The sequence below is a fragment of the Nicotiana attenuata genome, unplaced genomic scaffold, assembly GCF_001879085.1.
Source record: "Nicotiana attenuata strain UT unplaced genomic scaffold, NIATTr2, whole genome shotgun sequence".
In the NCBI taxonomy this organism is placed as follows: domain Eukaryota; kingdom Viridiplantae; phylum Streptophyta; class Magnoliopsida; order Solanales; family Solanaceae; genus Nicotiana; species Nicotiana attenuata.
In genome coordinates this window covers 259,172-331,260 of record NW_017671116.1, presented here as the reverse complement: position 1 = coordinate 331,260, position 72,089 = coordinate 259,172, and the positions used below count along the sequence as shown (strand labels likewise).

General features: G+C 38.9%; 3 protein-coding genes and 1 long non-coding RNA gene across 6 annotated transcripts; 1 reads left to right on the top strand and 3 right to left on the bottom strand.

Annotated features, from left to right (window-relative positions):
- Positions 1 to 20,371: 20,371 nt before the first annotated feature.
- LOC109206016 (uncharacterized isomerase BH0283) lies at positions 20,372 to 22,422 on the bottom strand. Its single transcript, XM_019368781.1, has 6 exons — positions 22,258 to 22,422; positions 21,985 to 22,182; positions 21,548 to 21,844; positions 21,138 to 21,299; positions 20,796 to 20,879; positions 20,372 to 20,705 (listed from the first exon to the last, which is right to left on the bottom strand). Exons 1-6 carry the CDS (start codon positions 22,285 to 22,287, stop codon positions 20,598 to 20,600), a joined length of 879 nt encoding a protein of 292 aa, XP_019224326.1. The 5' UTR covers positions 22,288 to 22,422; the 3' UTR covers positions 20,372 to 20,597.
- Positions 22,423 to 36,783: 14,361 nt separating this feature from the next.
- LOC109206018 lies at positions 36,784 to 39,415 on the top strand. The gene is made up of 3 exons (XR_002064775.1): positions 36,784 to 36,861; positions 37,379 to 37,551; positions 39,218 to 39,415. It is a non-coding gene; the product is annotated as an uncharacterized LOC109206018 (long non-coding RNA).
- A 784-nt stretch (positions 39,416 to 40,199) lies between these two features.
- LOC109206017 (R3H domain-containing protein 4) lies at positions 40,200 to 46,114 on the bottom strand. 3 transcript variants are annotated; one of them, XM_019368783.1, is made up of 7 exons: positions 45,814 to 46,114; positions 45,507 to 45,577; positions 43,597 to 43,705; positions 42,483 to 42,565; positions 41,908 to 42,066; positions 40,914 to 41,012; positions 40,200 to 40,606 (listed from the first exon to the last, which is right to left on the bottom strand). In XM_019368783.1, exons 1-7 carry the CDS (start codon positions 45,884 to 45,886, stop codon positions 40,454 to 40,456), a joined length of 747 nt encoding a protein of 248 aa, XP_019224328.1. In that variant the 5' UTR covers positions 45,887 to 46,114; the 3' UTR covers positions 40,200 to 40,453. The 3 variants fall into 3 exon arrangements, with proteins under 3 accessions (XP_019224328.1, XP_019224329.1, XP_019224327.1); XM_019368782.1 differs by lacking the exons at positions 45,507 to 45,577; positions 45,814 to 46,114 and adding exons at positions 44,272 to 44,342; positions 44,579 to 44,831 and having other exon boundaries at positions 40,204 to 40,606; XM_019368784.1 differs by lacking the exons at positions 45,507 to 45,577; positions 45,814 to 46,114 and adding an exon at positions 44,579 to 44,831.
- Positions 46,115 to 51,679: 5,565 nt separating this feature from the next.
- On the bottom strand, positions 51,680 to 54,566 carry LOC109206009. The gene is made up of 3 exons (XM_019368776.1): positions 54,329 to 54,566; positions 52,133 to 52,296; positions 51,680 to 51,949 (listed from the first exon to the last, which is right to left on the bottom strand). Exons 1-3 carry the CDS (start codon positions 54,564 to 54,566, stop codon positions 51,680 to 51,682), a joined length of 672 nt encoding a protein of 223 aa, XP_019224321.1.
- Between the last annotated feature and the right edge of the window lie 17,523 nt (positions 54,567 to 72,089).

Below are 72,089 nucleotides of genomic sequence, written 5' to 3'. Positions count from 1 at the left end.
ATATACATATATATGCGTATATAACGCCATCTGGTCATGGGTCAATGTAAGTGAATGCAATGCATCAGAAGTACGTCAATAAAATCTCTCGGAATGTCATTGGACCATTATGCCTTTGATTAGTATCATGAAGTAAACTTTATCAACTTACGTATTTTTTGAGACTCATGAACAGACGATAGAATAATAAGATACATGGGGAATCAAGAACATAGACATCTCTAGCATTTCTATGAATATAATCATTTATGGAAGTTGTGCATTTGCTCGTTTCGTTTGTATCGTATGGATCATGCCAAAAGAAAGAAGGGATAGTCTTAACATACCTGAATCGATTCTCTTGACAATCCTTCCAACATATTTTGCGACAAAATATGTAACGACGGATCGAAGTAGAGAAAAATCCGTATGATATTCATGAGAAAGATTGTACCGTGCTCTCTTAGAATCGCAAAATCCCGTTACGATTACACAGTATAACATCGTTGCAAATATCTTAGAATTGCAAATACGTATTTAAAGCTTCATCCGTTTGCTTTCAATCCAGATAGAATTGCCAATCTTTTCAAATTTCAAATATAACATATGTATTAAATGTTTTATGTTGAAGTCTTTATTGTAGACATGTGATTTTTGACCCTCACCGAGATTTTACACATTTTAGTGTTAAATATTTAGTTTAGGTCTAATATCGCTAATTTAAATAATTTTGACTCTCTTACTTTATCTTATCACAAAAATAAAAATCACAAAAATATTTCCTCTTATTTAGCTAATTGATATTTTATTTAGTTACTTTTGGTTTATCTACTTTTCATAAAACTAAAAAATATACAAAAATTAGGTTCGCTTTTAGTATTTAGTTTTATATTAGTTTATTTTAATTAAGAGTGATTTTTACACTTTACAGATACATTGCCTTATTTGGTCTTCTTAGCCTAGATTCAAACCCAAAAGACATGGTCCAACCCAATTTCCTAAACCCAATCCCAATTACCCTTAGCCCAATACCCACAAACCTAACCCTAAAACCCTAATAAAACTAGACAAAAACCTAGAGAGGTGGGATCGGCCGTTTTCTCAGGATCAAAAAAACAAAAAACAACCTAAGGACTATATCTTCTTGACAAAAAAAGAAGCAGACCAAAAAACCCTAGAAGGGATCTAACTCCACCAGCTAAGAACAGTAGCGCTGATCAGCAACAACACAGCCACCCACGAGACCCCTTACCAGCCACCCATCGGTGCTTCTTTTCAAACCATTCTTCATCGGTACACTAGCCACCCCATCTTCAGACTTCCACGATGTTTCTCCCACCAAACAGTAACCTTCATCAACCAAAAACACATGAAGAGCCAGCCTTTTCTATCATCTTCTCCATGAAGACCAAACCAACGGACCCCTTCTTCTTTTAACCACCGGAGCTCGTCGGAGAAGCGACCACATGCACACAGCAGAACCACCCACCAGCCAGACCAGTCGTTTCCATCATTTCTTGAATCAAAAAGAACACACTCTAACCTAGAGTTACGTCAACGACCCTTTTCCTCACCATCTTCAACCTTAGAACACCCGAAAAAAATGAGTTGCTGCTTATTCACCTCGCCCTAAACGACCCTTCAACTCCTCCTCTCACCAAACCAGCGGCAAACTCGCCGGAAAACGTCGCGACACACACATGAAGCCAACCAACAACCCCTGATTCTGAACAACCAAGAGAGAGTCGCGTGCCCTACTCCTCTGACCAGTGACGCCGTCAGCCGCAAAACCAGCGAACACACACACACAGAGTCGAAAAAAAATAGTTTCCGCCTTCGATTTTCACTCATGGAGTTCATTTGAGTTTGAAAGCTGTTTTATGTTCGGGTTGATTCGAGGTCGTTGTTCGTGATTCACCGTCTGAGGTTCGGATTCCGTTCTTGCTTGCCGATTTTGAAAAATCAAGGTTCAGTTCATGTATCTCACTCTTTATTTCAAATGAAGTTAAAATTTGATTGATTATCTTATTCGTGTTGGTCTATGTTTTAAAATGAATTTGAGCTTAATTTGTTATCAGATTCTCGTTTCTTTAGTGCTCGTTATTCTCTGTTGGGCAGTGAATTGTTGGTTTGAGAATGAGGCATAAGAGCTTGATTTATTTAATCTAATTTTACACTTAAAGAAGTATAAGTAGAATTTGGTTTAAACTCATTTAAGCAGAAGTGGGTCGTGGATGATAAAATTAATGGGATTTACGTATAAGGTGCTTAGGAACACAATTACGAACTTCGTAGTTTGCTTTAGGCGCGTTATAATAGATCATCACGACTACGGGTACGGTTTCCGTGATGTAGTTGTGATACATAATTTCCAAATTCGGGGGTACATTTATGTGACCCGGCCACAACGTCTAATAATGTTAATAATTTAAATATGTTGTAGGTCGTGGGTACGGTTCCCGTGATATTATTCTCATTGTGTACCAAACAAACAAGTGTACGACAATCGTAACTTGTTCCAGAATAATTTCATAAATAATTAAAAGCGGTCAAAGGTTAAAAAATGCACAATAGGTTCAAAATATGTAATTAATCAGATAATTAGGCCAATAATAATAGTTGAGCGACCGTGCTAAAACCACGGAACCCGAGAATGCCTAACACCTTCTCCCGGGTTAACAGAATTCCTTACCCGGATTTTCGTGTTTCGCGGACTGTAAAACAGAGTCAAACTTCCTCGATTCGGGATTTTAAACCGGTGACTTGGGACACCATAAATTATCCCAAGTGGCGACTCTGAACTTAAATAAATAATCCCGTTTTGGTTTTGTCACGTTAATTGGAAAAACTCCCTTATATCCCTTCCGGTGGTAAAAAAAGCTGGGGACAGAACCCAGAATCTCTGGTTCAGGGTTCAAGAATTCGAGCTTAGAATAATTGTTATATTTGGCTTTCATTTACTGTCTGATTTTTATTACATGTTTGGGCCTAATGTGCTAAATGTTGCTTTTTACCGCTTTGATATTATTTGGACTGTATATAAACTGTTGCGAAAACCCCTCTCTTCTAATCTTCTGGGAAGTGCACGCTGGCGTGACTTCTTTTCTGTTAGTGTCATACCCTAATTTAGAACGAGGATCGGATCGGTTACAAAGCCGGATGGCCTTTTGGTTCCCGGTACGTAGCCCTCCCCCCCCCCCCCGGCTCGAGTTGTCCGCTCGGGTAAGCCAGGTCTAGAACAATACACCCAGGTTTTAAACCTAGAATAACACAGCCTCATGCCAGATCCCTAGTATGAACGTTTGTTTTCATCACGTGCATTTGACTTAGGGGACTCAACACAAGGGTTGGGTCCGTCTAGGACAGGTGTACCCCAAAAAATAAAAGACAATCCTGATGCATCCTATGTACTATTTGTTGCAATCATCAAGGGTAAAAAAGGTCATTTGGCGGACCAATGAAGGTTGATGGTAAATGAGAAAGAAAAGAGGGAGAAGTGTAAAAAATAAAACAAGTAGGGCCCAGTTATATTTTTCTTTCGCATTTTTTTAAGAAAAAAAACACATGAAAAATCCAAAAAAAAAGATTTCGCACTTTCCCATCATTTTTCAAAAAAAATCAAAAAAAAAAAAGAAAAATAAAATCCAAAAAGAGTGTACATGTTTCATCATTTTCAAAAAAAAGACAAAAAATATATTTTCTCTAAATTAGTTGTTTTTTTTAATTCTCGCCCGTATCCAATCTTCCCGAACTATGCATACCTGATTCTCGTCTTCCGGGACGTGATACATAGGCAGCCCACATAGGGTCCGATCTTCCTAGTGAGTCTTAGGTTCTTGGCTTCGCGGGGGCTTAGCCAAATCTTGTATGTCCAGCCACTTTTGGCCACATCGGCCATTCTTGCAAAAATAGGGTCAATTGCGCAAAAGTGGTTCAATGACCCATGTCTTAGAATCTTGAGTCCACAACTAGGTGTCATATTACTTTAAGGTCCGTCCTTTTCTGAGTTTGCATCTCTAGCCACTTCTGGCCACATCGACCATTCTTGCAAAATGGGTCATTTTTGCAAATTAATTTTGGGCCATGATTATTGGGAGTTTGAATCCACATAAGCTTTAGTGAGGTATTTTTGTGTCTTTGAGGTCACCTTTGATGAGTTTGCGCTAATAAGCCACGTAGGTTAATTTTTTTTAAAAAATAACCACAATCATGTCTTGCATGTGTCCAATAGAGAGTGTTATTGTCTCACATAGTGTTCTAAATCTTTAACTCTATTTGATTTTAGTTTTCTCATACAGGTGTGGATCTACTTACCGGAGTTTGAGCAAGACAGACACCCCGGGATCATACAGTAAGGGCCGCTGCATTCAGGAGTAGATTAAGGATTTTTTTTATTTTTTTTTATTTTTTTAAGTCTGTTTTATTGTTGTCTTGTACTTTATAGTCATGTTCAGTAGTACTGATTCTTTTAGTTGGTATCAGAGTTTGTCGTAGTATAGTTGAGTTTGTCAAGTATCTCGTTATCGTATTTCCTGTTTTATATTTGAAAACCGAAAAAAAAAAGAGTTGTAAATGAAAAATCCAAAAAGATTTTTGTTTCTTAGGTTATTTTTTCCATTACTTTTTCAGAACTACGCTTGATCTGATTCATGAGGGAGATGATACGTAGTCAACCTACATAGGGTTCGATCGAATCATCATTAAATAAAAAGCAAAACAAAAACAAAAAAGAAAAAAAAGAGAAAAAAAAGAGAATGAAGTTGTGGGACGTGAGAAATGAGAGGAAAGAAAAGAGCGAGAGAAAAAGAAAAGAGGGAGGAAAGAAAATGAAAATAACCAAGGAGTGTTAATGAGAAAAATGAAGAGGAAAAGGGCCAAGAAGAGTGAAAAATGGGATGATGCCATATGACCTTCGTACCCTCGAAGTAATTTTAGAACCGATAACTGTGACTAGATGCATTGCACATAATGTGAGATTATCTTATGTTAAATGCCCTAACGCTAACGTGATGACTTTATTTTGTTCTTCTTTGTTATATTCATTATAAAGAAGGGTGGTTGGTTTGTGGTTCTTAAAGTGGTAACTCTTCTCTACAACATAAAGTTGAAAGGCAATGGCAGATGACAACAGAATTGAGTTGGTTGATACTGGTGCCCTAAAGCAATTGGTTGAACATGACAATGGGTTGGTTGAAGAGGTGAGGATGTTAAGACAGCACATGGCGGACATGTATCAGGCTTGGATGACTGGGAAGGCAGCACCCCCGCCACCACCTAGCTTCCTAGATGCTAACCCTTACCCAAACTCCGGTTATAGTGCCAGATGATCCCCCATACTCTCCAGATTCTCCCGCTTATCACAGCTTTCCCAACCACCCTAGTATCTCCCCCACACGTCCTCCAACTGCCTTTCCCAAAAATTGCCCTCCTGTTATATCCACTATCCCCACGATCACAACTTCTCAACAATCTTTCCTTCATAGATCCAACAATGAACACCCACTCAAAACTCATGACGCCCAATATTACCCCTCAGAGGTTTCCCACAAGATCCCTGACTCATACAATCATAGCTTTCGGAATGAGCCTCATGTTGAAAATGAAAAGTTCACAGGAAAGGAAGGGCGAGATGAGATATTTAGGAAGCTGAAAGGTATAGAACAATCCTTAAAGAACATGCAAGGGATAGGAAATCAGATTAACATGTCTTACAATGACTTGTGTATGTTCCCCGATATTCATCTGCCAGCGGGATTTAAAATGCCGAAGTTAAACTTGTATGATGGGCGTGGAGACCCAATAGCCCATATGAGGGTTTATTGTAGTGAAATGAGAAGTGTTGGCGGGAAAGATGAATGGTTGATCGCATATTTCAGTGAGAGCTTGAGTGGGGCAGCCTTGGAATGGTATACTCGTCAAGATGTCAATAAGTGGCATGCATGGGATGACATGGCTCAAGATTTTATTCGACACTTTCAGTACAATCTAGACATTATCCCAGACCGCTCTTCCTTATCTAAGTTGGAAAAGAAATCCGAGGTAAGTTTTAGGAAGTTTGGACTCAGATGGAAGGAACAAGCTGCTCGAGTCAATTTCCCGATTGGTGAATAAGAAATGGTTGAGCTTTTCATACAAGCCCAGGGGGCGACCTACTTCAGTCATTTGATCCCGGCTTTGGGTAAACCTTTCAATGATGTGGTAAAGATGGGGGAGATGGTGGAAGAAGGAATCAAGCTACGCAAAATCATGAGTTATTCTGCATTGAAAGATACTACAGAAGACATTCAGAACATCTCAGTAAATTTGGGGGGAAGAAAGAGAAATAGAAAAGATATCGTTGAACCCCGCCGACGACAAGATCCAGTGGGCGTTCCCGCTCAACGCTTTCAGCCTCAATATCGACCCCATGAATATCCTTATACTCCAGATAATCCTCCCCAATGCTACTTCTCTCTACAAAATCCCCAAAGTCATACCTCACTTTCCCAGTACTCCATCCACAATACACCGCCATATACTCCACATCCACAAGACCCGCAATGGCTAGCACCGTCTCCACAAATGTCTTACCCACCTCCACAAGCATATCAACCACCTGCCCCCAAGAGGTTCCAGTCGAGGCCTGAGTACAAAATGAAAAGGCAGCAACAAAGAGAAAAGTCTTTCACTCCTATTGGAGAATCATATGCCAGTTTGTTCCAAAGACTAAGGCAATTGGGCATGTTGAAGCCGATTTTAGATAAAAATGCCGAACCCCCTTTCAGAGAATTTTGATTATTCTCAGAGGTGCGCATATTACTCTAATGCCCCGGGGCACAGTATAGAAAAGTGTTGGCATCTGAAAAGAGCGATCCAAAGGCTTATTGATGCAGGTGACATTACCGTGCAAAATCCAGATGCAGCAGATACTAGCCAAAGTCCATTCCCTGTTCATAACAAGACGCATATGGTGGGTATGATTTGTGTTGAAAAGGAATATGAGAACTCTTCTGAGATCCTCGGAGGGCCACTTGCCGCAAAGCTTTCAGCGATATCAGTCTCGGTTCCAGAAGTTGATCTTAAGAACGAGCCCGCAAAAGGGACCCAAACGCAATTTGCTAAGGTCAATGTGATGGAGACTTGTGAAGGTCCTAGTAATGTTGATGCGGAACTCAGTGGCTAAGATGTTGAGCTTGGTGATTGAAAAGATGCTCCTTTCTTGGTTACTCGGGGAGGAGTCCTGGTGGTTTATTTTGTTGTTATTTCTGTTGTCTGGGTTATTTCAGGGTTGTAATCCGGATATTTTCTTGTGACTCAAACCCTTCTATCCGTTTATTTTGCCTAGTTCGTTTAGTCGTAGTAACTCGTTTAGTGTTGTCTAGGTTTGTTCCAGGGTTGTGACCCCGGTTTATTTTGCTTGTTTTGTTGTTCAAGCCCTTTCACCATCTGTCTAATGCAATTTTCTATTTTTTGTTATTTCTAGTCATTTTTTGTTTAGTTCTCTTCTCCTTTTATAGTTCTTTTCATGCTGGCTCTAGTGACATGACATGCACGCATAATTCTAGGCCTGGTCTTAAAAGTTAGTTTTGAAGATGATAGGGACATTTAAGGGAAATAAGTACAGATTTGGATATTTTGAGATCATTTAAAGCCCGAACTATGTGAAACTGGGGCAGATAATTTGGAAAGTTAATAGGATGACAAGAATTCGTTGAAGGAGAGTGCATCCCGGACAATTTGAAGCAAGCAACTTTGGCGAGATCAATGCCGAAGTGCATCTCAAGTTACAAGACAAAGTCAAGAAAGTTTTCTCCAAATTGACGGAGGATATCCATTGTGAAGAGGGAATCACCCAACGAGGGTTCTGTACTTGACAAGGCACTAAAAAAAGTGGAAGGCATATCAGCGATATCAATGCCGAAGATGCAAAAGAAATGTTGTGCATGATCTTCCTTTTTCATTATCAAGTTGCATGTGTTGTACTTGGCATTTTTAGAGAATGGGAGGCCCTCTTTCAGCTACCCAAATACTTTATACCATTCGGTACCCCGTTTGAGCCCGTACTGATTTCTTTGACCTCCCCTTTTTTGGAATCAAGTTAGAGTCAAACGAAAAAAAAAAAGTTCATGTCCCCATAGGTTTATTTTAGAAAGTTCATTCAAAAAGGAAAATTCAAAAAAAAAAAGAGAAAAAATAGAGATACAGAAAAAAAAGGAAAAAAAAGAAAAAAAAAAGAAAATGGTAACAAAAAGTAGTCCTTTGAACTACGTTTGACCTGATTCTTGTCACCACAAGATACGTAGGCAGCCTTACGGTTCGGTCGTACCAAATAAAATACTTCATAATCCCACGAAGTCGAGAGTGGGGCAGTCTTTCTTAGAAATTCCATCTCAAAAAGAAAAAAGAGAATCAAATTCCCTTGTTTTAGAAATTAGGGCAAAGTTTTTTATAATGGATTCCAAAAGTTGAAGATAAATTAACCTTGTTTGTCTTACTTATTTTGAGCCTTTATGATATCCCTTCTTTCTAACCATGTCCAAAAGCCACATTACAGTCCAAAAGACATGCCAAGAGCATATGATATTTCTATCGTGGTTAATGCCTTGTCATCTGCAGAATCAGAAGTAAAAAGAAAAAGAACAAAATGAGAGAGTCTTATCGGTGAAAACCTTCACAGGCACCATAGGGCGACGGTAAGTTGAGAAAAAGAACAAAATGAGAGAGGCTTGATGGTGAAAACCCTTCAGGCACTACAAGTCGAATAAGGATCGTGAATCAAATAGGATAATCGGAGCGTGGAAGCCCAGTTTCACGACTCAGAGGTACAACAAGAGCTGAACATTAGACTTTCTTGACAGATTAGGCCACTTAATCCAAAGGTGCTTGTCATTGGTCATTAGAGTTGGTACCACATCTGATAAGTTTCTATTTTGTAATTTTCTTGTTAGGTATCATCTCTTTCCATTGTCCCTTACTCTATTCCCTTTGTTTCGTTTACTCCCTCTTCTTGACTCTGTTTGGTCAGAACAAGTGAGAAATGACTTCAAAATCTGCTACCAGCTTTCCAATTGCATAAAGCGGAGTCTGACTAGTACATCAAAGTGGCTTAAGTCAGGAAAGAGTAGTATGCGCACTGTGTTGGTGACAATTGACGTGCTTTGGGATTCATGTGAAATACAAATGTTCGGTATATGTCGATTCATGAGCACAATGCAACCGATAGAGAGTATTGGGTGTGAACGGATCAGAGGTATTTTCTGTGATAAGGGTGATAGAGAAAGTGGTTAGTCAATAAACAAGCAAGGTATCTCAAGTTGAAATCAAAGTTATCATGGCAAGTGAAGGAGCAATCACCCTCAAAGTCAAGGCCACAAACCATCCACCATGTTTGAACTCACAAGTTTTCTTTGTTTGAAACAGGGACGAAGACTATGTCCAAATCAAAGCTTGGAAACTTGAATTTTTCAAGTGTCGTGCCCTATTTTGTCAGCACAAAGGCTGTTTGAGGAGGTTTTACTTGCTAGGCATTCCCCTAGTTAAGAAGGTTTTTACCCCCTACACATTTTCCCTAGTCGAGAAGAACCGTACCTCCTAGGCATTCTCCCTAGTCAAAAGAGTTTTTAGCTTTCCTTAAGCTCAGGACCCTCCTGGATAATGGGATTTAATTTAAAGTTCTCAGGACCCTCCTGGATAATGGGATTTAAGTTCAAGTTTTCAAGACCCTCCTGGATAATGGGATTTAATTTTCAAGTTCTCAGGACTCTCCTGGATAATGGGATTTAGTTTCAAGTCCGTCAGGACCCTCCTGGATAATGGGATTTAGTTTTAAGTTTTTAAGACCTTCATAGATAATGAGATTTAGCATAAGTTTTACCTTTAGAAAGTAGAATTTAGATTTGAAGTTTTCACTCTTAAGATGAGATTTAATTTTAAATTTTCAGGGCCCTCCTGGATGATGGGATTCAGCTATTAAATTCTTATAGCACTTTTGGATAACAGGATTCGATTAACACATACAGATGTTCACGGTACCAAACTGGGGCAGAAAAGTTTTTTTTGTTTTGTCTGTTTTGTTGTAATGGCAGGCGCCCACCTGGAGAACAAGGGAATTCATTTCAAGTCTTAGCATCAGGCGCCCATCTGGAGAACAAAGGAATTCATTCAAAGTTTCAAGCATCAGGCGCCCACCTGGAAAACAAGGGAATTCATTTCAAGTTTTAGCATCAAGCGCCCACCTGGAAAACAAGTGAATTCATTTCAAGTTTAAGCATCAGGCGCCCACCTGGAGAACAAGGTAATTCATTTCAAGTTTTAACATCAGGCAGCCACCTGGAGAACAAGGGAATTCATTTCAAGTTTTAGCATCAGGCACCCACCTGGAGAACAAGGGAATTCATTTCAAGTTTTAGCATCAGGCGCTCACCTGGAAAATAAGGGAATTCATTTCAAGTTTTAGCATCAGGCGCCCACCTGGAAAACAAGGGAATTCATTTCAAGTCTTGGCATCAGGCGCCCACCTGGAAAACACGGGAATTTATTTCAAGTTTAAGCATCAGGCGCCCACTTGGAAAACAAGGGAATTCATTTCAAATTTAAGTATCAGGCGCCCACCTGGAGAACAAGGGAATTCACTTCAAAGTTTTAAACATCAGGCGCCCACCTGGAAAACAAGGGAATTCATTTCAAGTTTAAGCATCACGTGCCCACCTAGAGAATAAGGGAATTTATTTCAAATTTTAAGTCAGCATCAGGCGCACACCTGGAGAACAAGGGAATTCATTTCAAGTTTAAGTTGCAGGCTCCCACCTGGAGAACAAGGAAATTTATTTCAAATTTTAAGTCAGCATCATGCGCCCACCTGGACAACAAGGGAATTCATTTCAAGTCAAGTTGCAGGCGCCCACCTGGAAAACAAGGGAGTTTATTTAAAATTTTAAGTCAACATCAGGCGCCCACCTGGAGAACAAGGGAATTTATTTCAAATTTTCAGTCAGTTGCAGGCGCCCACCTAGAGAACAAGGAAATTCATTCGAGTGTTAAGTCAGTTACAGGCGCCCACCTGGAGAACAAGGGAATTCATTTCAAGTTTTAGCATCAGGCGCCCACCTGGAGAACAAGGGAATTCATTTCAAGTTTAAGCATCAGGCACCCACGTGGAGAACAAGGGCATTTATTTCAAATTTTAAGTCAGCATCAGGCGCCCACCTGGAGAACAAGGGAATTTATTTCAAATTTTCAGCAGCAGGCGCCCACCTGGAGAACAAGGGAATTTATTTCAAATTTTCAGTCAGTTGCAGGCGCCCACCTAGAGAACAAGGGAATTCATTTCAAGTTTAAGCATCAGGCGCCCACCTGGAGAACAAGGGAATTGAGTTCAAGTTTAAGCATCAGGCGCCCACCTGGAAAACAAGGGAATTCATTTCAAGTTTTAGCAGTAGGCACCCACCTAGAGAACAAGGGAATTCATTTCAAGATTAAGCATCAGGCGCCCACCTGGAGAACAAGGGCATTTATTTCAAATTTTAAGTCAGCATCAGGCGCCCACCTGGAGAACAAGGGAATTCATTTCAAGTTTTAGCATCAGGCGCCCACCTGGAGAAAAATGGAATCCATTTCAAGTTTAAGCATCAGGCGCCCACCTGGAGAACAAGGGAATTCAATTCAAGTTTAAGCGTCAGGCGCCCACCTGGAAAACAAGGGAATTCATTTCAAGTTTTAGCAGCAGGCGCCCACCTAGAGAACAAGGGAATTCATTTCAAGTTTAAGCATCAGGCGCCCACCTGGAGAACAAGGGCATTTATTTCAAATTTTAAGTCAGCATCAGATGAGATCGGAAGAGCANCCCACCTGGAGAACAAGGGAATTCATTTCTAGTTTAAGTTGCAGGCGCCCACCTGGAGAACAAGGGAATTTATTTCAAATTTTAAGTCAGCATCAGGCGCCCACTTGAAGAACAAGGGAATTCATTTCATGTTTAAGTTGCAGGCGCCCACCTGGAGAACAAGGGAATTTATTTCATGTTTCAGTCAGTAGCAGGCACCCACCTGGAAAAAGAGGGAAGTCATTTCAAAATTCATTTCAAAATTCAAATCGGAGGTAGCACGAGTTGCCTAAAGAATAAGGTTTTTACCTCGAGGCACGGGGGTTTGAGATGACCAAAGAAAAAGTCTCAATCCAAGAAAAAGAAAGAAAAGAAAAAAAAAGAGGGAAGTGAATCCAAATGCAGAAGTAGATGAAAGATGTGAGTTGCTCAAGACATGGCTGAAGTCATGAGCACTGCATGTCCGGTCTTGATCCAAAAATGCCGTGAAAGAATGAACTAACACCTACAACTAACAAGCATCAAGATTCAGATCAGAGTCCACATGAAGAACCAACCAAGACTCAAGATCAAGCTTCAGAAGACTCATAGATAGGAATCTTGTAACTCGTAGCTGATAGGCTTAGTTAGTCTTTTTAATCTTGATTTTTTATGTAATAACAGGACCGCGGACTGAAACCTCGACGGAATGGCACCTCAATCGGCTCTCCACCTCGGCATACTCCATCATTTTTCCTACTTCTGAACTACACGTGGCCTGATTCCTTTATAGCCAAGGATATGTAGGCAGCTCCGATACCAGGGCTCGGTCACATTCTCCTTTTTCTTAGTTTTTGGTCTCTCTAAATAAGGGTCGGGTCAAAAAACCTGTCTCGTCGTTCTTTGTCTGAAAACTCTTCGCGTTTCCAGTCAAAGAGGGGCAGCTGTAGACATGTGATTTTTGACTCTCCCCGAGATTTTACTCATTTTAGTGTTAAATATTTATCTTAGGTCTAATATCACTAATTTAAATAATTTTGACTCTCTTAATTTATCTTATCACAAAAATAAAAATCACAAAAATATTTCCTCTTATTTAGCTAATTGATATTTTATTTAGTTACTTTTGGTTTATCTACTTTTCATAAAGTTAAAAAATATACAAAAATTAGGTTCGCTTTTAGTATTTAGTTTTATATTTTTTTATTTTAATTAAGAGTGAGTTTTACACTTTATAGATACATTGCATTATTTGGTCTTCTTAGCCTAGATTCAAACTCAAAAGACATGGTCCAACCCAATTTCCTAAATTTAAGCTCAATTACCCTTAGCCCAATACCCACTAATCTAACCCTAAAACTCTAATTAAATTAGACAAAAACCTAGATAGGTGGGATCAGCCGTTTTCTCAGGAACAAAAAACCAAAAACAACCTAAGGACCCTATCTTCTTGACAAAAAAAAAAGCAGACCAAAAAACCCTAGAAGGGATCTAACTCTACCAGCTAAGAACAGCAGCGCCGATCAGCAACAACACATCCACCCACGAGACCCCTTACCAGCCACCCATCGATGCTTCTTTTCAAATCCTTCTTCATCGGTACACTAGCCACCCCATCTCAAGACTTCCACGTTGTTTCTCCCACCAAGCAGCAACCTTCATCAACCAAAAATACATGAAGAGCCAGCCTTTTCTATCATCTTCTCCATGAAAACCAAACCAACGGACCCTTCTTCTTCTAACCACCGCAGCTCGCCGGAGAAGCGACCACACGCACACAGCAGAACCACCCGCCGGCCAGACCAGTCGTTTCCATCATTTCTTGAATCAAAAATAACACACCCTAACCTAGAGTTACATCAACGACTCTTTTCCTCACCATCTTCAACCTTAGAACACCCCTAAAAAACGAGTTGCTGCTTCTTCACCTCGCCCTAAACGACCCTTCAACTCCTCCTCTCACCAAACCAGCATCGAACTCGCCAGAAAATGCCGCGACACACACATGAAGCCAACCAATGACCCCTGATTCTGAACAACCAAGAGAGAGTCGCCTGCCCTACTCCTCTGACCAGCGACGCCGTGAGCCGCAAAACCAGCGAACACACACACACACACAAAGAGTCGAAAAAAATAGTTTTTGCCTTCGATTTTCACTCATGGAGTTCATTTGAGTTTGAAAGCTGTTTTGTGTTAGGGTTGATTCGAGGTCGTTGTTCGTGATTCGCCGTCTGAGGTTCAGATTCCGTTCTTGCTTGCCGATTTTGAAAAATCAAGGTTCAGTTCATGTATCTCACTCTTTATTTCAAATGAAGTTAAAATTTGATTGATTATCTGATTCGTGTTGGTCTATGTTTTAAAATGAATTTGAGCTTAATTTGTTATCAGATTCTCGTTTCTTTTTTGCTCGTTATTCTCTGTTGGGCAGTGAATTGTTGGTTTGAGAATGAGGCATAAGATCTTGGTTTATTTAATCTAATTTTAAACTTAAAGAAGTATAAGTAGAATTTGGTTTAAACTCATTTAAGCAGAAGTGGGTCGTGGATGATAAAATTAATGGGATTTACGTTTAAGGTGCTTACGAACACAATTACGAACTTCGTAGTTTGCTTTAAGCACGTTATAATAGATCATCACGATTACGAGTACGGTTTCCGTGACGTAGTTGTGATAAAATATGGGGGTACATTTATGTGACCCGGCCACAACATCTAATAATGTTAATAATTTAAACATGTTGTAGGTCGTGGGTACGGCTCCCGTGACACGACTCACAATGTGTACCAAACAAACAAGTGTACGACAATCGTAACTTGTTCTAGAATAATTCCATAAATAATTAAAAGCGGTCAAAGATTAAAAAATGCACAATAGATTTAAAATATGTAACTAATCAGATAATTAGGCCAATAATAATAGTTGAGCGACCGTGATAAAACCACGGAACCTGGGAATGCCTAACACTTTCTCCCGGGTTAACAGAATTTCTTACGCGGATTTCTGTGTTTCGCGGACTGTGAAACCGAGTCAAACTTCCTCGATTCGGAATTTTAAACCTGTGACTTGGGACACCATAAATTATCCCAAGTGGCGACTTTGAACTTAAATAAATAATCCCGTTTTGATTTTGTCACTTTAATTGGAAAAACTCCCATATACCCCTTCCGGTGGTAGAAAAAGGAGGTCTGACATTTGTAAAAGAGAGTGGGCCCCACTATTTGTTTGACTAAGACAACTATTATTCTTAATATGCCACATATAGGTGAGCTTTAAGAGTCATATTTTTGTAACTTTGTGGGCTGCCTCGTTAAGGATTAAATCCTTATCCAATAATTACCCACTTATTTCCTTAATTAGTTGGTTAATTCTCCATTAACCAATAATTATCCAATTATCCACATAATTAGGAATTATCTCAAATTACTTAAAATACTACTCACTTTTAACACACTTTATACACCTTACTATTATGGTCATGTGGTACCTTGTATGGCACTAGTCCATAAGTACCGGGTATTATAGCTTGGACCGTACTTTATCCCAAATGTCAAACTTTGATGAAATTCATTTTCTTCGATTTGCTTACCCTCTCACCTTCACGAATTTACTCATCACTTGTTTGAAATAGCATAATGCGTATAATCTCAAAATAATCTCATTCCCGAACTTACGTCGATTAACTAACGATGAAACTTTAACGTACGAAAATGCGGGATGTAACATCTCATTTTCTGAGTTTCCATCAATTTACTTATGGCGTACTTTCACGTACGACAACATGGGGTGTAACAATTATCCTCGCCACCTCGATCACCCCCACCTTCGTCGTCCTCGCCCTCAGGATAAGCGGTGTCGTACCAAGCATACTCTTCAAGCCGATCTACACCTTCATCATCGCCCTCAGGTGTGGCGGGATCATACCCGCAAGCAACTCGAGCTTCATGAGCCTTGACACAGACATCCTCGAAGGAAACCTCAAAAATGGAACCCGCATTATGCAAATCTCGATACAAGTCCAATTGAGCCTCGGCATGAATCCATTCCTCATACAATTCCCGAGGATTTCTGGAAAATTCTGTAGTATGAGAAGAAGAGGGTTGCGCGAGCAATTGAGCCTTCTTAGCTTCCAATGCGACCACACGATAATGAAGGAGGGTATTATCCTTCTCTAGCTCTCCGACCCTCTCCTCTAGTCGATCCTCCTTAGCTTTCGTCGTGGACTGGTCATTCTCCTGCTTGGTCCGAAGGGTGCTATTTGCTAGCTCAAGCATCTCCAACTTCCTTTGAGCGTCCAAACAGAAAGATTCTGCCTTCTTAAGCTTGCTCTGCTTCTCAGCAACTTCACTACTGAGGCCCTCCAGCTGAAGCCGACTTTCTTCCAATTGCCTGCGCAGTTCAACCACTTTTGCTTGAAGGTCACTGAATTGGGCTTCCACGCCCCTGCTAACCTCAAGCTCCTCTTCACGATTCCTCAAAGTCCCCTCGAGGACGCTGCACTTCTCAATGGCCTTTACCAACTCATCATCTTTCTCCTTCAACTCGTCCTGAAGGTCCTACATGTTGTCACCCTCTTCGAGTCGCCGGCAAAATTCACTGTACTTGCGCCGATACTCAAAGTACTTGTTTTTCAACCTTACAAAAATTTTCCTACGCCTCTCCTCCCTTCGGATGCTCTCGACCTCCAAAATCACTGTCTACGAACAGAAAAAGAAAAGAAGTGAGTCAGAAACAAAAACGCCTAGAAAAACAAAGGCAAAAATAAGAGAAGAACAAAACATTAAACACTCCCTCTAAGGGCAAGACCAGCAATTCTCCTCGATAGAGTAACGTCGTCCAACATTTTAAGGGCATTACCTTCTATCTCGGAACAAAGGGGGCCGAGGCAGGGGACAACGTTCTCCATATTTTTCAGCAAATCATGATCCATAGGGATCGCAATGGTCTACGTATACCCCTCCAACCTTACCTCAAGCTGGGTAAACCTTTCCTCTATCACCTTCAGGTCACCAACATCAACATCTGAACTCGTCTCATAGCCTTCTTCAGCAACGTCTTACCTCTCTCGTCGGGCGGTAAAGAAGTACCATCAGCTAGTCGCGAAGTTGACGACTCCTCTTGCCACGAAGTGTCGAAAATTCCAGTGGCTGGCCCTTCAGCCTCCGTCATCACAGAAGGAAGAGACGTACCCACGTCGGCCTTCGCCAACCTTGGAATCTCAGACACCGGCCCAACATCGTCTTCGATGACAATGGTCTCCATCTCGCCCAGCGTAAAGTCACCCTCCATTAAGTCAATGGCTCGGGCAGTCCATCACCAGTATCTATAGACCTTCTCTCGCGAGGCGTCAAATCTTCCTCACTAGGTACATGCTCCTCCTCATCTTCATTTACAAGGCGGTATGGTAAAGGGGCTAAGGTTCCCATGGCCGAGGAAAGAACAGGGCAAGATGCACCAATAGGGCGCGAGCAGAGGCAGTCGGGATCGAATAAGAAATCGGGACACGAGTCGAGGTGGACACAGTCGAGGAATGGGCGGGAGTCGAGGCCTTAGCATTCTTCCTCTTTCGGAACGCAGGTGCGGAACCTCTCAACCTCTTCGAGGACCCCCTAGTTGAAGTTAAGGGAAGTACAAAGGGAAAGGAAAGTCAGCAAAAGTAAACCACAAAAGAGAAAAAACTAAGAAGCTGAAGACGAGAACAACTTACCAGTCGAAGGGAGATGGGGCCCAAACCTTTAGAAGCCCGACCACTCGTGTATCCCCACGATGTGAGGAAGGAGCCGTCCCACCTAGTCGGAAATATCGTCGACCAAAAGGAGAAGCGAACACGTAGCTTCACAAAAAAGGACAGGAGATTAGAACCACGGCCAAACACGAAGGAAAAATTGGATACCTACAAACAAGAGGCATGTACTTACGAGTACAATTCCAAGCCTCCGGGAAAACCGGGGTTGGCCACCACATCCTCAGTTCTAACAAAGAAACAGTTGAGCCAGAATTGGCGGATAGCTTTGTCGTCCATCTTCACCACCAAGCATTTACCTCCTTGGTGGCAAAGATTCAGCATCGTCCCCCTATAAAAGCTGGGGGTGAATAGGTGCGTCAAGTGTCGAAGTGTGAGCTCAACCTCGGCCAACTCCGCAAATTTGGTGAGCATCCTTATAAGTTTGTAGACATACGGCACGAGCTGAGCCGGGAAAATACCGTAGAAGCGACAAAACTCCTCCGCCAGCAGAAGGAGAGGAAGAGTGTAGCCAACGTGAAAGGGGTAGGCGTAGAAGGCGCAGTACCTAGGACGGTGGACCTGCACCGCATCCCATCCGACAGGGATCAACTCGATGTGATTGGAAGTCCGTATTTAGCCTTAAGCTCAAATAAATCAGCCTCCTCCATCGCTGATTTAAAGATTCCGGGCTCGGCTTCAGGCAATTTCGAGAAATCAGACCTGGCATCTGGGTTACGAAGAACTATCCCCTCCACCGTAGAGAAGCTTCCGTCCTACGGCAGCGAGAACATTCTCCGCATGAGGGGGAAACACTATCGCTAGAGGGACCGCATCACTTCCCTCGCTGGACTCAGAGGGAATGTTAGACATGTTTTAACGAAAGAGAGAGTGATACCAAACAACGAAGGATTAAAAATGACGAGAATCGCTTGGAACAAAGGGGAAAGATGCACAACAATGGAAGAGGAGGAAGAGTGTATTACGGTTTCGATACAGGAAATCTATAAACTTTGAAATTACACCCTCACATCCCTATTTATAAGATTCAGGCATCAGAACCGAGAAATCGGCTCATTATTACCTAGCACCAACACCGAAGTGGCAGGTCCAATCAAGATTCCACGCAAAACGAAGCAATGCATCGGGAATACGCGTCATGATGACGCATGACGTCATGACATCACCTTGATTCATGGACAACACAACTCCAACAAACCAACCGTGAGACGGAGCATCCAAAATTCGCGGCTCACGAAGGGCCACGTTGCCAGTTCACCTCAATCATCACGATCCGCTCAGCTCACCCAATCGTTTTGACCAAAATGAACAGAATCCGCTCATCAATCCCGCCTGAGGTCGGTCTCAATAAGCGGACTGACTAACTGTATGGGTCAAAAATACGCCCGTAGTATATTCAGGGCGAGATAGCATTACGGAAAGAATCCTCAAGCTGTCACTTGTTAAGACGGTCCGAGAAGCCGCACGGCCCGCGGTAGAAGAGTCGACAAAAGTCGTAGTCAAGGTGTCAACGAGGATTGAGGTCGAATATGCTCAATAGGGCAGAAACGGCTAGTTTTCAAGATAGGATATTAAAAAGAATATTTCTTGGGATATTCTCTGCACTTGTACTTTTAGGTTTCTTGGAAGTATGTCCCCTATAAATAGAAAAAGAAACAATGATAGGAGGATATATTGATTTTTTGTAAGAAAAGCACTTTGACAAAAAGATTCGGTCTCCACTCGATACAAAGATCTAGTTTTCACTAAAATTCTTATTTGTACTTTATCATCAGATCCGAGAAATCCTCGACTATTCACGGATTTGTCTTTCAATCATTGTCAAACGGAAGGTTCATTTATTCCATCTTTTATTGATCGAATCATTCCCTTTATCTACTTAAATGCCATTTATTATTGCCTATCGAATATTATATGCTACACCACTGTTCTTGGTTTTTCAGAGCATTTATCACGTGGTGCCTTTACTGTCCGCATGAACACTTGTTAATTGCTTTTTCTAATATTAAGATCTAAGGATTCTTCCCATAATGCCATCTCGCCCTGAATATACTAAGGGCGGATTTTGACCCATACAATTCTCTACAAACATTTGTTTACACAAATTGCTTCAAAAAACCCGGTCCTGATTGTGCTGAAAACTCTTGTGCATACTGCCCTGAGAATCCTGTTACTCGATATGTCGACATGGCCGAAAATCTTGATTGATTCGCTTGCTTTAACTGTCGCTAACGGTTCAGTTAGCATTCTCTTAAATCATGTTTTTTCATGTGCTCATACCAAATTACTTTGCGAACTTCCTGCTGGTGTCACTGATGTTGCTGAACACCAGTAGGAATGTTATGAAGCTAAAGGAATTGACAACGCCGGTGAAGCCCTTTAAAGTATGTTAAGAAGCTAAAGGAATAAATATCATAGTTTTAGGTCCCTATGTTCCAGTTATTGATCTTGTATTGCAGGACGAGAATATGGTTTGGAGGATATTTGGTTTTGCATCAGATAAAATTGTTCTAAGTTTCATGGTTCAACAGATCCGATGTCAAGTACAGGAATTGTTCTGTCGCATTTAATAAGTATCCAAACAAAGAAGAGAATTTGGAAAAGAAGAAACGATCTTAGACCTCCTTTTAATTGTTCAAAACAAAGCATGGGCTTAGGTCTCTGTCCGATTTTGCTGCCAATGTAAAACTATTGTTACGTAATTAAGGACTTGAATTCCTTCTTTATCAGTAGCTTACCAAGAAAATGAGGCCTAATGTAAACTAATCTATTGCATCAACTTTGATGATAGTACAAACTGTGCACTATTTGTAGGTATACGAAGTTCACTATAGACAACTAAGGTAATGAGATTCATCTCTCTGATCAGATAATGGTTTGAAAAGATGGAAATGTTATTAATGAAAGCAAAGCACAGAACTGCAGAAGTAAATGTTTAAACACACTGGAGAGTGGAGACTTGCAAATGCTCCAAGAGTCACAGTGAAGTACATAACCAAAACCGATTTAGAGATTTTATCAAGTTGGTGGTGTTTTCATTCAAGAAAACACAAACTTCAACCAATTTATTAAATTTATCATGTCCCCTCCTAGCGTACATTATACTAGAAGAGAACCTTCCATGACAGTAACAGCTTTCCCTCTCAGAAACACCCTTTGATTCTCCTCGTCAAGATGCACTTTTACGACGCCACCTCTAGGTGAGGCCTGAACCACAAAACATGAATAAGAATTTCAGCCTGTGCATTTGGTTCCTGATAAGGGGGATAAGGGAAGTTGGAGGAAGAGAGGAAGTACCGCTAAAGCAACAAAGTCACATTTGCCAAGCTTTTTACGCCAATAAGGGGCCAAGGCACAATGAGCACTTCCACAAACAGGATCCTGAAAAGTTTTGTTAAAAAAATAACAAAAATATGTACAACAAGAGAACAGGTGAGGCATCTGAGAAGCATCAGCTATACAAACATATAGATTTTACATATGCAGTTGTCGTTATGTGAAGATATGATGAATAATATCTAAATAACTGGCTTCAATTCTCTAGGATGTGCAAATTCAGTACCACCTTTTTCAGTGACTATGATCCGCTTGAACACAATAGTATATATGCTCACAGTGAATTCAAGTACTAGCAATTACCTCATTGACTCCTAACTTTGGGAAGAAGAAGCGACTACAAAAATCAAAGCCAGAACCTTGTGGAGCAGGTCCAGTTATTAATATACCTCTGCCAGGGCAATTCTTTATTTGATCAAGCTGAGGTTGGCATTCCACCACTGCCTCCCCTGATGGGAGTAGAATCTGCAAAAGCACCATGAATTATCTTCATTTCCCTAGGAAGGGCTAATTTATACTAACTTTATCTAGCATATTCATCCTGAGTTTGAAAGAAATGTCATTTTTTTCCAAAGAATGAAACAAAAATTCTTTCTTGATTGTCCTTCATGTTTGTACCTTTGTAAGAGAGACTTTCATGAGTTGCTTTTACATGAATTTTTATCTAATGCACTTGTGTAAATACAAAAGGAAATACCAGATGAAATACGTACAAAAAGATCACTCTTAGATGTCTCAAGCATCTCAACCACAGATGCACCATTCAAGCTTTTCGAAATTGCAGGAACATCAGCAAAATTGGTCTCGGCTACTTTTACAACAGGAAAGTCCAATTCAATTGAGTAACCTCCTGGCCAGTCGTCCTGAGAATATGGAGCTTTGGCTTCTGGAACTCTTTTGGCAGTTAAAATTCCTGACTTTGTTGAAAACTCAATCGTATCAGTTTTAACCAAGCCAGCGGCAAATAGAAAGTGTGCAGCTGCTAGCGTTGCGTGTCCACATAGATCTACCTGCAAAGCACAAATGAAATTCCTTGCTAAAAAGTGAAACTTATGAAACACTTTCAAACTTATGGATTTCCATTTTTCCAATAACAAATTGAGTAACAGTTGTTCTGAAATTGAAAGAGGAGGTAGCTAGATAGGCTGACCTCAGTAACTGGACTGAACCAACGAAGGCTAAATCTGGGGTTAGCTTCATTAGATAGGGTAAGTGGAGTGAGATAACAAGTTACAGATATATTAAACTCAGTAGCAACAGACTGTAACCATTTGTCATCTTTGTCTTCTTCTAATAAGCAAACTGCTGCTGGGTTCCCTTTAAATGCTGCGTCAGTGAAGGCATCCGCCTGAGTTAAACAACCATTTGAAACAATGAAAATACCATTCAAGAAACATAAATGAGTGAGACAGATCTTACTTACCACACAGTACTTCACGGGTTTCATGGCCATTGTAACAAAATTAGTCTAAGGAAGAAATTGGTGGTCTGGTATAAGCACGAGATATTGAGGATTTTATACTAATTAATAAAGCAGTCGCAGGGTCAAAAGGGAGTAGTTAATAAAGGAGTCACTTAGTCAATGGATGGCTCTTGGCGATCAAGATAACAAATATCAAACTCCATTTGCCAACCTTTCTTTTTTATTCTTTGTTCATTGACTATACAGAGTGAACCTTAGCTGGCAACTGCGACCATCATTAATTAACTTGGATTATTTTATCTCATCATTTTGGCACTACTTTTCAAGTTTTATTTTTAGTCATCGGTAGTTGTTGTAACGGATTCCTACTCACTTTTATTTATTTAACTATATATATAATAGGCAGAGGTTCCTTGGACGACCAAGGGTATTTTGGTAATTTCAGATATGGATATTTCTAGAACCTGGATTCATTATTATGTTAATACAAGACCCATTGAAAGTGGACCACATGTGTCCTTTTGTTCCCCACGTGATCAACTTTTACTTTACCAGTTATTGCCTTTCTTTTACACTTTCCATTCACTAATTTCTCTCTCTCATTCATCTACTTCTCTTCTATCTTCTATCAGTGCATTTCTTTCATGGTTTATTTCATTTCGTGGGTCTCTATCTCAGTTTTAAGGTTCTCCATTTTGTCTAATTTGTGATTCTCTAAGCTTTCAATTTGTGGGTAAATTTTTGCTAGATTCTTTTCCTTTCCGTTTAATTTTCTTCTGGTTGCCTTTTTGTTTTTTGTTTTTTTACTTTTGCTACTCTTTTTTGGATTTCATTTGTAACTTTTCAAATTTCTCACTAGAAAAAGGCAGAGAGATGGATATTATTTCTCTTTCCTATATTTTTCCAACCATGCATGTGTCAATTTAAGGCGACAGAGAGCAATTTTATCGCTTTTTCTTTAGTATTGGGATTGTTAATAATAACAATTAAAGTGATTTCCTATGTTTTTTTTTTCTTTTTTTCTTGATTTCTTTATGCTTTGTGCATTTTATGTCTTGCATGTGTGAGTTCTTTCAGCTGAATGTCGGAAGTTAATTTATATTGATTAGCACCTGCAAATTTCATATATTTGTCTCCTGTTTCAGAATAAAATTTAGGACATCTAGAGCTTATGGCTATTTCTGTTGATTACCTACATGCATGGCAACTGAAATTCTTTTTCTGCTGAAAATTTTATTATCTTTACTGTTTCTCATAAAATTTATGCTACACTGAAAAGTTTTTCGCTATTTTGGTTTTTTAGATAAATTTCTGTGGGTTGATTGTTACGGCCCGACACGTCGTCTCATGGGTTACCGCTCCGTTTCCCCCATTATCAGCTTCTTTATGCTTCATTATCCGTATCTTATGTGATCGAGTTGGTTTGAAGAGACTTTGGTAGGAAATGAGACACTTAGTCTCTTTAAGGAAGGTTTGGTTTGGAAAAGTCAACCGGATGTTGACTTGTGAGTTAGAGGGCTCGGATGTGATTTGCGGTGATTTGGTTAGCTTCGGGAGATGATTTGTGACTTAGGAGTGTGATCGAAAGTGGTTTTGGAGGTCCGGTGTAGAAATTAGCTTATTTTGGCGAAATTAGTATTTTGGCGATTTCCGGTTGGTAGGTGAGATTTTGATCCGAGGGTCGGAATGGAATTCCGAGAGTTGCAGTAGTTTCGTTAGGTGATTTGGGATGTGTGTGTAAAATTTCAGGTCATTCGGAGATGTTTTGGTTGGGTTTTTGATCGAATGCGTGTTTCGAAAGTTTTTGAAAAACTTAGGCTTGAATTCGATGAGAATTGATACTTTTAGTGTTATTTGAGGTGTTTTGATGATTGGAACAAGTTTGGATGATGTGTTTAGGATGTGTTGGTACTTTTGGTTGAGGTCCCGGGGGCCTCGGGGTGATTTCGGATGGCTAAACGGGAAGTTTGAGTCTTGGAGAGATTGCAGAAATGCAGCAGATGTTGCAGGTTCGATTTGGCCTTCGCGATCGCGAGCATGGGGCCGCGATCGCATAGAAGGATTTGAGCAGGCCGGAGTTTTACTCTACTCGTTCGCAATAGATGGTCCGCGATCGCGGAAGGGAAGTTATTGGTTCTTCGCGTTCGCATTGAGGAGTCCGCATTTGCGTAAGAGGATCTGGGGGCCCAGCTTATTTGTTCATCGCGTTCGCACTAGGAAGGTCGCGTTCGCATAGTTCCGGGAAGTCATTCTTCGCGTTCGCATGAAGTGGGACGCGTTCGCATAGGCCAATTTGGAGGCCTTGGAATATTGCTCTTCGCGATCGCGATCCTGGGGCCGCGATCGCATAGAAGAAATCTGAGCTGGGCAGAATAGTTTTAAAAACATTTCCTCCGCGAGTGTAAGTTATTTTCCACCATTGTTGAGTATTTTGAGAGCTCTTGGATGGGAATTGAAGAGAGTTTCGAAGAGGATTGATTGGAGGTAAGTTATATGAACTAGAAACATGATTTAATTGTAGAATTAACCTAGAAATTTATGAAAACTTAGCAAAAAGGGAAGAACTAGGGCTTGGAAATTGGAGATTTTAGATTGGGTTTTGATGGGTCATTTGAGCTCGGATTTGAGAGTTCATGATATGTATAGACTCGTGGCGAGATAAGGAACCCGTTGATGTGAAAATTTCTGAGTTTCGAGAAGTGGGCCCGGGGCTCGGGTTTTGCAATTTCGGGATTTTTGGATGTTTTCAGATTATTTTCGATTGGGTTTTGTTCCCTTAGCCTATTGTGACGTATTCGTTGTGGTTTTGGTCTGATTCGACGCGCGAGGAGGCCGATTTGAGAGGCAAGGGCATAGCGAGCTAGAGTTTTGGCCGGCTTGAGGTGAGTAATGATTGTAAATGATGTCCTGAGGGTTTGAAACCCCGGATTGCACAACGTAGTGCTATATTGAGGTGAGACACGCGCTTAATGACGAGCGCGGGGTCATTTACTATTGGGGATTGTGACTTGGTCCGTCCCGATTGATATTTTTACCGCGTATTTGACTGAGACTTGTTGGTTATCATCATGATTTGGGCTTATCGCCATATTTGGGCTTCATGCCGACTATTTGAATCCTTCTTGGACTTTTATCACTATTTCCTCACTATTTTGACATAATTACTTGAACTCAGCCCAATTGATTACTACTGTTTTTTACAAACTCAGCCACTTTTACTTGAATTTTGAGACTGAAATGATATTTCCAATGTTGTTTGGGCTGAGCACTACTGTTTTACTGATGCCCGAGGGGCTTGTGATGATTTCTGGACTGAGTGAGGCCGAGGGCCATATGTGAGGATATACTGAGTGATATGAGATACTTTATATGCCACGAGGTCGCTTGAGTGATGGGAGGCTGAGTGCCGAGTGATGATGCCACGAGGTGGCTTGATATAGCGCTTGGTTCGTAAGGGGCCCCTCCGGAGTCTGCACACCCATAGTGAGCGCGGGTACCCATATGATCTGAGAGTGAGCCCGAGGGGCTGATACTATGCTGAGTGACTGATACTGAGCCCGAGGGGCTGATACTGTTCTGAGCGATTGATACCGAGCCTGAGGGGCAGATTACTACTTACTATTTACCTGTTGTTTTACCTGATTCACTTGTTTTAAAAGGAGATTTTATTTGATTCTTCACGGGTTTACTGCTTTAAGTGATTTACTACCTGATATAGAATTACTTTGTGCCTTTATGTGTTTTCATGCCTTCAGTCATTATTTATAATTATTACTCACTGGGTCGGAGTACTCACATTACTCCCTGCACCGTGTGTGCAGATTCAGGCATAGTAGAGTCCGCTCCTGAGCGCTGATCCTTCTAGACCAGGTAGTGATTTAGAGTTACGAGGTAGCTGTTGACGACCGCAGCCCCGTGTCTCCCCTATCCTCTATCATTTATGTTTTTCTTCAGACTATTGTATCAGACTTCATACTTTGTAGATTTACAGCAGACTCTGTAGTGGCTCATGACTTGTGACACCCCGGTTTGGGCTGTGTCGGGATGGTTTCCGTTTGTTATTATCGTTGTTTCCGCAATTATGGCTATCTTAATCGTGTTTTAGATTTGCTTATATTAATTAATTGTTAAAAGAGGTGTTTCATTTGTTTGGCTGGCCTTGTCTTCACGAGAGGCGCCATCACGACCGGGTTCGAGAACTAGGTCGTGACAAGTTGGTATCAGAGCTTAGGTTACATAGGTCTCACGAGTCATGAGCAGGTTTAGTAGAGTCTCGCGGATCGGTACGGAGACGTCTGTATTTATCCTCGAGAGGCTGTAGAACCTTTAGGAAAAACTTCATATTCTTGAAATTCTTGTCGTGCGACTTTGTTGATCCGAGAACTAAACTTCTGTATTCTATTCTCTCATAGATGGCGAGGACTCGCGCTACCGGACGAGGTGGACGACCACCAGTGCCACCCACTGAGGCCACCAGAGGCCGTGGGCGCGGTCGTGGTCGTGGCAGAGGCAGAGCGGCGAGGGCAGCACCTGTTGATCCACCAGCTGCCCCAGCTCCGGATCAGGCTCCAGCAGCACCAGTTCCGGCACCAGCTGTGCCCATCATGATTCCGGGCCTTCAGGAGGCCCTAGCTCAGATCTTATCGATTTTCACTGTCCTGGCTCAGGCAGTTTCTGCCACTACCGCAGCAGCTACTTCATAGGTCGGGGGAGGCAATCAGACCCCCGCTGCTCGCACACCTGAGCAGGTAGTGCAGGGATTGCAGACGCCGGGAGCACCTCCAGCTCAGCCGGTTGCACCAGTTCAGGAGTTCGTAGTTCCAGCTATGCCAGACGATGAGCAGCGTCGTCTCGAGAGGTTTGGTAGGCTCCAGCGTCTATCATTCAGTGGTGCCGAGGGCGAGGATGCCCAGGGTTTTCTTGACAAGTGTCAGCGTATGCTCCGTACAGCANCCCATAGTGAGCGCGGGTACCCATATGATCTGAGAGTGAGCCCGAGGGGATGATACTATGCTGAGTGACTGATACTGAACCCGAGGGGCTGATACTGTTCTGAGCGATTGATACCGAGCTCGAGGGGCAGATTACTACTTACTATTTACCTGTTGTTTTACCTGATTCACTTGTTTTAAAAGGAGATTTTATTTGATTCTTCACGGTTTTACTGCTTTAAGTGATTTACTGCCTGATATAGAATTGCTTTGTGCCTTTATGTGTTTTCATGCTTTCAGTCATTATTTATAATTATTACTCACTGGGTCGGAGTACTTACATTACTCCTTGCACCGTGTGTGCAGATTCAGGCATAGTAGAGTCCGCTCCTGAGCGCTGATCCTTCCAGACCAGGCAGTGATTTGGAGTTACGAGGTAGCTGTTGACTACCGCAGCCCTGTGTCTCCCCTATCCCCTATCCTCTATCATTTATGTTTTTCTTCAGACTATTGTATCAGACTTCATACTTTGTAGTAGCAGACTCTGTAGTAGCTCATGACTTGTGATACCCCGGTTTGGGCTGTGTCGGGATGGTTTCCCTTTGTTATCATCGTTGTTTCCGCAATTATGGCTATCTTAATCGTGTTTTAGATTTGCTTATGTTAATTAATTGTTAAAAGAGGTGTTTCGTTTGTTTGGCTGGCCTTGTCTTCACGAGAGGCGTCATCACGACCGCGTTCGGAAACTGGGTCGTGACATTGATCCATAGGAAAGTATAGGTCAAGAGTTAGGCATTTTCTGTGTAAGATCTTAGGTTTCTCTTAGTTCTTGATAGCAATTGGACAATTGCTTTGCATGTTCTTAAATTAGACTAACAGAAACATAAAAGGAAATGGGTTTTCGATCCGAAAACAACACTGGCTGTTTTCACCTTCAGTTGTATACCCGCATGATATTTACCTCAAGTAATACTAATATATCATATTTCCCTGCAAATTATCGCATATGTTTCCTCGATTCAGCTAGAATATAATGGTTATTCAATTTTGTTTTTCAGGCTCTTGAGAGTGAACTTTGATCTAGGGGGAAAGTGAAAACAGTATTGCTACACCAGGTAATTTTCGCAACTTCTGATCTATAACGTTATCTGTTTAGCTACAATACAACTTGCTTCTACCTTGCGTTTTGTGTTATAATATGTAGATATGTGTACCTATGGGAATAGATTAAATGTTACCTTATAAAGTTTCGACTTTAACAAAAGGCCTATATGAAATGTGCGCAAGTCAGATGTCTTCTAACAAAAGAAAGATGGATAAAGACCTAATTGATCACACGACAGGCCATCCATATCTTCGTGCCGAAAATAATGAAAGAAACCTTAGGCGACGTATTGCGTACAGAGAAATGCCACCTGAAAAAAAGGCAGCACTTCTAGAGCGACGTCGGACTGGATATGCTGCGAGAAAACGCCGTCTTTCTGAAATTTCTTCCGCCAAACCTTCTGATCAAAGTCATTCTTCTTCCGAATCTCAACGGATGATTCCAGGACAAGCTGCTACCTTCATCCGAGACATACCTTCTTCTTCCCGAAATGGTTGGTTGAATTGAACTGTAATATTCGATTAACTTCCGGCATTTTAGGCTATCCTCAGATAGTTAACATATTTTGAGGTGATGCCTGTATATTACACGCCGGCATCAGGAACATATAATGAAAATTTAACTACTTATGATGTTGCAGGATGCACCTCAACACAGGTAGGGTGCTGGAATATCAACCAGCTACCCAGTTGTCCTTCCGTTCTAAAAGGGGTTCCAAATTGTAAATTCTGCGGAGCTAGAAGATTTCAATATGAAACTCCTAGCTTCTGTTGTAGTAATGGTTCAGTAAAATTAATTTCACAATGCCTACCTTCTGAATTAAAAAGCCTTTACTTTGGCGTGAACGATGAATCGAATCATTTTCGTACTTATATTAGAACATACAACAACATGTTCGCATTTACTTCCCTTGGAGTAAAGTACGATAAGGAATTAGCAAAAAGAACTCAAGGTGTCTATATATTTAGAGTTCAAGGACAAATATACCATTTTATAAATGACCTCACCCCAAGAGATAACAGCCAAAAATTTGCAGCTTTATTTTTATGACAATGATGAGGATATAGTTAACAATATGGCTTTTTCCGAAAAACTTGATAGGTCGGTTATTGAAAAATTGATGAACATTCTAAAAATTAATCCATACTCCATCTTTATGAAATCTTTGACGGACATTCCAGATTTATCTAACTTTTACATCGCACTTAAGTGTGATTCTACCTTGGACCAACGAACATATAATTTACCTAGCGTATCAGAAGTCGCAGCTATATGGGTTGACGAAGAATTGGAATGTTCTTTATCTCACCCCATATTCGTATCTACACCCATAGTAACAGTAACCAACTGGTTCACTATTACTATGGCTGCTACGAACCATTAAATATCCTTTGTTGTTTCCCTACGGTGAAAACGGATGGCATTTCGGCATCCAAAAGGTTCAACAAAAAACTAGCTCTCCTACGCCTCGTGCTTCCTGCAAATATGAGAAACTTCCAAGTGTAACTAATATGTGTTCAATTGATGGACTACTTAACATAGAACAAGAAATCTTGAAAAAAGAAAGGAAGAAAAAAAATAATGTTTTCTGCCGAGAATATTACTGCTACAAACTTCAAATTAGAGATGATGAAGAAAATGAAACTTTACATTCTGGAAGATTATTCCAACAATATTCTGTAGATGAATATATAAAACTCGAAACACAGAGATTAGACTTTTTCGTATTCAATCAAGAATTATCTTACTGATCTTCTAAGACTAGGCGAAAGAGAAGCTTCAAATATTGGTAGAAAAACATTCCTTCCTGTTAGCTTTACTGGAGGTCCAAGAGATATGCGGCGTCGATATATGGATGCCATTGCGTTAGTACAACACTTTGGAAAACCTGATATCTTTCTAACGATGACATGTAATCCTTCATGGCCAGAGATAGAAGATTTCTTACTACCAACTGATGAAGTACAAAACAGACCAAATTTAGTGAGTCGCGTATTTAAAGCAAAGATAGAAGAGCTTAAGTCAGATATAGTTAAAAAGAGTATATTTGGAAAAGTCGCTGCTTTTATGTACACCATAGAATTCCAAAAACGAGGTCTTCTTCACGCTCATTTCCTCATTATACTTGCTGACGAGTATAAATTATTGACACATGAGGCTTATGATAAAGTTGTTTGTGCCGAACTACCAGATGGTAATACAAATAGTTATTTACATTCTTTGGTTGTTAAGCATATGATGCATGGTCCTTGTGAAAGTTTAAATCCTACAAGTCCATGCATGAAAAAAATGAGACAATGTAAATTTAAATATCCTAGAGATTATGCCAACGAAACATCTAAAGGTCAGAATTCATATCCAATTTACAGAAAGCGAGATACTGAAAAATTTGTCAAAGTTAGAAACCAATATCTTGATAATTCATGGGTTGTTCCTTACAATCCATATCTACTAAGCAAGTTTAACTGTCACATGAATGTTGAAATTTGCTCGGATGTTAAAGTTGTTAAATATATCTACAAGTACATTCGTAAAGGGCATGATAAAATTGCTTTCAACGTACATAGTAATGATACCAATATAGAGAGATGAAATCAAAGAATATAGATCTGGCAGATGGGTGTCAGCACCGGAGGCTATGTGGCGTTTGTTTGTCTTTCCTATCAGTGAAATGACTCCCAGTATCTACCATCTTTAACTACATCTTGAGAATCAACAATTTGTCTCCTTTAAGACAACTGCAAGTTTAAACACAATTTTAAATAATCCTGCAATTAAGAAAACAATGTTAACAGAATTCTTTACAATGAATGAAACAAATAAGCGCGCCAAAGAGCTTCAGTTATTGTACATAGAATTTCCAGGACACTTCGCATGGTCAGTGAGTGATAAAATGTGGTCGCCAAGACAACAAGGTTATACTATTGGACGTATTGTCACGTGTCATCCAACAGAAGGGGAAAGATACTACCTTCGCCTATTATTGATGAACATAAGAGGCCCAAAGTCATACAAAGATCTCAAAACTGTAAATGGAAAGCATTGCAGCACATTTAGAGAATCCGCAGAAAAAAGAGGATTGCTAGCTTGTGATAATAACTTAATTGATTGTATGTCTGAAGCTGCTAATTACCAAATGCCATACATTCTAAGGCGTTTATTTGCAATGCTATTAGTATATTGTAACCCCAAGAGATTTATGGGAACGATTTGAAAGCTCCATGTCTGAAGATTTCTCAATTATACCAAACATACAAACAAACAACATTCGTTATTTGGTCCTAAATCATATAAACGATATATTACATTCAATGGGACGGAGTATAAATGAATTTAAACTCATATCAGAAACTTTCACATATTCCACAATAACACAAGAAGCTAGAGATATCCATTTAGAGCGGAACATAATTGTGACTGAAGAAGATCTGTTGCTATTCAAAAAACTAAATAAAGAACAACTAACAGCATATGAAGCCATCCTTGATAGAATATTTTTAAATGGATCAGGAGCTTTTTTTATTGATGGTCCTGGAGGAACAGGAAAAAGCTTCTTATATCGTGCTCTACTAGCTACTGTACTACCCAAGGGATTTATAGCTTTAGCTACAGCAACTTCTAGTGTTGCGGCTTCTGTACTTCCTGGTGGCCGGACTGCTCACTCCCGTTTTAAACTTCCTATTGATACCACTGAAAATTATAATTGCAATATAAGTAAACAAAGTTCACTTGCATCTTTAATCCGAGATGCAAAACTAATAGTATGGGATGAGGTGTCAATGGCAAAGAAAAAACTTGTCGAGACTTTTGATTTACTCTTGAGAGATATTATGGACAAAGATACACTCTTTGGTGGTAAAGTCGTCATTTCGGAGGTGATTTCAGACAGACTTTGCCAGTTGTACAAAGCGGGACGAAAGAAGATTTCATTTGTGAAAGCTTATTATATTCAGACATTTGGAATCATCTTAAAAAATTTCGATTATCAAAAAATATGCGTGTAAGAAAAGATCCTGCCTTTTGTGAGTACTTACTAAGGATTGGAGATGGAATAGAAAAGGTTAATGAACATGGAAAATTGAAGTTCCAAAATCTTTCCTCATTCCATTTACTAATGAGAAAGAATCATTACATGTTCTGTTCAAAACTATTTATCTCAATTTAGATGCACTCATTTATGATACCTCCTCAGTTACATTTCGCGCTATCTTAACAACCAAAAATGATTTTGTGAATGAAATTAATCAGATGTTCATAGATTAGTTTCCTAAAACTGCTATGACATTCATAGAAATTGACGAAACTGTTGAGCCAAAGGATCAAAGCCAATTTGAAGATTTTCTACATACTTTGAATCCTGCTGGTCTACCTCCATACAAGTTAGTTCTAAAGCAAAATTATCTAATTATGCTACTGCGCAATTTAAATCCTTCCGAGGGTTTATGTAACGGTACCCGCTTAATTTGTACTGATTTCAAAACTCATGTTATTAGTGCTAAAATTGCAAGTGGTGACTTTAAAGGCAAACATGTTTTCATTCCTCGAATACCATTATTATCTTCACAAGATGAAAAATTACCTATTGCATTTAAGAGAACACAATTCCCAATTCGATTATGTTTTGCAATGACTATAAACAAAGCTCAGGATCAAACACTAGATTTTGTAGGAATTTATTTACGTGAACCTGTCTTTTCATACGGCCAACTTTACGTTGCTTTATCAAGAGCAACAAACTCAAACAGTGTAAAGATGTTAATCCGACCAGCAACAGTAGATAATCATGATGACCATCTACTTACAATGTAGTATATAGTGAAATTATCAAAAAGGCATTCTGCTAAGTCTTTTGATTGGCTCGAAAAAAGATATTATTACGTAAGTTATTACTTGTATTTTGTTTTAGTTATTTTATCGTATACTTATTATTAATCATTTTTCAGATTGCAGGCAACAATGGCAGAGAGACTTGGTATATGTGCAATCACTCCCGATACACCAAGTTGGACGTGCAAGGTGCAAGTTGTAGATATATGTCGACCAAGAGAGAGTTCAGACAGAAAGATAAAGTATTTGAACATGATCTTCCAAGATGAACAGGTATGCAAGTTTTCCAAATTTATTTTTCTTCTCTCTCTGGTGTGTGAGTTATTTCTGCATATCTTATTCATTTGTTGCACTTTCTTTGTTGGCTATTGTTATCTGGGTATGTGTAGTTTATACTCTTTTTTTGGGTATCATTAGTTTTTTTTTCTTTTGCGCAGATTCTTGTTTACTTATACATAGACGTGTACATGGATGACTTTTCAATGTTAGCTACAAATCTGCCTATCTTCTCCTTTTTTTTCATAATGAAACTTAATTCTTTTTGCCATCTTCAATAATTAGATGATTCTTTGACAAAATATTTCCTGATATGCCTGAACCAAAAAAGAATTTTTACCTACCCATGAATATGTAATATTTTGTTGAGAATAAAGAGATTCTAAAAGTCCCCATTTTAAGATATATTCTGTCTTAGATAATTTTCAGCTTAGATTTTCCTTATCCAAAAGGAAACAAGATAAGGGGAAGCATACACTTAGCCTTACTTTATTTGTTAAATATCTTTAAACTAATTGCTTACATTCTCCACATATGAGTCTTCCACAATTTCTTTGTTGGTTGCTTACAGGAAGACCAAATCAAAGCAATCATTTATGTGATGACATCCCCAATTATGAAAAGATATTCAGACTATTTCATACCTACTTGATAACGGGTGCACGCATACAACTATCAAATTTGAGATACGAAAAACCGTTGCATACGTTTGAGTGGGTTATCGACAAAAAAACCATAATTGATCCAATTAACAAAGACAACCCAGATGAAGAAGAGTTGCCGCCACCCACTAGACTTACTGTGACGTCCTTTAGAGACATTAAGGATCAAGCCTCTCGATCTATCAAGAATCCAACTAAGAACATAGAACACAGTATGAAAATTTTATTCTTTAATCAACGAACAAGTAGTTTAATAGAACTTGTGAATTTACTATTTTATAAATTTACTTATTAACTTTAAATCCTTCTGTCAATAGATGTGCTTGCAATTGTTGTCAAGTGCTTTCTGCCAAGATATGTTGCAAGTCTGCAGAAAAGATTGCAGGAACTCATCATTATTGATACACGGTAGATCTATTAGCCAAGTCATAAGCTTTTCAGACACTTCTTTATACTTATTATTTAATTATATAAAAAAGTACTATAAATATTTGTCCCTTCCATTTACACAGGAAGCAAACTTTCACATTCACAATATGGGAAGAAGGTATTATTGCAAGACGTATTGGGGTGTCGAAATACAATGGTAAACTAAAATCAACAATATTTCATCTTATACAAAGAACCAATGTGATTTTGTAATTTCTTAATGTAATTTATGCAAGCACATCATTGACAACAAGGTTTAACACAACCATACAGATTAATCTACCTTATCAACAATGTCTGCAACTACGAAAATGGTATCACATTAATCCTCTGTATATTGTTCATGTTTCTTTCTTATTATTAACATTCTAAGGTGTTGTCATTTTTACTTTTGGGACAGGATCGTAGAAAACAAAGAAATGCTTGCTTCTTTCATTGTGAGGAGCACATCCACATCCGGATCTCTTATTTCTGTTCCAGTGGATGAAGAAATAGTGCCAATTGCAAATGTTCAATCACAGCACGACGTTAGTATAATTTCTATTCACATATTTTATACAATGATATAAGTATTTGTCCTTAAAAAAATTACTCTCACTTTGGTAACATAGGGACACACCTTTTTCATTGAGGCAAAAATATCACTTCCAAGTGACCTCAAGAGTTTTTATGTTTTAATATGTCCAAACTGTGGACAAGAAGTGAGGAGTCTAGTCAGAAGAGAAATTCATTGTATGAACTGCAATCAACAGAATATGTTGACTCCCAGGTACTCTCTTATCTAATTTTATAGATACATCCAAAGCATAATCAGACTCTGCCCTAAACTCTTATTGACTTTCACACATATACTACAAGTGTCGATTTGATGTGAATCTTCAAGATACCTCTGGCTCAATATTTGGAATGGTTATGGGTAAAGAAGGAGAGAAAATATTATCTCTTACTACAGAAGAAGTTTACGAGCGAGCTTCAATTAATGTACGTATTCTAAGTAAATAATTCACACATGATCACTTCACTATTGAACTTGCAAAATAACTTAATATATTTTCTTTTTCCAGAATGAGTCCTTGCAAATGCAAGATGTACAAAGCAGGGTTAGTCAAAAACTATTCAAATTTCAAGTGAAAAAAGCATCCGCACGCAATTCAGGAGCAACATCTGAAAAATTGTATATTGTATCATGCGTTGAAAAAGAAAATATCATTCATTCTCTCCCTGCACCAACCACAACGGATATAGGTGAAGGCAGCAAGAGAAAGAAAGAAGATTTGTCTTCCTCTGATGGAGAAATAGAGGTAGCAACTGAACGAGGTGAATTGTTCAAGCTAAAACAAAAACTGGAGCCAACGACTCCAGTGAAAATGAAATGAAGTCACTCAAAAATTTCTCTTCCTCATTCATTGTTTGAATTATATACTACACATATCCTTTAACAACAAGCATTTTCATTTTCATCTTCTTCTTTTTTCCCCGAAAATATTTGCAGGTTAATCAGCTCCTTTTTGCGATCAGTTTTGGCTTTCATGGAACAAAGGTAACTAAATAGTAAACCACCTCAGAGAGAGTTTGTATATTCTGATGTCATGTCAACTCCTATGCGTTTATCCACAAAATAGAAATGACCTACCAGTGTTGTGAAAAGCGCTCACTTCAGCGCTTAAAGCGCGAAGCGAAGCACGTTAGTTGAAGCGTGCGCTTCTGCCAAAAAGCGAGAAGTACGATTGTAGCGAGAAGCGACAGCAGCGAGTGTTTCAGTATTTAAGTGACTGCCAACATTAAAAAAATGTGTCTTTTTTCAAACATCATTGAGGAGCAGAGCAAAATTCAAGCTCACCGAGTTCAAGGTCAGGTATGTGATTTCTTCTTCTTCTTCTTCTTCGCTCCTAAAATAGTGACGAAATGCTGCCAATTTTTTTTTCCTTCAGTTCTTCTTCTTCGTCTTCTTTTTATTTTTGTTTCGGTCCTTAAAATCGCAGCGAAATGCTGCCCAATTTTTTTCTTACTTACTACCAATTTTTCCGTTTTAGCCCTCCAGTTCTTCTTAGTTCTTACTGCCATTTTCTTACTAACTGTCATTTTTTTCTCGCTTTAGCAAAAAGGAACTTCTCGCTTTTCCTCGCTTGACGCTCTTCACAACACTGACCTACCTACTAAAACTTAGAAAGTTAGCAACATATGTACATGTGGTAGTTCTGTAAAAATTCTAATTGGCTCCATTACATGTAAATTTATTTAAAAAATTCCTATTCATCAACAGTTGTTTTGCAGGAAAATAAATTTTGCAGTGCAGCTTGCTTTTCACTTTTTCTCCTGTGCACAAATATTCCAGTAACCACTTTGTTCCACTAACCATAGGCATGAAACAAAGGTAATCAAAACTACCTCTTGACCTTATGCTTCACTTGCATCTCTTTAATAGTAACTATTGTGCTGCAAGTTTGAGCAATACTTTTTGAGAGGATAATGTTATCCAATTTCTGTTCTTGAAATGGATCATTCTACAGCAGCAGATAGGGATCCTAAAACTGCAGAATTTGTAAAGGATAAGAATTGATTTATTATATGTAATTGCTTAATTGTTATTAAAGTGGAAATATGATTAGCATTTTCAGTTCTGCTTTGAACCGTATCTTCTGTCTTATCCTTTGGAGTTGCTCCATTTGAAGATTGAGAACCTTGTGTTTCTTGCAACATATTGATTGAAAAAGATTTTATAATGATATTTTCCTGTCTCACTGTAAAGCTTCAGTAATATATATCTTATATCCTACAGTTGCTCGTGTTAGTGTAGTATATTTGGTATCGACTACTTTAAATAACCTGCTTCCATATTTTCAGGAGTTCTGAATTTTGACATTTTGATGTTATAATTTTTTATGTCACAGATAAATGATCTGGTAGATATTGCTCGATGTGTGGAAAATACACCTTTAGATGATGATCAGTCTGTGTCCTATTTGCTCTCTTGCCTTGAAGATATGAAAGTTGTGACGGAACGCAGAAAGTTGGAAGCACTTACAGTGGAAACGTTGGGAAACCGGATAGAAAAGCTGATAAGGTAATTTAATCGCTTGCTTGTGATTTAACCTTGCTGGTGCTCTCCGAGAAAAAGATAAATTGTAAGAAGTGAAAGGAAGGAATAATACTTTTTTTGATTGTTTCACATTTTGGTGGTAATGCGGACTTCAAAAATTGTTGGTATGTCGATTTTGAACTGATTGCGAGTTTATCTAAATGTAATCATTGATTACTCTTCTAGGCTGTATGGAGTGATAAATCGTATATGATTTACTTGACAACATTCTTTTGCATTAGGAGATATGAGTTGAAGTAGTAGATGAGAAAATATTGTTGACTATTGTTTGGCTCATACATGGCATAAATCTGCATTAACATGAGAACAATACTTTTATGATAGAGAATAAGATAGATAAGATTCATTCTTTATCGTCTTAGGTGTTGGTCCTTCATTGTCTATTTGTTGCCGTTATCTACATGCACGAAAATAAATTCTTTGATTCAACGAATACACATAAAGAATGAAACTAGACAAATTAATAGGTAAAGGTAAGGTGATTTACCGTTCTTATTTGTAATAGGCATTTCTGTTTTTTACAAGTTGGAAGAATGGTAGATGAAGGAAGAAGTAACTCATAAATCCAGTGTTTTCCTCCTCATATGTTTGTTACTGGCTTAGTTTTATCTTTTTGTTTCTAAGTTTATCTGTTGGTAGATTTTCATTTCATCTTTCTTGCCTCTTTCTGAGTATTATTTTTGTTTATAAAGTAAAATAGTACATTCTCAAAGTTTCTCATTTTTTGCGAAGGAATTTCCTACTCTAAATTGTGATAATTAAAAACAGAATAAAGAAGATTGCCAAAGCAAAAGACAATTGGTCCGCATGATGGTAGGTGAGCAGTGACGAGTAATCTATAGTTATTCAGGGAATTAGCTCTTCCTTCCAAGTCTCCTAAATATCTTTAATTTTTTAATGCTTGTTGGGAAGTGGTTGACTCAAGAGACTCTTCTTAGGAGTAACCTGGTTTATACAAAGTAAATGAAGGTCACCAATGAGTCAGTGAGGTGAAATTGTCTGCTTTACAAATGTTGTAGAAGTGGGTGCCATGAAAGTGTTTCTCAAGAAGGAGGCACTACATAAAATTTTAATTTTCATGTTGGTAGTTGGAGTTTGTATGGATTCAGGTAAAGCACAAATGAGTTTTGGTGGAAAAAATAAATATGAAACTGATTGCTTTGGCATGTCATTTGAGATTAGTTCATTTTCCCCATAGCTTGGGTGTTCAAGAAAGAGCTTGAGACCTATATCTCTTAAGAATCCTACAATCTTTGTCGTCTCATATATTATGTTTAAGAACCTCACAAAAGGTCTCGATTGACAAGAACAAGTCGGGCATATGCAGAACACTTGAGAATTATCTTTGTTCACTTAGAAAACATAGGTGACATCTTATTTTCCTCCTGGTGTTGTATATAATGTGTAATTGTTCTCTCCTTACAATTGATAGCTTTCTTATTACATATAGAAATGGTGCATTACTTCCATATTCATTGAATAATCTTTTTCAGATATTTTGTTTAAACTCTGCAATGGAGACAATAAAATATTGGTCTTCTTTTGGGTACTGAATTTTGGATATAACTTTAGAATCAGATGACATTTCCCCATTTGCTTATGTGCCACTTACGTATATTGTTATCTTCAGGTTAGTCTGCATGGAAAACAAGTTCTTTCACGGAAGAATGACCATGGTGAAGAATTTCTAATGCATGCTTTTCCATGTCATTCAGTGAATAGCAAGATGAAGCATGGGTTACCAGTTGCAGCTCTTAAACTCAAGATTTTATCCAATCTCGCCAACATGAACATGTAGCAAGCTTAAGAATGTACCTGTACAACTTTGTTCCGCATATACATCTATATGTAAGATGTACTTTATGGTAATATTAAACACATTATGCCAATATTTAGTTTTGTGGTACTACTATCTTGCGCACAACAATTACACACAAATGCCTGTGCAAAAGCACGGGCTCAGACCATCTAGTTCCTAAATAAAAGTAAGCTTAAAAAAAACAAATAGCTACTTATATTTTTCAACTACTCCCTCCGGTCCAAAATAAGTGATATTTTGAATGTTTTCACACAAATTCACCTTTTAGCATTAAAATTGACCATTTTAACATTTACTATCTCACATAAATACTCCTTACACATATTCCAACACTATTTACTCCAAGGACAATGTAGGAAAAAATAATTAATTCATTCTTGAAATCTGAAAAAATCACTTATTTTAGACCACAAGAAAAAGGCCAAAAAATCACTTACTTTGTACTGCTTCAGCTTGCCGAAAAGTATTTGGGCAATGTTGACCTTAGTAAGTCTTAGGAGAAGTAGAGGCAAGCCTGAAAAGTATTTGGGCAAGGTGATTAGGCGGGACATTGTAATGCTTCAGCTTGCCGAGAACATGACCCTTGATAGAAGGGTGTAGAGATCGAAAATTGAAGTAAAAGGTTAATAAGTAGTCGAGTGATTTTCTTTTCTTTTCAGTTCCACTAGTATTAGTCGTTCCCCACAGTAAACTATCTGATAGGTTTCCACTACGCCATGCAGAAATTTTTGTTTCCTCCACAATATAGCACCCTTGAAATCTGAGAAAATGAACAAAGCAGAAAAGGAAGAAATCCAGTAATAAATCACAAGGTATGTTTATTTCTGCAATATATACAAAGCAATTTAGATTTCCCCTTACAAGCATCCCTAACAGGTGCCCCTAGAAATAAGACATTTCCAAACACGAAGCACCCACTTCAAGTCATTAATTTATTAGTACAGTCGTCGGAATTGCCGAGGGAACAACCATATTTGATGTTAATGAGTAAATTAAGATAATGCACAACATAGTAATGATACAAGGGCTAGATCCTGGCGAAATGAATCACCAGAACCCTTCTTTTGCCATCTTCAGAAAGTTGCAGAGTGTAATGTTTGGAAGATCAGCTGAACCCGCCTTCTTCTTCTTTATCTTAGTCACTTTCACAGCCTTGTTGCCTTCTGTTTGCGAGGTTGTTACGGAGACCAGGTTGTAGAACTGTTAAAACACAAGTAAGCAGTCATAAGATGGACCATAAAAGATTAGTCCACATATCAGATTAGCATCATATGTGCATTCTCTTTTAAGGTAAAAGCAACATTTCCTGAGACTGCAGATTGTTTTCTTCTTACTTAACAATACAACTTTGAACATCTAGAGGCACTGTTCTACAGCCATTCCAAGTTCCCAAGTTCAACGCTCATGTCAGACCCGAAGTTGAAGCAGTGTTCAATGTTATTATGACATATATATGATGTAGTGCTGCAATGATGAAATCTAGACATTATTGCTCCACAAAGCATACCTCACAAACACCGTGCAGCAATAACCGATGGAAGGGGTCTTGAACCCGTAGCACAAGCACCTCTCCATCACCACTTTCCACAAATGCTCGTACACATTGCTACAGTAAAATATCCAAAACTCTTGTTAACAACAGAAACAAAAGAAGGGGAAGAGAATGGTTGGAGAGGCAGCATAAAATAATGAAACTGTAAAAATCAAATCCTATGGACTATCAGAAATACCGCCAAGGGTAAGGTTATTTAAGAGTTAATCCCACAAGTTATAAGAGCAAAAAGATCAAGACCAACTAAAAGACATGAAAGGGAAAAGGAAACAGGGCATGAAAGGATAGCCACCTAGATGATTCAATAAAAAGGGAAACAGTTGTACATAACAAATGAAGTACATAACTTGGCTTGACGCACTCCTAATGCCACAGCAAGCATGGACTCATTCACTACCCTCAAACTATAGTTTATAGCCAAGCCTAAAAGAAAATCCTTGTTATTTCTTCTTATTACACTAATCTCCAACTCGAGTACGAACTACGAAGGAGTAGACATCTAAGTTGTTGAGCGTGTAGATTATTTTGCAGCTCCAGTAATCCCAACGTAAACCAATTAGCCCACAGAGCAAGCTTAAAATTTCTTTTTTAATAACAACGGTGTTCGGGCCAGCGTGCGCCCTCGACTATCCACCGGGTACCTGCTACCTCCTACCGGCACAAGTATGAGGTAACTATCCCCATGAACTTAGATAGATGAGAAGAGTTCATTGTCGACTCTACTGGAACTCCAATATGGGTTCCCAAGGTTGTCACTTCAACTCAGCATTCACTGGCCACTTCCCTTGGAGGCCCAACAAGCTTAAACTTCTATCAAAACCTTATTACATATCAAGTCGGTGTTTGTTGCAACACCTTCAGAACAATGACAGATGCAATAGCTGAATAATATTTGCATAAGAACAACACATACAGAAGAAAAAATTGAAGACAAGGGGGCTAATAATACCTCATAGCTGCTGACCAATTCAGGGAGAAAGTTACGTCGAAGTGCCTCTCTTGTTCGGCAATCCACTCTATGCCATGCAGTCAACACTGCAACCTTATCATTATCCACGCAATTTTTCCGCTTCGATGTTTTGCCTTCAAGAGCATCCATTATGGTAGCCTAACCAAATAAGAGCATATAGAAGACCATAAGACAATTTTGCAACATCACAAGTCAAATTCCAAGAAAGAGCATCACTAAGCAAACTTTTGAAACAGAGGGGTGAAGACATACTACATCAAGAGTTAATCACGAATTTCACATAGTAAATTATTATTCAACAGTGAACTGTGCTTTAATAAGTAGTTCAATTCAAATATGACGTAACAGCAGGCCTTTCATATCGCTAAATTGTCTTAAGGAAACCATTCCCAAGAAAACCAAAGGAAAGAATACATGCTTATCAAAAAAGAGGGGGATGAAAATACATAACGTCGAAAGAAGTCATCGTTTATACAATAAACACTACTCGAAGTAAATGTTGCCAGGTTTTTAGGAAGTAAATACACTTTACAGAGACAGGAAAGCATAATAACCTCCTTATCCATGTCTATATTCCTGAATTTGTCCCACTCTTCCACATTCGTCAAGCAAAATACTGAGAGTGGCACATCATCACCTGCAGAAAAAGAAATATTAATATGTTAATATCAGAAATAAAATTTAGTGTGTAATAAGTTCGATAGAAAAGTACTCATTCTTAAATATAAAAAAAGTTCAATTGAAAAGTATATATATTTGACAAAAGAGTATGAACAGCCGAAGAGCTTCTATATGACTAAGATGAAACCGCTATGTAAAAATATAAAATCACAACCATGAGTTATAACTGGACCATTATCACATTCACGGCCCTGCTTGAAAACACACGCACTTCTGCTTCTACTTCAAGATATTTGAACTCAAAGCCCTCGTCACTTTTGGTGCAATGATATGGCATTTCTTCCTTTTTCTTGTTTTCCTATTCAATATTTAACATATTTTGTGCTCTTTAAGTAAATAAATCGTGACATAGAAGACATATATGCATGACTGTATCGTGTTCAGAGCAAAAGACGAAGGATGATACAACTGTTTCCCTGGACCAAAAAAACTCTCTATGCAGTATGTATGCTAATATTGTTTTTCTTTTAACAAGAAAGAAGTGTATGTGCAAAAATAATTGTGCTAAATAATCTTTGCCAGGTATGCATCCTTCTTTGCTAGAAAATATATTTCTTTTGCTTCAAGATGTTTCAAATTCAGCGAAGACAATGAATGTAGAAACTTAACCTCTATTAATAATAGCTAGAAAATTAAGAACTGCTTGTAGTACCAAAAGATAATTAAAAATGCATATCCAGCTCTGACACCACAAGCTCTATCCAAATTGACTCATGCTAGGTTTTTTTTTGTTCAGATAATAATGCTTTTTTCTGGTATAACCATTTGGTATCCGGAACCCATTGGCCCGATTAATCCAAATTCGAGCTGCATAGGGTCCATTATGTTTTACCAGTGTAACATGGGCACCTTATGTTTCATCAGTATTAGGGAAGGTGATGAACTATCTCCAAAGCTTGCTTCCAAACAGAAACAACGGTAAAATGTACATCACTCAGAACAGTAAATGATCAATTACAGATAATATCACACCCAAAAATATCTTACCAAAAGGTGGTGGGGCAAACAACCCTCTAATTTCTTCTGCATTTAAACGAGGAACAAGTTCCATTAAAAGACGATCGTTCAACCATCTGCGAGATCTCCTATTGCTGACCTGAAATGATAATGCCTTTGGCATATTTAACTCGGAATATACAACATCTAAATACATATTAGCTGGATAAACAAGAAAAGAATCTTGGAAACCCATGCTAGATTCAAGTTTTCAAAATGCAAAGAAACTACCCAACCCTAAACACTACTACATAATGGTTGCTCCACCAAGCATGTAGAATCAGGGGCGGAGCTAGAGCGTAGCCAGCGGGTTCAGCCGAACCCGGTAGCTTTGGTTCGAAGCTTGTATTTGTCTTGAAAAATTCATTGAATATGTATAAATTATCAATTTAGAACCCAGTAACTTAAAACAATTAGAATTCTGAACTCATAAGCTTGAAATTCCGGCTCCGCTTCTGTGTAGAATTAAACCAACTGAGGAGCTAACCATCTACTTATCCAAAAATTACCAATCAAGCTACGATATGAATTGCAAATACAAAATAAACAAAGCCTTTAATCTCAAAAACTGAGATCACAATAGCAATTACCAACTGAGAAATGGGCATGAGTATTTAAGTTAATAAAAATAAATTGACTGCCAAAAATAGATGCAAAGAAAATTACTTTTCCAGCCAAGCTTTCAAGAAACTCGATCTTTTTCTCGATAGCTATCCCTCGGGACTTCACATTTTCTCCTGCAATCCATCCCTTGGGAATAAATTACTGATTTTTCCAAATCACCATGAGAACACAGCACAAAGTAGCAGTATAGAGTTGGATTCAGGCCCATAATAATAAAATGAACTAAACAAAGCATAAGGCCATCAAGATTCACTTTAAAAAAAGGGAATAAATCTCAAAAGTGCAATAAAATCATAAACTGTTAGATATTGAATTCTACTACAAAATAAAAGCAACCAAAAGTTTGCACCTTTGGGATCATCAAAAAGGGAAGACATCATGAGAAGATCTTGTTCTGTCTGCAAAATCTGAGAAGTTGCCATGATGGATTTTTGAGTTGAGTATATCAAAGATTGTTCCTTTTTTTAAAAAAAATTGGGTTGGTGATTTCCGTTTATTTATAGACGAAAACGGGAAGCTGGATGTACGAGGAAGAATATGAGGAATATGCCTGCAGTTTGTGCCAATGCTTGTTTTGCTTATCCTTCTGGGATTGGGCCCAAATGAAANACCCAAATTCGAAATACGCAAATACAGTAAAGACAAGTCATAACTCTAACAACTCCGATAGTTTTTACACCTTAAGTCTTAACCAGCAAGCGTCAATCAAATAGTCAAAACCTTTCAAGGTGATAAAAATAGTTTCAAATATACTTTCATTCAAATAAATGTTACTTTTTCAAAAAGAGTTACTTTCAAAATTAAATGTTTTTCGAATATAATTTTTTCAAATAGATAACCTTCGCATATCAGTCACCCTGTGACACCTCATCTCATAATCATACATTACGGGTCTCAATACCTGAACCCTAACACTTGGCATCCTATGCCCTCATCACACCTCCTGATCATACTGACAACTCACGTGCCCCAAAAGAGTCATTCTCACATGGAAGGCAAATAACAAGGGTGTGCGTCTATACTCAGAAATCTCAATGAGCCTCCTACCCGATAAGGGTGATTAACCACGTGTATGCTTGTGCAAGTGTCCTAACATAGTTCGTACCAACAAGTAAGTATAAGGAACATAACGGACCGCACATATAATGTTTACATAGGGATAGGATCAATGAAAACAACAGCTCAGAACACAGTGATATTAACAGGGGATCTCCCAGGATAGTATTTAAGTTAATAAAAATAAATTGACTGCCAAAAATAGATGCAAAGAAAATTACTTTTCCAGCCAAGCTTTCAAGAAACTCGATCTTTTTCTCGATAGCTATCCCTCGGGACTTCACATTTTCTCCTGCAATCCATCCCTTGGGAATAAATTACTGATTTTTCCAAATCACCATGAGAACACAGCACAAAGTAGCAGTATAGAGTTGGATTCAGGCCCATAATAATAAAATGAACTAAACAAAGCATAAGGCCATCAAGATTCACTTTAAAAAAAGGGAATAAATCTCAAAAGTGCAATAAAATCATAAACTGTTAGATATTGAATTCTACTACAAAATAAAAGCAACCAAAAGTTTGCACCTTTGGGATCATCAAAAAGGGAAGACATCATGAGAAGATCTTGTTCTGTCTGCAAAATCTGAGAAGTTGCCATGATGGATTTTTGAGTTGAGTATATCAAAGATTGTTCCTTTTTTTAAAAAAAATTGGGTTGGTGATTTCCGTTTATTTATAGACGAAAACGGGAAGCTGGATGTACGAGGAAGAATATGAGGAATATGCCTGCAGTTTGTGCCAATGCTTGTTTTGCTTATCCTTCTGGGATTGGGCCCAAATGAAACCCTAACCAGATGAAATGGGACGAAGTGTTTGTTACACGTAATGTGGTTACGAGGTCCAATTGGCAACGAAAGTTGTCACCTTCTACCAATCAAAATGCAGGAAGTATTACATGAGGAGGGGCCTATGTTCTGCTTTGGACACCTGTCCTAGATCCGGATCTTGTAAGCATCTTGCCCCATAAAGGTGTGTTTGGTTTTCAATTTTGGATGGTTGCTTAAATGTTTAAAAAAATATTTTCCTTATGAATATATTTTTCTTTAACTTGAAGTAGGGGTGTTTATGGTTCGGTTTGGGTCGTTCTTCCCGAAAAAGAAACCAAATCAAGTAAATCGATTTTTCAAATATTGGAACCAAACCAAACCAATTGAGTCGGTTTTTTATCAATTCGGTTTTTTGTCGGTTTTTCGGTTTTTTCGTATTTATCTGGTTTTTTCTTAAATATGAGACATACACTACCAAATGCATATTTAGGCGACTATATTATCAACGTAACGCTATCAAATCAATTGCTCTTTGAAAAATTTATCATTTACCAAGATATATTGATGATAATTGAAGTAAATAGTGATAAATAATTTAAGTACTCAATTAAAAATTGATTATTTTTATCATGAAATAAATTTTTATACTTAGCAAATGAAAACTACCAATCAAACTAGAATGTTAACGCAAAGAATTAGATTATTATAATAGCAAAGAACTAGACTAAAAATACAAATGACTAATATGTACGATAAAATTTTAGAAACTTTATATAAAAATACATACATACATACATACATACATATACATATATATATACATATATATATATATATATATATATATATATATATATATATATATATAGGTGTAATAATAAATTTAAATAGCTACTTTTATAGTCGGTTTGGTTCGGGTTTTTTCGGTTATTTTTTTATTAAAAACCAAAACCAAACCAAATTTGATCGGTTTTTAAAATTCAAAACCAAAACTAACAAACCTAAAAAGTATCGGTTTTTTTGGTCGATTTTCGGTTTGGTTCGGTTTTTCGAATTTTTATGAACACCCCTAATTTGAAGAAATGCTTTTCCTATTAGAAGAGGGAAAATTATATTCTCAAACTCTCCAATTACGTTTGTAACCCTCCCAACCCTCTACCCTTGTCCCACCTAACTCGTTGTCCCTCTCCACTCAATGGCGGATCTACGTTTGGAGGTATGTGATGAGTGTCTGGCGTATATATATTTCTGACTCGTACTCTGTCAACTTATAGTATAGAAAGATGCTGGAGATCGGTTAATCTATTCTATAGATTTTTCTTGTTTTAATTATTATTTAAGAAAATCAGAAAGAGTTGAGTTGTGAGTTAACTAACTAAATGCGTAAATAAGCAATAGAGAAATATTTTGTCTTTCGCAAATATAAAAAAGTGTTGGGATCCCAACTTCACTTAATATTTCTATTATATAGTAGATATATTTATTCTTCAATTTTTATTTCTCACAAATGTATAAATGGCTCTCACGATTACACTTATATATTACTACTTAAGTTGAACAATTAATTGCACTCCACTCGGTTATACAAACTAATCATCGAAATGATAATATTAAAGAACCAGAAGTATATGCTTGAACTGAAACATACTCTTTTTAGTTATTCTCTTTCGGTTACTCTACTTGTTATATCGAATTACTACAGTAATTGCCTCTTTCGATTATAAATAATGTAGAATTAATTATAACATAATATAGATAGATATCACTACATAAATGTTAACATCTATCAGTAAAGTAGATAAATATAAAATAGAAAGCTTTAGCTCAAGTATTTGAAATTATAGAGTAATATCTACAATTATATAAAAATATTAAGATATGTCATTCTCCCAACAAAAAAAAAAGTTACTCCATACTAGAGTTCGTAATGACAACAGAAATATTCTTGACCATTAAATAAGAAAATAGGAAGAAATATTGAAGAAGAATAATTCTCCCTATTTATTTAAAAACAGCAACAAGAGTAATTTGAAACTTTAAAATTTATGTGGAACAAGAAACAAAGCCAATATAATGGCGATAAGGAGAAAAATTGAAAAACTAAAGACAAAATGGAAAAAGTAAGTTCTAAAGAATTTTCAAAGTTCTAATTGAGCTCCCTTTCTCTAGCTGTTTTTTTCATTTGCCGAAGTATGATTTTATAATCAAACCATAACCAGTTGGCTTGGTTATAGCTACTTGCTTTGGTTATGAAAAATTCTTTTATTCTTGAATTTGGTTGTGGCTACTTTGTTGTTATAGATGGAGTTTATACAATTTCATATTTTGTCGTAACTTGCGTTCTTTTCTTGAAGTCTTATTGCTTTTGTACCAATTCTTCTTGTAACATTTCCTGCACAATCAAGTTAAAAATATGGAGAAAAAAAAACATGATAATTTTATGCTTTTACGAAGAATTTTATACATTTAAAATGAGGTAAAATGCACGTATCAAATTCTCCCATATTTAAGTTTTTGCTTGTCCTCGAGGAAAGAAATTTTTTCTTTTTTTTTAAAGAATATTTAAACATTCGCAACTTTGCGACATCTAATGTTAGTTTGAGTGCCATATGGATTACTAAAGAACTTGGTTCGTTACCTCACTCCTTAAGTGTAAGCAAAATAAACAGTAAAGTAAACGCATCAATTTTTACGTGGAAAATCACCATGCTTAAAAGGTGCAAAAACCACGGCCTACCATGTACGATTTTAGCTTCAACATCACTAGACAATAATCCAAATGTATCGATTACAACCTATAACTCAATACTCTCTAGTTCCCCTACTTCAACTATTTGACTTACAAGTTACTCTAACTTGCAAAACCAAATAATTACTTCAACTCACTGATTGTATATAACACTTTGATTACAACTCGATTTCCTAAAACACAATTACTAAACTGACTCAAGAAGAACATTAACACTAGTAGAGTATAGAAAATATAGTTATTCAGTTGATGTGTGAAAGGATGAACTTAGCAGTCTAAAAAGATAGTATTTAAACTCCCTGGACTCCAAGATCTTTTAGGAGTCCTATGTGATTGCTCCAAGGACTCCACAATTCTTGGGACTCTTGTCTCTCACTTATGCAAGCATATCTTCTTGGACAACAACCCTTATCATGTTTAGCAATCCTCTTCCAACGAACTCGGACTTGAGTAACTTTGTGACAAAGTTATTGTCTTATAAGAACGTGCAATTATCAACCTTGAGGACCTGGTTCTTAGAATAGTTAAACAGTTACATTGAAGACCTGGTTCTTAAAGCATTTCCTCTAAACAAATTTTTGTAATCATCAAAACCTCAATACTCAACATCTAATGACTCCATCTGAAACTTCAATCCATTTGAACTTTTTAAAACTTATTTTCTTTATTTCTTCACTTTTACTCTGCAAATATCACTGTTAGACATCTCTGATTTTAGAAAAATCAAGAATACTGACTCAATTATTTACAACAAATATAGGCTTGCCTTTCTTGCCAATCACCACTAATAGAGATTAATGCAGACTTCAAAATTTCTAGGACTTTTTGTCACGCCCCGAACCTGGGGGGTGAGACCGGCACCCGGTGCCTCACCTATCCTTGTGTACCAATTTGCGACTAAGGGACTCTAAATATATAATGTCATACTTTGGGCATCGGGCCACATTGTAAGACAATTTGCGAAGCAAAATATAAAGCTAAACGGAAACTACCGCTGACTAAGCATCAGTATAAAGCTGGGCCGACAAGGCCGTCATAGCTACTACAGCTGACAAACCAGCAAAATATACATACAAGGGCTACAAGCCCAACATACTGCACTAACTGACAAGATATGTCTATAAGCCTCTACTGCTGGATGTACTGTGATCGGGATAGGGCCCCGACCTACCCATAACCTATATACATATATATACAGGATGTACACAAAAATCTAGACCCGGCAACTCCGAAAGACGTGGAGCTTACCGATAAACCTGAACTCGGGCAACACCTACTGAGGAGGTCTACCCGTCTGTCTGTCTAAACCTGCACACATGAAATGCAGTGTCCCCAGAAAAAGGGACGTCAGTACAAAATAATGTACCGAGTATGCAAGGAAATAATATAACTGAAAGCTGAAACTAAACTGATAATATAATAGCTGAAAGTAACTGGGAGTCAAAGATAATCTGAAGATATGCTTACCTACTGATACTGACTCAACTCTCTCAATATAGTAAGTAAAATAGTTGTCCAGCCTTATAAGGCTCGGTATATGTATATATCTGCTCTGCCGTAGTAGGCTCGCTCATAGGCGCTCGGCCATACTAGGCTCTGTATCTCGGCCTACTAGGCTCGCTCATAGGCGCTCGACAACAGTAGGCTCGATATATAACTTACCATCTGATCAGAGGTTTCCCAATAGGGGCCTGCCCATCGATTATAGCTCGATAGTCGTGAAAATACTGTAATACTGTATATATAGACTCTCTGCTCTCTTGACTGGAAGAAGGAAACACTAAATTGAATATGAAGTCCCGATAAGGAGAATATTGTAACTTACGAGACTAGGAAAATATACATAAATTCCGGAATATGAATTTCTCTTTATGTCTTGTTATCAAACTTTGACAACTTCTACTACTCCTATTTCTCCCAACGTCAAACCTCCAAAATTAAAAGAGAGGACTCAATAACATCACCAAATGTGAAACCTCAAACTAGACAGAATTGCTCCATTTGGAATTCAATTTTCAAAATTTCCTCACCTTCATTCCTTGTTTTGCCTTTCTATATAATTCCTTTGCCCAAAATGAATTTTAATATCCATTGAAGACAAGTTAGAGATGACTAATATACTCCACTTCTTACGTGTAAATGGCTTAAGAATGCTGTCCATGTGCCTACTAATTAAATTGTCTAAAGGCAAGAGTTATTTAAGTCATACTCCATTTGTTGCCACGTGGGGGGATTTGTCCTCGCCTACAATTATCCACAAATCCTTAATTACATGGTTAATCTCCCATTAAATCAATAATTAACCAATTACCGATATAATTAAGAATTGTCTCAAATTACTTAAAATACTACTCATTTTTAATACACTTTATACATCATACTATCATGGTCATATGGTACCTTTTATGGTACTAGTCCATAAATATCGAGTATTATAGCTCGGACCGTATTTTATCCCAAATCGACAACCTTCAACGAAACTCAGTTTCTTTGATTCGTTTACCCTTTTTTCTTTCATGGCACTTACTTATTGCTTGTTATAAACATCATAAATGCTTATAATTTCAAGAAAATCTCATCCTCGGGTCTATGTCAATTAACTGAAGACGAAACTTTAATGTACGAAAATGTGAGATGCAACATCCTCCCCCCTTAGAAACATTCGTCCACGAATGTTTACTCTCAGAGACTTTGGGAAAATTTTGCCAGAGTCTCCTCCGTGCACTAGACTAAAACCAACCTGTACGCGGCCAGAAAACATACTATACATGCCACACCTGGCCAATGTCTACAAATAGTAACAGTTGGCCTCACACAGTTGTCTATTATAAATTCTAAAAGTAAAAAATAAGAGTTTACATGATGACCTACTGGCTTAAACAGAGTGGTGCTGAAGTATCCCACCTCGAGCCATATCTTCAGTTAGAAATAGGTGGGGATATTTAGACTTCATTTCTTCCTCCGCTTCCCACGTCATCTCTTCCACCTTCTTGCTTCTCCATAAAACCTTCACGGAGCCTATCTCCTTATTTTGTAGCTTGCGGATTTGTCGGTCTAGGATGACAACCGAAATTTCCTCGTATGACAAGTCCTCCGTGATCTGCACATCATCCGTGGGCACCACTCGGGTAGGATCGCCAATGTACTTCCATAGCATAGATACGTGAAAAACCGGATGGACAGACTCCAATTCTAAGGGCAATTCTAACTCATAAGCTACTTGGCCCACTCTCCGAGTGATCCTATAAGGCCCAATATACCGTGGGCTAAGCTTACCTTTCTTGCCAAACCTCATCACACCCTTCATAGGTGACACCTTAAAAAATACCCAGTCATTAACCCCGAACTCTAAGTCTCGTCGCCGCACATCAGAATATGACTTCTGACGACTCTGAGCTGTCAACAGTCGCTCCCGGATAAACTTTACTTTTTCTATGGCCTGCTGAACAAGGTTTGGCCCATGTAACCCAGATTCTCCAACATCAAACCACGCTATAGGAGATCTGCACTTACACCCATACAAAGCCTCGTAAGGAGCCATCTGGATACTGGAGCACAACAACAACAACAACATACCCAGTATAATCCCACTAGTGGGGTCTGGGGAGAGTAGAGTGTACGCAGACCTTAACTCTACCCCGAAAAGGGTAGAGAGGCTATTTCCGGGGGACTCTCGGCTCAACAGGAGAGACAATAATATCAGAAAAGAAACAAGAGAAAAGACATGTAACTACAAAAGATTCCAGAAAGAAAATAACAACAACGAATAAGTGAAAGGACAATAACACAAAACTATGCAAAACAACAATGTGAACACAACATAGATCGCTAACCCCCTAGCCTACCACCCTAATTCTCGACCTCCACATGTTCCTATCAAGAGCCATGTACTCAGAAATCTGAAGCCGCGCCATGTCCTGCCTGATCACCTCGCCCCAATACTTCTTAGGCCGCCCTCTGCCTCTTCTCGTACCTACCAAAGTCAACCGCTCACACCTCCTAACCGGTTCATCTAGGCTTCTCCTCCGCACGTGTCCGAACCATCTAAGTCGCGCTTCCAGCATCTTGTCATCCACGGGAGCCATGCCTACCCTCTCCCGAATATCTTCATTCCGAATCTTATCCAGCCTAGTGTGCCCACACATCCATCTCAACATCCTCATTTATGCTACTTTCATCTTCTAGATATGTGAATTCTTGACTGAAAAACACTCAGCTCCATACAACATGGCCGGTCTAACCACCGCTCTATAGAATTTACCTTTGAGTTTCGGAGGCACATGCTTGTCACACAGGACTCCAAACACTAACCTCCATTTCATCCACCCCACCCTAATACGGTGCGTAACATCCCCGTCGATCTCCCCATCTCCCTTGATGATTGAACCTAAGTACTTAAAACTTTCTCTCTTGGCGGAATTCTAGTTTAATTGCCGTAAAATGCCAAAAAATGTAATTTGGTCATGGCGGGGTGGTGACTATGGTTCCTTAGATCGTATTTGATGTCCCGAACAAATATTAGGCGATCCGGTTCTGGCTCCATCCCACGGCGTCGGGCTTGGGCCATGGCAGGCGAAAATACAGGCACGACGGGCGGAATGCCAGTTTAATTGCCGTAAAATGCCAAAAAATATAATTTGGTCATGGAGGGGCGGTGACTATGGTTCCTTAGATTGTATTTGATGTCCCGAACAAATATTAGGCGATCTGGTTCTGGCTCCGTCCCACGGGGTCGGGCTTGGGCCATGGCAGGCGAAAATACAGGCACGGCTGGCAGAATTCTAGTTTAAATGTTGTAAAATGCCAAAAAAATGTAATTTGTTCATGGCGGGGCGGTGACTATTGTTTCTTAGGTTGTTTTTGAAGTCCCGGACAAATATTAGGTGATCCGATTTCGGCTCCGTCACGTCATTGAACTTACATTCCATATATTCTGTCTTAGTCCTACTCAACTTGAAACCTTTAGACTCCAGGGCCTGCCTCCGTACCTCCAGTCTACCATTAACGTTGCCTCGCGTCTCATCAATTAGAGCTATATCATCAGCGAACAACATATACCATGGAACCTCTCCTTGGATATGGTGTGTCAATTCGTCCATCGCCAGAGCAAATAAGAACGAGCTGAGCGCAGATCCTTGGTGTAACCCCATAACCACCAGAAAAGGCTCTGAGTCACCTCCCATAGTCCTAACCCGAGTCATAGCTCCATCATACATATCCTTTATCGCCCTAATGTAAGCCACCGGCACACCTTTCACCTCCAGACACCTCCAAAGGACGTCCCTAGGGACCTTATCATATGCCTTCTCTAGGTTAATAAACACCATATGCAAATCCCTTTTCCTATCCTTGTATAGTTCCACCAACCTCCTGATAAGGTGGATAGCTTCCGTAGTAGAATGACCCGACATGAACCCGAACTGGTTTTCTGATATAGACACCGCCCTCCTTATCCTCCCTTCCACCACCCTCTCCCAAACTTTCATGGTATGACTTAGTAACTCTATACCCCTATAGTTGTTACAGTTCTTGATATCCCCTTTGTTCTTGTACACCGGAACCATTGTACTCCACCGCCACTCATCAGGCATCCTCTTTGTCCTGAAGATAATATTAAACAACCCAGTCAGCCACTCCAAGCCTGCTCTACCCGCATATCTCCAAAACTCTACTGGAATCTCGTCTGGTCCAGTCACTTTGCCCCGACTCATCTTACCCATCGCACCTACGACCTCCTCAACCTTAATGCGCCTACAACACATATCTGGATACTAGAGTGGTAATTGTTATTATATGCAAACTCAATAAGAGGTAGATGTTCATCACAACTTCTTTTAAAATCCAACACACATGCTCGTAACATATCCTCGAGTGTCTGAATTGTGTGCTCGACTTCTCCATCTATCTGTGGATGAAAAGTTGTGCTGAGATTCACCTGAGTCCCTAGACCTCTCTGAAATGACCTCCAAAATTATGCTGTAAACTGGGCCCTACGGTCAGATATAATAGATATTGGTACTCCGTGTGGTCGCACTATCTCCTTAATATATAATTTGCATAGTCTTCTACTGCATATGTAGTTCTAACCGGTAGGGATGAGCTGATTTCATGAGCCTATCGACTATCACCCATATGGAATCGAACTTATGATGAGAACGAGGTAACCCCATGATAAAGTCCATGTTTATCGCCTCTCATTTCCATGTCGGGATCTCTATAGTCTGCATTAGCCCTCCGTACTTCTGGTGCTCTATCTTCACCTGCTGACAGCTAGGACACTGAGCGACAAACTCAGTAATGTTCTTCTTCATATCGTTCCATCAGTATACATCCTTAATGTCATGATACATTGTTGTCGACCCAGGATAAATGGACGAATAATGTACCTCTAACATAATCCTGTCTCATAGCACTGCTATATCTGGAACACACACACGACCCCTGTATCTGAAAACCCCATCTCCCTTGAGCTCTAACAATAGCTTCTTCTGCTGCGGAACTCGCTCTCTCAATTCGACCAACTCTGGGTCCTCGTACTGCCTCTCCTTTACTTCAGCTATGAGAGATGATTTTGCAGTATTTTGGAGTACAACTCCGCTATTGCCAGAGTCTACTAACCGAACCCCCAAACAAGCCAGTCGATGAATCTCTCTAGTTAATTGTCTTTTCTTGGCCTCTACATGTGCTAAGCCACCCATAAATCGGCGACTTAAGGCATCTGCTACAACATTAGCTTTCCCTGGATAGTAGAGAATATTAACATTGTAATCTTTCAATAACTCAAGCCATCGCCTCTGTCACAAATTCAACTCTTTTTGCTTGAAGATATATTGCAGGCTTTTATGATCTGTAAATACATCAACATGAACACGATATAAATAATGCCGCCGTATCTTAAGTGCATGGACAGCCGCAGCTAACTCGAGGTCGTGGGTCGGATAAATCCGCTCATGTTTCCTTAACTGCCTTGAAGCATACACAATTACCTTCCCATGTTGCTCAGGACACATCCTAACCCGACACCTGAGGCATCACAATACATGGCATAACCATTTAGGCCCTCTGGAAGTGCTAGAACTGGCGCTGAGGTCAACCTGTTCTTAAGCTCTTGGAAACTCTGCTCACCGGCCTCTGTCAATTGAAACATAGTTGCTTTCTGCGTCAACTTTGTTAATGGTGCCGAAAGAGAAGAAAAACCCTCTACGAACCTCCGGTAGTATCCTGCTAAGCCTAGAAAGCTACGAACCTCTGTCGGAGTGGTAGGTCTAGGCCAGGATTTCACAACCTCAATCTTCTAAGTGTCTACCTTTATACCTCCATCAGATACAATGTACCCCAAGAATGCTACAAACTTCAACCAGAACTCATATTTAGAGAACTTAGCATATAATTTACTATCACGGAGGGTTTGGAGTACCGCTCGCAGGTGGTCTGCATGCTCATCCTCTAAACGTGAATAAACCAAAATAGTTTTCATCAATAAATACTATCACGAACAAATCTAAAAATGGCCAAAATAGGCCATTCATCTAGTCCATAAATACGGCTTGTGCTTTAATTCATGTTGAAAACACATGTTTAGGCTATGTGCTTATTCTGTTGAGGCCTAGTGAGGTTATTTCTGCCGTTTTGAGTTACCTGCTTTAACTGAAATTATGGGTCAGTCATGATCCTTCGTTTGCATATCATATCTCAGTCTCGGTTATTATTTACTGTTACATTACATGTTCTTATTGTTTGGGCTGAGTAGTATGAGATTTTTGAGCCTTTGAGACTGGAGAGATTGATGACTGAGTTGGCTTGAGAGCCGGATTTTGAGTGTTATTGTGGAACGGGCTACACGCTGCAACAGACCTTATTGGCTTATTTATTATTGTGGATCGGGCTGCACGCCACAATAGGCCTTGTAGGCTTTATATTAGTGCTTGGGCAGGAGCCTCCCCTCCGCACCCGTATAGTGCTGAATGATTGTGTGTAATGAGTGGGAATTTGAGATAGACAGATTGAGCACTCTGAGAGTGGGAGTACATGGAAATATCATTGTGATATCGTACTTTTGGCATGCATATTTGAAATGTAGACGTAGAGATGTACCATTCTTCATGCTAGTTATACTCGACATGTTCTTACCAGTGTTGGTCTTAAATTGTGAACTTGAAAGCATGTCTAAACTTCTATACTGTGAACGATTTGAATATGGAAGTTTTCTCTGAGTTATTACTGTTATTCTCATTGTGATATTTGTGTTGTCATTATATTGGTTCTGACTGTATCCTTCTAAGCTCGTCACTACTTTCAGCCCAAGGATAGTCCTGTTACATATTGAGTACATTTGGTTGTTGTACTCATACTATACTCTGCACTTGGTGTACAGATCCAGGTACATCTGGATGTGGTGATTGCTATATCGTTGCTAGTGCTGCTTGGAGACTTCAAGGTAGCTGCAATGACGTCCGCAGACCTTAACTCTCATTCTTTTCATTTCATAGTATTGTTCTATTACTCAGACAGTTGTACTAGAGTTTCAAGCTATGTTGATACTTAGTAGCTCATGTACTCGTTGACACCAGATTTTGGGATGGTTGTGGTAGAGTTTCAGTTGTTTTTATCAGATATTTATGAGATTTTCCGCCGCTGAGCTTATTAATTCATGTTTTAATTCAAATGCTTAGTTGTTATGTGATAGTCGGCTTGCCTAGTAAATGTGTTAGGAGCCGTCACGACAGGTTGGGATTTTGGGTCGTGACAAGTTGGTATTAGAGCACTAGGTTACTTAGGTCTCACGAGTCATGAGTAGGTTTAGTAGAGTATTGTTGATCGGTATGGAGACGTCTATACTTATCTTCTAGAGGCTACCGAACCATTAGGAAACTTCACTTCTTGTACTATTGTCATTTGTTGATTCTGGAAACTGTACTAATATTCATCTATTCTCTCACAGATGATGAGGACACATGCAACCGAACTAGGCGGACGGCCACCAGTACCACCAGATAGGGCCGCGAGAGGAAGGGGTCATGGTAGAGGCCGAGGTCTGGCTCGTATTACAATTAGAACAGCACATGTGGAGCCACCAGTTGCTCTAGCTAGGGAGAAGATTCCAGATATTGTTGAGCCAATGGGACCAGCTCAGGCACTAGTTGTGCCCATTGTAATCCCAGGCCTTTAGGAGGCTTTGGCCAAGATTTTGACTGTATGCACGAGCCTTGCTCAGGCGTTTTTGGTTCCGGCTGCACCAACCACTTCTCAAGCCAGGGGAGGTACTCAAACTCCCACCGCCTGGACTCCAGAGCAGGTAGCTCAACGACTCCAAACATCGAGGGTACTACTAGCCCAGCTGGTTGCAGCTGCTCGGGACCAGGTTAGACAATTTATGAGTTTTGAGGAGCAGAAGAGACTAGAGCGGTTTGGGAGGCCCAAGTCTCCAGAGTTCAGTGAAGCCGAGTCAGAGGATGCTCATGATTTTATAGACAGGTGTCAGTAGATTCTTCGCACGGCTGGTATTTTCGAGATCAGTGGAGTTTCCTTTATTACTTTTCAGCTGACAGGGGTAGCCTACAGATGGTGGGAGGCCTATGAGTTGAGCAGTCCAGCAGATGCTGCATCACTGACGTGGCATGTTCTCAGTTCTTTTCTTAGAGAAGTTTGTTCCATAGACTTGCAGAGAGGAGTTAGTAGGCAGTTTGAGCATCAGCTAGCCATGACTCACACAGTGCTTGTCAGGGTCATTCATCTTTCAGTGCCCTCCCAGCCCAGAGTGCATCTTGTGCTCTATCAGTTCAAAGTTCGTCTATACCAAGTTCTTCAAGTGGTTATTCTGGTTCTCGGGTTCGATTTAGTCCCCTCCGCCAATGTCAAATCGAGGTTGCTTCGAGTGTGGAGAGTTAGGAAATGTGACAAGGTATTATCCCCATCTTATGAGAGGTATGAGTTCTGCACCAGTTACTTCACCACCCGCTCAACTTAGGCAGCTCGAGATCACCCTAGAGCGGGAGGCTGATCAGGTGGTGTTCAGGTTCAATGCTATGCTTTTCCCACCAGGCCAGAGGCCATTGCTTTAGATGCAGTGATCACAATTATTGTTTCAGTGTGCCACAGAGATACTTCCATATTATTTGACCCTGGTTCCACATATTCATATGTATCATCGTACTTTGCTCGTCATTTGGATATGCCCCGTGATTCCTTAGTTACACATGTTCATGTATCTATGCCGGTGGGTAATCCTATTGTTGTGGACCGTGAATATCGGTCGTGTAGGGTGACTATTGGGGGATTGGAGATGATAGTTGATCTTTTACTACTTATTATGGTTGATTTTGACGTGATTCTAGGCATGGACTGGTTGTCACCATGTCATGCTATTCTGGATTGTCACGCTAAGATCGTGACGTTGGCGATGCCAGGATTGCCTAGGATTGAGTGGAGAGGTTCTTTGGACTATGTTCCCGGTAGAGTGATTTCATATTTGAAGGCCCAACGGATGGTTGGGAAGGGATGTTTGGCATATTTAGCCTTTGTGAGAGATATTGGTGCTGATACCCCTACCATTAGGTCTGTTCTGGTAGTGCGAGATTTTCTAGATGTGTTTCCTGCAGACCTGCCGGGCATGCCACCCAACAGGGACATTAATTTTGGTATTAACCTGGAGCCGGGAACTCAACCCATCTCTATTCCTCCGTATCATGTGGCACCAATAGAGTTTAAGGAATTGAAAGAACAGCTTCATGATCTACTTGATAAGGGATTCACTAGGCCTAGTATGTCACCTTGGGGTGCACCGATTCTGTTTGTGAATAAGAAGGATGGTACTATGCGGATGTGCATTAATTATAGGCAGTTATACAAAGTTACAATTAAGAACAAGTACCCACTACCGCACATTGATGACTTATTTGACTAGCTTCAGGGTGCGAGAGTGTTCTCTAAGATTTATTTGGGGTTCGGGTATCACTAGTTGAAGATTCGGGATTCTGATATTCTGAAGACGTCATTCAGGACCCGCTTTCACGACCCAAATAGGATGGCCGCGACGGGCACCCGGTGCCTTACTAAACCGAGTACCAACATAACGTATCTTTCTTAACACACCATCATGGCTAAATGGGCCAAAAGGGTCATCATGAGATAACCAGAATAAAACATAAGAAAATACTAGACATAGGATGACCCAACACGATGTGGAAACTTATACATGTGACATACTGGCCTATAAGGATGGCATTATCATTTGTACACTCAAAACATACGCTAACAAGGCCATACAAATATTCATATACATGCCATCTGTCTACAAGACTCTTAAAGTACAAAGCATCATAAAGGTTGGGGTAGGGCCCCGCCATACCAATCAATATGTGTCCAGATCATACTGACCAAATAGGCAACTTCGGAGCAGGTGGAGTGCACCAACACCTTTCGCTGAGCTGATAGCCTTAGGACTGTCAACTTGTCTATCAGGACCTCCCGGCATGAAACGCAACGTCCCAAGGAAAAAGGGATGTTAGTACGAATAAAGTATCGATTATGTAAGGCAGGAAAGTGTAAATAAGAACAGTAATGCAAAGAGAGATAGAGAAGATACAACCTATAACATCCGAGTGCCTCTGAGGGCTACTGACATAAACTACATGATATATGTATATATATATATATATAGAAATTTTTAAAACATACGCCTCTGTGGTCATCATCATCATCATCATATCGTACCTGGCTATAATATCCTTGGTAAAAATGTACCTGGCCATCATAAGGCTCGGTAGAATTGTACCCGGCCACGTGGAGCTCGGTAAAACCCAACTGATCAGTGGTTGCATAGTAGAAGCCTTACCCGGCCGACTATAGCGCAGCTCAGTAGTGTAAAATAGATACATATATATAATGCATGCTGGTCTCATGGAATCATGTTCTAAACCTTTCGAAGTGACATAGGGTTGGTAAACCATCGATTAACGTTATGGACATCCATACCATCAATATGGACCTCAATAGGATTCAAGGATCATACATACATGCTTAGAATAACTTTATAAGGTATGAACAACATGGACAGCCTTAGTTGCTAGGAATAGATCCAGTATGAAATAGCGTATCGTTTACGTCATTTCACTTAGATCATGCCAAAAGAAAGAAATAAATGCCTTAACATACCTTTTCACAATCTGCCGGATAACCATGTTGAACTCTTCTCGGCGCACTTCAATCTACAGTAACGGTAATAGTGCTATCGTTAAGCTACGAAAGATGCAACTATCGTACTACAAACGACAAGCTTATTTTTATATTAAAATGGGCAACATCTCCCCTGTTTTCCTTACTTTACCAAGCCCATCAACCAATACGAACCCATATAACCTTCACCTATGTACTTTCAGCACCACAACACAAATCAAGCCACACAACAACAAATGCATAAACATCACCAACGAAACTACTATTTAACACGACAAACAGCAAGCTCGAATTGAATCCCTTTTGAATCCTTAAAACCCAATGTCATTCATTCATTAACTTAACAACATAGCTAGCATGATATTAAGGCCTCATTTGTTTGCGCTTAATGGAGGTCTGAATCTTAATCATTCAGATCTCATACATTAAGTGCGTTTGTTTTTAAAGTCCGAATCTTAATTATTCAAGTCTTAATCATAAAGTGTGTTTGTTTTTTTACTTCACAATCACTTAATGGGTCTGAATAGGTCTGTATGATTAAGATCTATAGCAAAGACATAAATTCATTATGATGCTATCACATATTCATTATTAACTGCCGCCACCGCCTACCATTACCAACTACCACCATGCCGCCACCACCACCATATTCAACCACCACCACCACGCCACCATCATCCTCACTCATAGCCACCACTATTATCGACCATCACCACCTACTATCCCACCACTCCGACCACCATCATTCTCACCCACAATCAACACTCATCCACCTCAACTACCACAACTGACCACCCTATCACCATCAACAACCACAGCCGGCACTGCCTGTCATTATAACCCACCACCTTCCTCAGTCACAACTACTATCACCACCCACCATTATTAACTGTCACCACCAGCATCCTCAATCATAATCTCCATCACTACCAATCACTACTATCTACTAGCACAAACCATCACCATCAACCAAAACTACCACCAACCACCGCCTCTAGTCGGCATTCACCTATTAGCCATCACAACCAACAACTATCATATTTTAAAAAACTATATATTTTATTGATAGAATATTAGATTAGTTAGTATTTCATTTGAATTTTATGTTTATTAATTTTCAAATAAAGATAAATTTTATATATTTAGATGTAAAAATTAAACAGTCTTAATTATTTAGTATTCAGATCTTAATACACATCTTAGTATATTTAGATGTGTATTCAGATTCAGATGTCTTAATCTTAATATACATCTTGATATTCAGATGTGTATTCAGATTCAGACGTGTTAATCTTAAAAAAACAAATGAGGCCTAAGTACAATGGGAGGACTTCTAACCTCCTATTCATCTCCTAATTCACCCTCAAACAGCCCAACAATCTAACAGCAACAATAGGTGTGTGCATTCGATTTATCGATTCGATTTTGACCCTTATCGATAATTACTTATCGATTATCGATTTGTACATGTGCTTATCGTTATCGTTTCAATAAGGTTTCGATTTTTTCGATTTCGATTTCGATAACAAATAATCGATTCGATTTATCGATAAACCGATTCGAATGCACACCCCTAAGCAACAACAAGTACAACTTTCATTGTTATGTTGTCCTTTCTCTTCATACTCATAGTACCAACATCAAATTCGACATGTAGAAAATATTTTATAATAACAACATAATAGGAGAGTCATTTTCAAAGGTTTCCAATCCCTTATAGTTCATGGAAACAACCTTTCCAAAACAGTCCATTAAAAATAATAACATCTCAAACTATTTCAAGTCTCCTCTTGTAGTATTTTGCTCAAATAATGCAACTAACACACAAACAACTTAGCACATGTAGTAAGATGTTATACTCACCTTAACCAATAGAAGCAACATGAAATTTCAGCCAAGCACAGCCCACAACTATTCTCAATGACACCACAACACTATAGGTTTTGTATTCTCTTCTTGAATCAACTTTTGGTGTTCAAGTTGGTGTGTAAACACTTGTAGTTCGCCTTGAAAATCTAATATATATATATATATATATATATATATATATATATATATATATATATAAACAATAAAAACATGAAATCTAAGGTTACTTCACTTTGAAGAACCCTCCAGAACATCCACAAGATGAAGAACTACGATATAGCAAGCACCACGGGGTTTCTAGCATTGGATTCATGTTTTTATCTTAGGTTTTCACCCTAGAATCATGGAGTAACCCTTGGAGAGAATTTAGGAGGGTTTAGGAAGTGTTTTGGACGAGAAAATGAGTTAAAATAACTTATAATTGACTTAAATACAAATTTTACACCGACTTTGTGGGTCCCATGGGACCTGCTTGTGCAGTCTCGCGAAAATGCGAATATCTATCTACTCCAATATTGTATCGATGAACGGTTAAATGTCATAGAAACTAGACTCGTAGATCTTCCATTTGGTAGGCAGATCACCCCGTAATTCGAAGTATATTGGGAGAAAATCTCAACTACATTTGACCTAATTTTCAACATATTTATGAATGTAACTTGTGATGACCTTTTCCAACTTTTGTTCTACAACTCGCTTGACTTCAAAACATAATACATGACTATCTAATGACTAAAATAACTCATAACATAACCTCCTTATAATGTTAATCACCCTAGTCTCACCCCAAAATTACATGTTATAACATTCCAACTTGTCGACTTTCGACGAAACTTATTTTTTTCAATTCGTTAAGCTTATAAGCCTTCCAACTCTCTTGGTACTTGGTATTCATGGTCTTAAATATTTTTAACCTCTAAGGTAACATGATTAACTTACTTTATAAACTTTTCAAAAATGATCTCATTTTTTAGCTTACATCAATTGACTTACGACGTACTCTTACGTACGAAAACATGGGGTGTAACACCCGCTATGGCCACTACGATTTCCTTGTGATGTCTTTTGGGCTGACCAATGTCCCAGCAACATTTATGCATTTGATGAACAGTGTAGTCCAGCCATATCTTGGTTCTTTCATTATAGTATTCTTTGATGATATACTGGTGTACTCACGCACCCAGGAGGAGCATGCGCAGCATCTGAGGATTGTACTACAAACATTGAGGGAGAAGAAGCTTTATGCTAAATTCTCCAAGTGTGAGTTCTGGCTTGATTCTACGGAGTTCTTGGGGAAAGTAGTGTCCAGTAAGGGGATCAAGGTAGATCCGAAGAAGATTGAGGCAGTTCAGAGTCGGCCTAGACCATCTTCAGCTACTGAGATTCAGAGTTTTCGCGGCTTGGTCGGATATTATTGTCGTTTCGTGGAGGGTATCTCGTCCATTGCAGCACCTCTGACAAGATTGACCCAGAAGGGTGCCCCATTCAGGTGGCCTGATGAGTGTGAGTAGAGCTTTTAGAAGCTTAAGATTGCCTTGACCGCAACTCCAGTTGTAGTTTTACCTTCAACATCGGGTTCATATACAGTTTATTGTGATGCTTCTAGGATTGGTATCGGGTGTGTCTTGATGCAGGAGGGTAGGGTGATTGCTTATGCTTCACGCCAGTTGAAGCCCCATGAGAAAAACTACACCGTTCATGTTTTAGAGTTGGCAGTCATTATTCATGCATTGAAGATTTGGAGACATTATCTCTACGACGTGTCTTGTGAGGTATTTACAGATCATCGGAATCTATAGCACTTGTTTAAGCAAAAGGATCTAAATTTTAGGCAATTGAGATGGTTAGACCTGTCAAAAGACTATGATATCACCATTTTGTATTATCTCGGGAAGGCCAATATGGTGGTCGATGCCTTGAGCAGAAAGGCTGTGAGTACGGGTAACCTTGCATATATTCTAGTTGGTGAGATACCGCCAGCATCAGATGCTCGGGCCTTGGCCAATCAGTTTGTGCGGTTAGATGTTTCAGAGCCTACTCGGGTTCTAGCTTGCGTGGTTTCTGGGTCTTCTTTATATGAGCGCGTTAGAGAGCGTCAGTATGACGACCCCCATTTGCTTGTACTTAAGGACACAGTGCAACACGATAATGCTAAGGAGGTTTCTGTTAGATATGATAGGGTGATGTGGATGCAGGGTCGGATTTGTGTGCCTAATATGGATGGGTTGCGTGAGTTGATCCTTGAGGAGGCCCACAGTTCGCGGTAATGCATTCATCCGGGTGCCTCAAAGATGTATCAGGACTTGAGGCAGCACTATTGGTGGAGGAGAATGAAGAAAGATATAGTGAAGTATGTGACTCGATGCTTGAATTGTCAGCAGGTGAAGTATGAGCATCAGAGGCGGGGCAGTTTGCTTCAGAGACTTGAGATTCCTGAGTAGAAATGGGAGCGTGTTACCATGGACTTCATTGTCGGGCTCCCACGGACTTTGAAGAAATTCAATGCTATTTGGGTGATCGTTGTTGATACCTAATTTTCCCCTCATATTATGTAAGGTATTCTATATACATTCAAAATATTATTTTTGCACTACTACCCAATTTTAGGGGTATATAAGTATTTTGTACAATTTTAAAGCTTTTAATTTATTTCTTGCATTTTAATTATTCAGTATTTATTAATTATTCCCCCAATTATTTCGAGTAATTTAAATTAGTTATTTTATATCCACAAGCATATTTTATAATAGTTTACTTCATTTTATGTAATTATATTTGCATTTTTTACTCTTATTTACAATATTTGCAATAATAGCCTAAACTTTACGATTAATTACATTTATTATTTTATATAAGGTCAAAATAACTTTTTTTTTTATTTTTTTACAACCTTCAGCTACAATTTTCTAAAATATTCAGTACCAAAAATAATATTTTTATATTTATATAGCTATTTTTTATTTTGTTTTTCCTTAATTCCACTTATTTTAAAAATCGGCCCTTTTGAAGCCTATTTTTCAGATCAAAACAGGCCCAAAAACCTTAGCGCAATACCCCTCAGCACCAGCATCCCATTACCCTATACCAATCTCCTGACCCGCCCCGTCTCTCTTAAAAAGCTTGGCCGTTGATCTAAGACGATCAACGACCCACAATAGCCTCACCGTTTTTAATTAACCGTCCCCAAACCCTAATCCTCACTTTTCTCTCCACAGCCGCTCTCACATGCTCTCTTCTCCCTCAGAGACTAAACCATATCCGATCTAAAAGATCCCTCATTGCCCTTTCTTATACACGTTCATACACGGATTCCACTTACCTTTTGTGCTATTCCCGCTCTATTACGGTAACTATCGTTACCAATCCACTTATGGAGAGTTCGATTCTCATATATCTGGCTTTGACCCTATGGATTTGGGTACGATTATGGCTTTATACACTTAGAAAGATGGAATTTCTTCTTGGTTATGGCATACCTCTGTTGATTCCGTCATGATTAGGGCTTGTGATGATTTTCCTAAATCCAATTCCAACAACGGGTTGAAATTCGTACTTCCTTTACTAATTCGAGTGTGCATGGATATATTCTTTCCATTTTGTGTTTAATCGACTATTTTTCCTTATTTTTTGTTTAATTTTGCTACTATAAAAACCCCTTCCCCGACTCCCCTAAGACGGACCTTAACTACTACCATTACTCTCTCACTCTCACTCATTCTACTATTCTAAACTTGAGACCTTGGCCGGCTGAAAGCCAATACCACTAGAATTCGATTGTTGCTGTTTTCTCAGTGCGAGCACTGCCCGGGGTTCACTTGAAACCCTTGGGAACTCTGATGCACTGGGATTCTGGGAATCCTGTTGTTCATTCTCTACTACTGATAACCAAACTACTATTGGTACTTAATTTTCTCCTTTACCTGCTCGTTAATCTGCAAATTGGTAAGTACCTTTACCGTTGCATTTCTATTCTCATTTTGCTTGTGTTCAGTGCTCTGTATGTCCATGATTGTTCGAACTTTTATGAACCAATATGATTTCAATATTGTGTTATCTTCGTTGGCCATCCTATTTGCCTTCAAGAGATTCTGCAGCTCTGTATTTTCTAGTATCCAAACTTCCCTAAATTCGAAACTACAAAATATGCTCATTATGTGTGTTCAACTTGAATGACTTCTGACTATCTTAAGCTTGCTTAGTCTATTATGTTTATGTGTATTTGAGTTCTTATGTTTGTTGTTTGTTATGAGTCTATCTCCATATCTGCTTTGGATTCTTGTAAGAGACTAATTCATGCCCAGAATCTTCATATGTACTTCTTTCTGTTATAATCCTTCATGTACAATCTGCTACTTTCCTAGAGTTAATCCATGATCATATGAATTCTACATGCTAACACCGTTTGAACTTTGAGTAAACGTGACTTATGTTTCCTCTGTTATTTGTGAACCCAATATTGATTTATTGCATATCATGATGCTTTCTATAGAACTCTGCATGTTAGTGCTAGGTTTGCTTAAGCTTAATGCCTTAGGGCAATATTGGATGCATATAATTGAGCTTCGCATGTGTGATCAACCTATATAATCTCCAGCTTCTCTAGAACTAGGTGGATATATTGCTTTGTCACGCCCATTAAACTGAGTTTATCGGATTAGTTTGTTGTGGACTTTCATGTTAGGGGTCTCTGTTTGGCTATAGGACTAGTTTCAATCATGTCTTACCTTATATCTTCATGTCTTCTATGTATAAACTTCTATTGAATCAGGATTAGTTCTGAGCCATGCCTGTCTTGAGTCCCTGATTGTTGAAATCTCTTTGAGAAGTTTTTTTGCAAAAGTAATTATGTTCTTGTTTCATATGCCTCTGTTATCTCTTGGGGTATATTTTCTTTAAAAGCCCGGTTTCTCTATTAACTATAACACAAATCATCCAATATGTACATGTTTGCATCTGAATTTGTTTGAGCAATTTTTTTGTCTAGGTTGTTTGTATTCCTGCTGATTGTTAGCAAGATAATCGTCTTCATGTTTGGTCCTGACTTATTGGGCCTTATGTGTTGTTGGATCTGAGCATTGGTCAAGCGTGCTTTAATATCCTTGTGAGCCGGGGGTGTTGGGCCTATTGGATATGAGAAGAGTAAGGCTGGCGAAGGCCCAGAAGGCATTGTGCTTGACCTGTAATTGTTGTATTTGGGCCTATAATTGCCTAAGTCTATGACTATTTTTGTATTCTATTTGGGCTTGTAATAATCTGTAATAACGAATAATGGAAAAATAGTGAAAATGGGGGACTGTGATACCTTAATTTTCGTCTGAAAGGGTAGAAAACATGCCTATAGGATCTGAATGCTTCACCTGCTCAATATGCTCTATTTCTATGCACTGTTAGATAGTATGCCTATATGATCTAAGTGCTTCAATTGCTCAACAAGCTCTATTTCTATACATTATTAGATAGCATGTCTATAGGATCTAAATGTTCATCGGCTATTTGCTCAATATGCTCTACTTCTATGTGTTGTTAGATAGCATGCCTATAGGATCTCGTTGAGTAGTCAAGAATTGCTTACATTGATATTTCTTCAAGTCACGTGACTCATCTAGATACCATGTCTATAGGACCATAAACTGATTTGATTACTGATTAATCAAATTGCTATTGTCGATATTCTTATCATACTGCCAGCTTAAAAAACATGCCTATAGGGATAAACAAAACGAGTACGTGTTCTTAAACCATAGCCGATCTAAAAGATCCCTCATTACCATTTTTTATACACGTTCATACTCGGATTCCACTTACGTTTGCTGTTATTCTCGCTCTGTTATAGTAACTATCGTTACCAATCCACTTATGGAAAGTTCGATTCTCATATAGCTGGCTTTTACCCTATGGATCTGGGTACGATTGTGGCTTTATACACTTAGAAAGACAAAATTTCTTCTTGGTTATGGAATACCTCCGTAGATTCCATCATGATTAATGCTTGTGATGATTTTCCTAAATTAGATTCCAACTACGGTTTGAAATTCCTACTTCCTTTATGATTCGAGTGTGCATGGGATATATTCTTTCCTTTTTTGTCGTTAATCGACTGTTTTTCCTTATTTTTTGGTTTAATTTTGCTACTATAAAAACCCCTTCCCCGACTCCCCCTAAAACGGGCCTTAACTACTACTATTATTCTCTCACTCTCACTCATTCTACTATTCTAAACTTGAGACCTTGGCTGGCTGAAAGCCAATACCACCAGAATTCGATTGTTGCTCTTTTCTCACTGCGAGCACTGCCTGGGGTTCACTTGAAACCCTTGGGAACTCTGATGCACTGGGATTCTGGGAATCCTGTTGTTCTTTCTCTACTACTGATAACTAAACTACTATTGGTACTTAATTTTCTCCTTTACCTGCTCGTTAATCTGCAAATTGGTAAGTACCTTTACCCTTGTAATTCTATTCTCTTTTTGCTTGTGTTCAGTGCTCTGTATATCCATGATTGTTCGAACTTTTATGAACCAATATGATTTCAATATTGTGTTATCTTCGTTGGCCTTACCCAAACTTACCTGAATTCGAAACTTCAAAATATGCTCATTATGTGTGTTCAACTTGAATGACTTCTGACTATCTTAAGCCTGCTTAGTCTATTATGTTTATGTGTATCTGAGTTCTTATGTTTGTTGTTTGTTATGAGTCTATCTCCATGTATGCTTTGGATTCTTATAAGAGATTAATTCATGCCCAGAATCTTCGTATGTACTTCTTTCTGTTAAAATCCTTCATGTACAATCTGCTACTTTCCTAGAGTTAATCCATCATCATATGAATTCTACATGCTAACACTGTTTGAACTTTGAGTAAACGTGACTTATGTTTCCTCTGCTATTTGTGAACCCAATATTGTATTTGTTGCATATCATGATGCTTTCTATAGAACTCTGCCTGTTAGTGCTAGGTTTGCTTAAGCTTAATGCCTTAGGGCAATATTGGATGCATATAATTGAGCTTGGCATGTGTGATCAACCTATAGAATCTCCAGCTTCTCTAGAACTAGGTGGATATTTGCTGATTGCTTTGTACACCCATTAAACTGAGTTTATCGGATTAGTTTGTTGTGGATTTTCATGTTAGGGGTCTCTATTTGGCTATAGGACTAGTTTCAATCATGTCTTACCTTAGATCTTCATGTCTTATATGTATGAACTTCTATTGAATCAGGATTAGTTCTGATCCATGCCTGTCTTGAATCCCTGTTTGTTGAAATCTCTTTGAGAAGTTTTTTTTGCAAAAGTAATTATGTTCTTGTTCCATATGCCTCTGTCATCTCTTGCGGTATAATTTTCTTTAAAGCCTAGTTTCTCTATTAACTATAACACAAATAAGCCAATGTGTACATGTTTGTATCTGAAATTGTTTGAGCAATTTTGTTTGTGTGGGTTGTTTGTACTCCTGCTGATTGTTAGCAAGATAATTATCTTCAGGTTTGGGCCTGGTTTATTAGGCCTTGTGTGCTGTTGGATCTGAGCATTAGTCAAGCGTGCTTTAGTAATCCTTGTGAGCCTGGGGTGTTGGGCATGTTGGATATGAGAAGAGTAAGGCTGGCGAAGGCCCAGAAGGCATTGTGTTGGACCTGTAATTATTGTATTTGGGCCTATAATTGCCTAAGTCTGTAAGTATTTTATTATTCTATTTGGGCCTGTAATAATCTGTAATAACGAATAATGGGAAAATTGTGAAAATGGGGGACTGGGATACCTTAATTTTCGTCTGAAAGTGTAGAAAACATGCCTATAGGATCTGAATGCTTCACCTGCTCAACATGCTCTATTTCTATACACTGTTAGATAGTATGCCTATATGATCTAAGTGCTTCAATTGCTCAACAAGCTCTATTTCTATACATTATTATATAGCATGTCTATAGGATCTAAATGTTCATCGGCTATTTGCTCAATATGATCTACTTCTATGTGTTGTTAGATAGCATGCCTATAGGATCTCGTTGAGTAGTCAAGAATTGCTTACATTGATATTTCTTCAAGTCACGTGACTCATCTAGATACCATGTCTATAGGACCATAAACTGATTAATCAAATTGCCATTATCGATATTCTTATCATACTGCCCGCCTTGAAAACATGCCTATAGAGATAAACGAAACGAGTACGTGTTCTTTACTATTGCCCAAATACCAACTGTTTAGAGAACATGCCTATAGAATATTACTAGTCGACTAGAAAGTATGCCTATAGGATCAAAGATGAATAATTCTGTGCCCTTATTGGTCTCATTCCTCAGGCACAAATCACCTAAAGATTATGCCTGTAGGCCTTCAATAAGGATTACAATCAGCGGCTTTGTCAAGATAATCTGCCTAGAAGTACTGTCTATGGGATTTTATTAAGTCATTCAATCACATAGAAACTATGCCTATAAGTCTTGGTCAATTTTAATGCATTCCGACTCCAAATATGCCTATAGCCGCTTACTACATAATCTGGAACCCTATTAGCATAAACTCGTGGCTGTATGTGGGCATTTGTGCCTCTGTGCGTCGACAGACTTGAGCCCCTAACTGTAATTATGTGCAACCCTACTTGTTTTGAATGTGCATCTAGTTTTATCATTTTTGAGCATCCTAAGTATAGTATAGAACAACCCAACTAGTAGGTCCAAATCCTCCTGGACCATAGGCATGGGACGGGTAAGACGCAGCTTAGAATTGAACTAGAATGCTTTAGGTAAACAACTTTAAGATAGTAAATGGGTAGCAGGAGATGATAGTCTGTGCTTGCTGAATAATATGAGCAACCCCTATCTCTGAGGGATTTGCGAAGTATTATTTATGTTGCACGGACTGATCGTTTAGGCTAAAAAACTTAGGACCCCCTATCTATGTTTACTACTTGCACCCTTGTTTATTTGGACTTAGAACAAACTAGGTTGTACCTTTTTATCCTCAAAAGATTGTACCAATCACTTATTAATGTATAATCTACTACCTTCATATGTGTAATTCCCTTTTATACTTGTTTCACATTGTAGTTGGACTCCCTATCTTCCTTTAATTTATGATCACATAGGACAATTATAATCCAATAATCCCATAGCACCGGGAACCACAGTTGTGGACCTCGAAGAGTGCTTAACCCCTTCTCTTGAGGCAATTTGAGTCCCTGCCCGATATTTGGTAATACGGACTACTTAAATAGAGTTATTTGCAAATAGGTGCCCTAACG

Coding starts and splice junctions, on each gene's coding strand:
- LOC109206016 (XM_019368781.1), bottom strand. CDS start 22,287: ATGGCCATGAAACCCGTGAAGTACTGTGTG. Junction 21,845..21,984: donor GGTTCAGTCCAGTTACTGAG/GTCAGCCTATCT, acceptor TGTGCTTTGCAG/GTAGATCTATGTGGACACGC. Junction 20,880..21,137: donor CAAAGTTAGGAGTCAATGAG/GTAATTGCTAGT, acceptor AAAACTTTTCAG/GATCCTGTTTGTGGAAGTGC.
- LOC109206017 (XM_019368783.1), bottom strand. CDS start 45,886: ATGGCAACTTCTCAGATTTTGCAGACAGAACAAGATCTTCTCATGATG. Junction 43,706..45,506: donor TTGAAAGCTTGGCTGGAAAA/GTAATTTTCTTT, acceptor TTATCATTTCAG/GTCAGCAATAGGAGATCTCG. Junction 42,067..42,482: donor ATATAGACATGGATAAGGAG/GTTATTATGCTT, acceptor TTATTTGGTTAG/GCTACCATAATGGATGCTCT.
- LOC109206009 (XM_019368776.1), bottom strand. CDS start 54,566: ATGTGTTGTAGGCGCATTAAGGTTGAGGAGGTCGTAGGTGCGATGGGT. Junction 52,297..54,328: donor CAAAGGGGATATCAAGAACT/GTAACAACTATA, acceptor GATCTCCTATAG/CGTGGTTTGATGTTGGAGAA. Junction 51,950..52,132: donor AGTTCGGGGTTAATGACTGG/GTATTTTTTAAG, acceptor ATGCTATGGAAG/TACATTGGCGATCCTACCCG.